This window comes from Vicia villosa, linkage group LG2, assembly GCF_029867415.1.
Source record: "Vicia villosa cultivar HV-30 ecotype Madison, WI linkage group LG2, Vvil1.0, whole genome shotgun sequence".
Taxonomy (NCBI): Eukaryota; Viridiplantae; Streptophyta; class Magnoliopsida; order Fabales; family Fabaceae; genus Vicia; species Vicia villosa.
The window spans coordinates 195,424,793-195,491,371 of NC_081181.1; the positions used below are offsets into that span (position 1 = coordinate 195,424,793).

The following is a 66,579-nucleotide window of genomic DNA, read 5'->3' on the forward strand; positions in this document are numbered from 1 at the left end:
CCTAAAGTAAATGTATGCAACATTACTAAAACCTAAATTATAAATAGTCTATAAATTACTAATCATTGTAAAATCTATAGCTTCAAATGTACTCACGTAGTCGTATTGTCCACAAATCACTTTTCCCACCTTCAATTTTATCCACACACTCATTTTCTCCATCATTTTCATCATCTTCTCCATGAGCCTTTTCTTGTCTTAGGATTTTTTTAATGGAAAAATGCAAATGATATAACACGATTTAAACTTTTTCTTTGACCAATTGTGTTTTTTAATATAATCTCCACATCAACGTCTGTATCCATTACGTAACCATTAGAATTGATTTTGACTAACAAAATTAATAAAAAAACAAACGTGACATAATTTTAAAGCACAAAAGACCAATTTAATCTTTTTAAAAATAAAAAATCAAAGGAAAAATACCATTTTTCGTCCCTTATCTTTACCTCGGGGTCCACTTTGGTCCCTTAACTTTTTAAAGTGTCGATGTAGTCCCTCACGTCTTTAAAAGGTGCCATTTAAGTCTTTTCCGTCTATTTTTCACAAACGATGTTTATTTTCGTAGTCGTGGCATCTGATGTGACTATGTTTTGCATGCATGGCACATTAGGTGGCATATGTTATCAAAAAGGTCGTGAAAGTTCAAGAAAATATCCAAAATTTTGCCCATACCCAAGAATCAAACCAAGGACAACTTGGTTATTGGACAATATGGTGTACCACTAAACCATATTTGCCTTTATTTATTTACTTTTCTGCTGCATTTACTTAATTGACTGTTGATTATAAGTTTCTATCAGAAGCTACAACCAGTGTTTTTACTAAAGACATGTGTTTGTTCATTGATTCTTATTTTACATGTTTAAACTAACATGACTCGTGTTTCAAGTGGGGAAGCTTTCATTAAAGCTGGCCTGGTTTAGTAGTGCGTCAGGTTTCTATTTTCTAGAGTTCATGTCCATAAACCATATAATTATAGTTTGCAAACATTTCAATAATATCATTTTCTGGACATGCAAGTTTATATTCAAACTTCAACATGATATAAGCAGTATTGTGCTGTGACTTGTGAATTCTTAATGGTGTTTATAGACATTACTAGTGTTTCTTCCACCAAAATTGTCTATTATAGGTGAATTATGAATATTTCTCTTTTTCCTTCTCCATATTTTCCCTAATTTGAAACACTTAGCTGGAATGTTTATTTAGAATATACTTACATTAAGCATAACCAAACTCAATATTCTTTTTCATTTCACTATAAAACAGATAAGGAAATACTCTGCTTGATGAAGCTCAGATAAGTGGAAATATGAGATTGATAAAAATGTTGAAAGTTGCAAAATCTACTCAGTTGACAAAATCCACTTTTTCCCAAGAAATTACAGGTACTGATATGTTGTGTTAGCCTTCTTTTATTCTAAGAGGTTGTAAGAAGTTCAATAGAATATATGCTATGTAACCCTTTAGCTGATATAGATTTTTGTAGGCCCTTAAATACATTTAAGTCGACCCTTTAGATCTAGTTCCATTTTGATATGCATCTCATTTTTCTTGAATATTAATCATGTAATGCGATAAACACAAATATTAAATGTAGCTACTATTTTTTCCAAATAAAGTACATCCAAAGAAGTACACAGTATTTTTTCATGATGTAATGGCTCAGAAGCCCCTGCCACATTCAATCTAACTTTTATAACATAACATCATTTATACTAGAAAACACCCGTGGTATTTGAAGGTGGTGATGGTGGAAGGCCTGCATGCGTGCATCATTCGAAAGTATGAATCTAGAGAGATGCCAACTAATAAAACCAAGCATACAATATAAATTCACTAGATAACATAGAGTACTGGATAATGAACATAGAGTACTTCATAATATAAAATTTATTGTAAATTAATATCATCAAGCTTCATTCCTTTTGGTGCCATGTTAATGATAATATCAGTTTTCTCTAGTTGCTGATTAGTTGCATCAACTTTCACGATACGAACTTGCGTATGGTTCAGCATAACACTTGCTACAATTTTATCATCTAGCTTTGAAACCAGAGGAAAACAATTGTATGTTGCAATATTGGCACATATTTAAATTCAAGTGGCCATACGCAACCACAAGGTGATCTAAAGGGTGTGTATGTCAGCGGCTCTGAGCAAGTAACGTATAAGGAATCTGCAAGAGAATCAACATCATATAAGTTTATTGAAATGATTGTAAAAGAATGAACACATGTAACTTAAAGGACTTAATAAGCAATATGGATCACAAATTGAAGGAGGGTAATGGAATAGTGTAACGACTTGATAAGAAACTTGAATGCAATATTAATCAACAATGGCAAAGAGGTCTAGTGGTGAGCTATCTTCTCTTGCAACCATGGTGGCCTGAGTTTGAATCTTGGTTGAATGCATTTTTTTTGGATTTTTTAAAGAATTTTGACGACCTTGGTGAAAAACACATGCCACGTAGTGTGAACACATGACATGTCGGATGCCATCATCGAAAAATAGACGTCGTTTGTGAAAATTAGATGAAAATGACTTAAATGACGCTGTTGGAAGACATAAGGGATTGCATTGATACTTTTAAAAGTTAAGGGACCAAACTGGGTCCCGATGTATTTTGTCAAAATAAAAATATATTCTAAATTAAAAGATAAAAAACGAAAAAAGTGTATTATAAACTTAGACTATGTTTGGTAAGACATATTTTTGAGCATTTAGATTATAAGTTCATATGATAATTTAGACTTGCTTAATAACAATCTTTTCATCACGAGTTTATAACTTATTTTGCTAGTTTCTAGTTTATTTTCGGACGCTATTTAAATAGCGTTTTAACTAATAGCTTATCATTTTTTCTTTATTTTTTATTCTTATTCTTTTAACAAAATTCCACTTTTATTCTTATAATTTATTTTAATTTAAAATGAAATAATTATGTTAAATATTTTTATATCATTTTATATTTACAAGTTAGTTGAACCGCTAATTTTACCAAACACTTTAATAGTTTATCTGTCTCAACCATCAACCATTAACCATAAGCTATAAGTTATTAGCTAATTTACCGGCTAACCGTTAATTTTTATCAAACATACCTTAATTTTATTCTTAATATTATTATCAACTTATTGGCATGACATTGCAAATTTCAAGAAAGACAAATTTAGTTAAAATTTTACAATTTCAGTTTTATTTTAAAATGATACTTCCTCGTTTTAAAATAAGTGTCGTTTAAGCTTTTTGCATACAAATTAAAGAATGTAATAATACTGCACTTTGATTATTTTAATGCTGATTTTTGTAAGTTGCAATTATTTTATGCAACTCTAGGTATTATTGTAATGTAACTTTGAATTTTGCAAATATGTTTATGATGAATCTTATCGTGCCTATAGACATTTGATGTTTTAAAAAATAGAGGTAATATGTTAAACTATTTATTAAGAAAAAACGTCACACATCATTAATAATTATACCAGAAAGAAAGAAAATTGGGTAATCCACTATCTAACCCAATCTAACCTAGAACTATATGGTTTTACCTAAACCGATTCAATGATATTATAGGTCGTTATTTTACCTCTCCCAAACCAGTGTATCATGTACAGATTGAATTATGATTTTGGCTAAATTCAACCCAAACCGATCTATGTACACTCCTAGATATATTCCTACAATTTAAAGTAATCATTTTGACTAGACAAAATATCTATTTTAGTCTCTTAACTATACTTTTGAGTTAAGATTGATCCCTTAATTTTTTTTCGTGTCGCATTAGTCCTTTAACTTTCAAAACATTTCATTTTAATTTTTTTTTTGCCTTTTGACTTTTGCCTTTTTGACCATTTACTCCTACTATATCCAAATTTGACCATTTACTCCTACTACATCCAAATTTGAATCAATAATAAAAAATGTAATAGTAAGAAAAATTCTTTCTCATAAAATACGACGTCGTTAGCACAAACATATTTTCCTATTGTCTTTCTTTGAACTTGAGTGAAAACAAAACACTGGAAGCTTACAACCCTGATTTGAAGCGCGCCGTTGTGGCCGCCAACCCATGAAGAAACCTAAGCAAACCCAAATGAACCCTAACTGGGTTCAACTCAAACAGGTCTTACCCATATTCTTCTTCTTTCCTTTTCATCAATACCAACACATTCTCATATTTCTATACTAATTTATTTCTGTTTGATTTTGTGCAGAAGCTGAATCTTAACGGCTCCAAAGCTTCAAGGACCTATGATTCTGAAGATGACGCACCAAATTCAATATTGGGTAAGCAAAAAAAATCAATTTTTCCTTCTGGGTGTTGCTTGTTTGCTGTATAAGAATCATGCAGCTTCCACTGTGTTGGAGTTTGAATTGGAGTTTGAGCTTTTTTTTAATCGTTTATTTTGACAGGGAAACGGAAAGAGAGGCTAAATGATGATTCTGATGATTGTGAGGTTAACCCTCTCGATCCTGTAAATGATGATGCAAGGTGAATATAGTGATGTTTACGTGTCACTGTTTGCATCTATTATTTGTTTTTTTTTAATTAATTGGAAATGTGACGTGCGATTGTTAACTAAAATCTGTGAATTTAAAGTGCGTCTTTACGAGGAAGAGTTGTTTTTATGTAGCAGTGCTGTGTTATTATGGAGGTTTGTACTATGTTGTAGAAGTGTACTTTTCTTTAACTTATTAACCATTTGGCAGTTTGACAGATGCTGTGGCCATGGATTGTGAAATGGTTGGGGTTGGTCAAGGAAACAAAAGTGCCCTTGCAAGAGTATCATTGGTAATATTCTGTTCCTCTTCATCTTGCTACTGTCTATGCATATTTTGAAATTTGTTTTTTTCCCATGTGAGAGAGAGGGTTGCTTATCGATATCGAACTATTTTTCCATACTGAATCTAGCAAAAAAATGCAGAGAAGCACGAGGGAGAAAAAAAAAGATTTGAAAACAACATATTTAAAACATAAAAAACAAATCATAAACAAAAAATCTGAGAGATTCATGCTTGCATGCTGGAAGAATGATGGGAAGAGGGAGCATTGGTGTTGGGTTGGGGTTAGTTGATGTTCTTTGTTTTATTGACCAGAGATCTTCTCAGATGGATAGTTTGTGAACTGGGAGAGAGGGAAGATGTTGGGGTTTTTCTAGAAGAATAATGTTTAAGAAAGTATGAATGGCAGAGTGAGAAAATGAAAAAACGAGAGAGGCCTGAATAGAGACTTGAGAGATGATGGGGTTGGGCATGGACATGGGAATGTGATAAGAATTAAGTTGGAGAATGGGTATTGAGAGAGAGGAAGTGTTGGGGATGTTCTGGAAGAATAATGTCTGAAAAAGTTTGAATGGCAGAGTGATAAAATGAAAAAACGAGAGAGACCCGACATTTTTTTGTGATAAGTCAAACACTCCAAATATTGATTCATAAATAACTCCCTGTTGATATGCGGAGGATGTTTCGACGGTGTAATTTACCAAGATTCGCAAGATTATAAACTTGGATAAGGGTTTCATTTTTGTTATATCCTTTTAAAATTGTAAAGTGAGGTCAATTGTGGGTCCAATTAAAACTTAATTGAGCAACTACCATTGGTCTATAGATGAATAAGAATGCTTACATCTCATGTGACAATTTAGGTCACAAATAAAAAAGCCATGTAACTCTGTTGGAAATTCCATCTTCATCGTGGTCCACCTCTAGTTGCCTAATTGTGGCATTTGGGTTGCCTTCATTGCAGCCTCCAGCATCTTCATTTTCGGTGGTTTGAAGGGGTGACTTTAGTCCCACATTACTTAGATATATGGTATGTGTAGTGTTTATAAAGCCTGGGTAACCCTTACCTAACCTTACTAACCGATTTTGTAGGAATGAGTTAAGGCCAACCCAAATTCTAAGAAACTCAAATAAGATCCTTGCATCGGAGATGTCCCAAGTGATTATGAGTAAAAAAAAATAGCAAGGAAGTAAAGTTAAATGGAATCATTCAAAAAATGACAATCATACCTAGTGGCGCCAAAAACTGTTAGACTATTTATATTATTATAGTAAGTGGTAGTTATTATTATATCCCTGCATCTGATGTCCCTATACATACACACTGATGTCCCTACACAAATACGAAATGAGCTGGCTTAACGAGACAATTATTATTATATTATTAGGAGCACTCATTATTATAAGGGGCAGTTATGTTTTACTAATTCTGCGTGTTCATTTTTAGAATAAATAGGGGAAGATAGAGGAAAGTTGATTGTCATGGAATTTGACTAGAAATAAGCCATTTTGGCATTAGGGGAGGTGCAGTCCCTCGAAGTTCTACAAAATTATTCTGTAATTCAAAGGGATTTTCCATATTTCTTTTCTATATTAGCTGGTTCTATCATAAGCACAACTCATGAAGTTTAGCTAGTCATGGGTTTAAACATAATAACAATCAAAGAAAATATATTACACACGATAGGTAATAATTGAATCTTCAAACTTTTAATCCCTAGGTTGAATCTTTAATTTCTTAACCTTTCAAATGGTCTAGCAGTAATCTTCAAATCCCAATAATGTTGGAACCCTAAGAAATTCTTGCAAAAGTCCTCCAACACTGTCTGAAAATCGACGTTGTCGCCAGGCGATGAAGAGCAAGAATCAGTGTTTCCTTCAGAGTTGGCTTGTTTGACGAATTTGTCCCGTAACAAGATGAGATTCGATAATATGCGGTGTCTTCAGCAACATTGGCGAGCTAGTCTCATCGCCAGGCAAGATTTAGACAGAATTTTGTGCATTCAGAAGGCGAGATTTGACATAATAGGTCCACCATTGCACTAGCTTGCCAAGCAAGCCAAGCTTCTTTGCCAGGCGAGACTAAAGTGAAAACTTTAAATTAGACTCTTCTATCATCAGGTTGTGCAGTAATCATTCTGTAACTTCTGTAGTAAAGTTTCACTTCTCATAATCAACCTGTTTGGTTGAACACAAGAAATAAAACAACACTACAAGAATAGATTGAAGCCAATTCAATCTGGACTCTACTTTGGAATAAGTCTTACTGCATAGATTGAAATAGTCTTGATTCTAAACTGTGGAATTCTTGTTTAGCATTTATTTAGTAAAACAAAAATACTAAATATAAATTTCTTTGTTTCTGTAACATTAACATGAATAGGTATTGCAATAATCATCATTAATATTATCATCATTTCATCTCACATTGACCTGTTAAGTCATTTATTTTTAACATTAGTTCAGTTGATCACAGGTAAACAAGTGGGGCAATGTTATTTACGACGAGTTTGTACGGCCTATGGAGCGGATTGTTGACTACCGTACTAACATTAGTGGCATAAGACCTAAAGATCTGAAAAAAGGTTCACTTAATACAATTTTGTCTATATTCTGAATTTTTAAATTATAGTTGAATTAAAGGCATTCAACATAAAATTTTAACGATATAAGGTAGTTGGAATTTCAATTTAGGTTTAAAACTAGCTGAAATAGCTTAAGGTTACTAAAAGGATCAGTATTTTTTCTAATCATTTATATGATTTGCTTTACGATTCATATGTACACTGACTAGTAAACTTATTGTTAAATGAATTTTGTAGCAAAGGATTTTTCTACTGCTCAGAAGAAAGTGGCAGAGTTAATCCACGGAAGGATCCTTGTAGGCCATGCCTTGTCCAACGATCTTAAGGTCGCTTTTAGTGGCTTATTCTCTTTCTTTTCCTATAGATTTATATGTATAGTTGACCCGTCTGTAATCTGCGAACCTATCACTGTTCAATTACAGGCATTGTTATTAAGTCATCCCAAAAAGGATATAAGAGATACATCCGAGTACCCACCGTTTCTAAGGTATTGTCAATTTGCTGTCTTTCTAGTATTTTGCTTTGTACTTGTTTATGCTCAATGTTCCTGTTATATATTCTGATAAACATGCTGTTGGATTTAACCAGGCCAAGTGGTAGAGTAGCATTGCGACATCTAGCTTCAGAACATCTTGGTGCTAAGATTCAAACAGGAGAGCACTGCCCGGTTAGTCTATTCAGCTTTTCGATTATCCTTCTTTTATGCAATCACTTCAAAGGTATAATATAACCATAATTATGTTGGATAAATGGCAATTGTGTTTCACTAGTTTTAAGAAATTGAAGTTGCCACAAACAAATGAGTTTGGTTTTATATGCAAAGTTGACAAAAAAAGAGATATGATACTGCAGGCTTCAATTTTGTATCGAATCAAGATACAAGTTGCATGTATTGTAAGATGTTGATAGCCACCATGCTTGTTTCAGGTGGATGATGCCCGCGCCGCTATGATGCTTTACCAAAGAAATAGAAGAGAATGGGAGAAGAGCTTAAAAGGCAACTTTCGGAAGCAAAAGAAAAGGAAGAAGAATAAAGATGCCAAAGAATGAAGATATGTGTTTCTTCAAATGCCAACCATGCTTGAATCGTATCATAGCATAGCATTGGCTTCCATTTATTCAAAAAACATTATTGTCAGGGACCCTCTTCTTCAATGGTTATTGTATTACTTAGATTGAAACTCAAGTTAGAAGGTCGGAAAACAATAGTTTTGAGAGTTACTATAAGATCAATTTTGTATTTGCAGGTAATGATGGATTCACTTATAAATAGATCGGATTTGACTTAGGGAAAAATGTGAAGTTAACGGTCATTTAGAAACTGTAAACACCATAAACTAGTCATTGAGAAGATCATTTTGGTCACTGTAAACACCACAAACTTGTCATTGAGAAAGATCAATGTAATCCATGTTAGTAGTTTGAGTATTAGAATAGATTTTTATTTAGCAACTACTTCCAAAGCAAAACAAAATATTCCTGAAGGTGAGAATTGCAAAATGTCCGTTTTTTGTTATTCAAACCTGCAATGAAGGATCATCCTAGATTCCACTTCCCTTTCTTCTAGCTACTCTCAGCTCCTTTCTCCTCTTTGAAGCCTGCTGATCCTTCCTTTCTTCCACTGTGTGTGCTCCTGTTTGTAGGTGTTTCACCTTCTTCAGCCCTCCCCCTCGGCACTCTGAACTATGGAAAAACAAAAAATATCCTTAACTGAATCTTTCATAAACAATATCCTTAACCAAATCTTCCAAAGATCTACATTCAATCTTGATGCTAAAAAACATTATCCGAAAGGGTCAATTGGACTATCTTGGTCTACGTTGTTTTAATGATGTATTTTTCTTATAAAAACCAAAATATTCCATTTGTTCCAAAATATATAAGAGGAAAAAAAAGTATTTTTCTTGTTCCAAAATATATGAAAAAAAATTAACTTTCATCTTTTTCAAGGTAAAATTAAATGTTATTTGGATTTACCACCTCTTGTCAAGCCTATAGGGATCAAATGTTTATAAATCAAGCACAAAGCTGATGGGTCTATAGAAAGACACAATGCTAAACTGATTGCAAAAAGGTATATCTAAGTTAAAGGTTTAGACTTTTTTTTGATATTTTCTCACCAGTGGCAAAGTTGTCTACTGTCAGAATATTACTCGCAACAATATTCACAACTTGATGTAAATAATACAATTTTATATGAAGATTTAGAAGATGTTTATATGTTTGTACCACAAGGATTTTATGTGCCAAACCAAACCAAGTATGCAAGTTAGTAAAGAGCTTGTATAGATTTTGAATTCTAATCATAATCTCACTGTTTTCTATATTATGACCAATGCTAATTGTAATAATTAGAGGGATAGGAATGACTAGAGCTGTCAAAATGGGCTAGTTCATATGGACTGGTCCGTCATGCTCGAAAAATTATAGGACTTTAGTCTTAAAATTAGAGTCCATATTTTTCAGGACTTTTATAGTCTAACCCTGAAAAGCCCGCTACCCTTTAGACCGTGGATAGTCCATTAGACATGCATAAATTTTTAAAAAAATATATATTAATATTTATACTGTCTTACTCCAAAATAACACATTGATTTTTCTCACCTCACTAAATTTTAGCTCTATTCTATTCAATCTTTCTCTTTTAAATATTATACATTAATATAATCAATATTATTTCATCGTATTATATTAGTTTCTCTCTTATGTTGAATATTCAAGTATTATTTTATACAATTTAGACATATATTGTATTTAGAAACACATTATAGTATTTATAAGAGATAATATAATACTTTAAAATGTACTATATTTAAAATAATATAATTTTTAACTTTATTTTAATTTTTTAAACTAAAAAAGCCTATTTAGGGTTGGGTTGCCCAAACCCCATTTAGGACCGGATTCGGGTAGTAATTCTCGAGCCCATATTACATCGGGCCTTTTTGTCCAACCGTAAAAAAATCCAAAGTCCGCCAAAACCGATCCATTTAAAACTGGGTAGTCCATTTTAACAACTCTAGATACGACTATCCTCTAAAAGCAACCTTATCACTAACTTAGCTTAAAGATATAACTATCTTAAATGGCTTTCATTTGGGTAATATGAACATCATCTCTCTAATGGAAAAGAGAAAATATAAGGGGAATCCTTATTATCATTAATATCACTACTCCTATAAATAATACTTTTTTATGTTTGTTTGCTTAATGACATAAGGTACATGGATAATATGGAAATCTAATATAATAATTACGAAAACTCTCAGTTTATCTTAGTTAGATTGGGCATATTTATTACTATTGAAGATTGAAAAAAAGATTTTTCCATTTTCAATAGCACTCCCAAGGTAGAGAGATCTGCTCATAAATATATCATGTTGTATTTCAACAACTCTAATATTAAAAAAAAACACAAACATAAGTAAAAGAAAATTTAAGAGATTTAAAAGAATTAGGTTAAAAAATCATAGGTTTAAATGTACTTTTGGTTCCGTTAATTTAGACATTTTAAATTATTGACCCCCTATTAAAAAATTCAACTTTCTGGTCCCTTAATTTTACTTTTCTTGAAATTTTTATAGCCCCCTCCAGTTTTACATATGCGTCCTCTTCATTTATGACATGACACTTTGACTGTGGTGTCATGTCACTGACTTTGTTTTTAAAAATAAACAAGTTTTTTAATTAAAAAAAATATTTAAAACGATTTTTATTAAACTTATCAATTTATACAATGTTAATAAAATCTAAAAATAAAAAAACATATCATTGTTCATGTTTCCAATCCCAATTCATCCTTCCTCAAAAACCCTAACCCCCTTTCACTAACTTCATCGTTTTCGATAATAATTGTCATTGTGTGCATCTTCATATTCGAAGCCCATTATCATCTTCGAATCAAGAATTATAAGACGTCACAACAATCTGTTTGTAGCCATGGAAGTAGATCTACAAACTGTTTGAGATACAAATGCAAGTGTGGTCTGGATGCTTCATTGACGACAATATGAACGGATGCAAATCTGGGTCACTATATCTATGGATGTGAGATATATAAGGTATTTTGAAATTTCAGCAATTTATTGGTGTTGTTATGAATTGCCATTTATTCATCTTCATGTCCATTGATGATTTCAGATTCAGGACTAAAAGAAATGCAATCACTTTATTTGGTTGGATGAAGACATGAATCATAGGGCAAAAGAATTAATCTCCGCATTACCAAAAAAAACCTAAATGAAGAGAAGGAAAATGTTAGTTCCTACAAAGCAAAAGAAGAAGAAACGAAGAAACAATTGAAGTTCAACTAGATGGTGATTTTTGTTATGTTGTTTGCATCAATTTGTTCAACATTAATGAAATAAGTCTTAACCTTCTTCAGATTATTACCACTCTTTGGAATTTTCCTATCAATTGTCCTATTTCTTTTACAACTCCTCTTATTATGTCCCATAACTCTACATTTTACACATATTACCGTTGAAAGTCTCTTTGACAGTATATGACAATTTCTTGATTCATCATTTATCTCGTTTCTCTATTTTTTTTGAACGACCTATAATTCTTTTTATCATTGATGGTACAAATGTATTCTATTCTAATCTCCTATAGAGCACAATTATGGTCCATTGGTAACTTTATTTTTTTCTTCACAAAATGCATCAAAGTTAGTAACTTTAACCTCCAACAAATTATAAAAAAATTATTAATTCATAATTTGATATGTAATTTTGTAACTGATTTTTCAACGAAAAGGAGTAGTAGAGAGAGTAACAACTACCAAGAAGCGCCATTAACACAAAAAGCATTTAAACAAGGCCACCTCAACAAGTCTTTCATTTTTCTTTCTCTTTCTGCGGATCAAAACACATACACGTTCCTTCTCTCTCTTTCTCTCTTTCTCTCTTTCTCACTCACTCTTCAACACTCCAATTCACAATACTCACAAACCTAACAAGATGCGAATTCCGATCAACCACCGTTTCCAAAACCTCATCACACATTACTCCTCCAATTCCCGCCACGTCTCCACCTGTAGAGCCGTTCTTCTCACCGAGTTCGGCGGAACTCACAACCTCCACATTCAACCCGACGTCGAAGTCCCTCCTCTCAAACCTCACGAAGTCCTCGTCCGCTCTCGCGCCGTTTCCGTCAATCCTCTAGACACTCGAGTCAGCTTCTTTCATTCTTGCATAATTCCTCAATCTTTCTTCTTTCTTTGTTAACATACTCTTTAACGCTGTTTTGGTTTTGCAGATGCGTGCTGGTTATGGTCGTTCAATCTTTGAGCGGCTTCTGCCTTTGATTTTGGGCCGTGATGTGAGCGGCGAGGTGGCGGCGGTTGGTGCTTCGGTCAAGTCGGTGAGTGTTGGACAACAGGTGTTTGGGGCTTTGCATCCGACTGCTATTAGGGGGACTTATGCTGACTATGCGATTCTTTCTCAAGACGAGGTTACTGTGAAACCAGATTCACTTTCTCATGTGGTATGTGTTCTTGCAAATTTCGAATGTTCTAATTTTATGCTTTCTTGTTATTCATTGCAATTCAAGAATTTATCATGTTATGAGTAGTACTTTTGTATAGAAGTTGAAATTACCATTTCCAGCATTGATAATCTTGCAAGAATTCTTCTTATAAGTTGAGAAGTTAGCTAAGGTTCAGTTTGGATGAGATTCCTAGCTAAGTTTCTTGAGTAAGCCATGTTTGTAGTTCTTTACTTATAGAAAAGTTGGTGTAAGGTTGTAGTTGTTTGTAGAGAAGTTAAATGATAGGGTTCGTGAGAAATGGTGACACAAAAAACTTAAATTATTGCAACATTCTTTTGATATATTTTTTTTTTCTATAAGTGCTTCTTGACTAAGCTTGACTTGGATGGAGTTAAGGGCATGTTTGGATAAATAGCTTATTTGCAGCTTATAGCATAAATGCTTATCAAAATAAGTTGCATATGCTATTTTTATAAGAAAAGATAAAATAAATTTAAATTGTTTTTATATGTATACTACAAGTAGTTTTCATAAGCTGTCTTGGATAATTTATGAAAATAAGTTTAAGAAAGTTTATGAAAAATGTAATAAGCTGCTTTGATAAGATCTCTCAAACAATGTCACAAAACTTATGTAAGTAGATAAACTCAAATAAGCTAATCTAAACAGACCCTAAGTTTATTGAGTTCAATGTTTAGTATACTCCACAGCTGAGTGCTAATAGAAACTGTTTTAGACGTTAGTTTGGATTCTGATGCTAGCCGTTACAGAGCAGTTATGACAGAGTTAATTGTCATTGTGAGTCGTGACCAACAGCTCTATATGGACTTATATTCAATCCTGAAGAATAAGCATAGTAGTAAGGTTCTGGAGGTTAAAGTGTGGAACAGATAATGATGGAAAATATATGCCACTACCTGTATCATGCCTCATATTCCTTTGAAGAGATAAATAGTTAGTGTGAATAACAATACTGAGTTGATCAAAATCTACTCCCTACATTTTTCGTCATGTCACTAAAGTGAATCCCCGGTCTTAGAGAAACGATGTTTCTTTCTCTCTTTCTATTTTTCTTACCTATTGTATATATTACCTTCGTGTGCGGTTATAATGGGGGTTGGGCTGATTGAAGTCCGAGGGAATGAATGAAATGTTCATTGGTTAGAGAAAAGTAACAAATGGTTGATACGTACCTAAGTGGGCATATGTTAGACTACAGAGCTGTAATGCAGTAGTTTTACGCACATGGATTTATTTTACGGTGATTAATTCATAATGTGCATCTGCCATTATTTTGAATATCATTATTTTTAAGAGAGATTATCATATTGTGTCAAGCAACTTCCTATTGGACTAGTGGTTGTTATGTTTTGTGGAGTAAAAAGATTTCGACCTGTGTATGTGCTATCGAATATTCTTCAACTTCATATTGTATTATTCTTCAATGTTGTTCTACTGCTAATTTCTTGCTCACCTGATTGACTCTTAAAAATGAAAGATATAACAAATTTTTTTGACTAGTTATGTCCAATTCATTGGTTTTGCCATCACTGCCATAACTACATGTTACTGTACAATATTATTAGTGCTTTCTAATTGAACAATCGACCATGAATTTCCCCCCTTTATTTACTTTGGATGAAGGCATGCTTTTTCTTAATTTTTCATCTTGTAGGAAGCAAGTGCCATTCCTTTTGCTGCACTGACAGCTTGGCGTGCTCTGAGTGGTACTGCTAGAATAACTGAGGGGTATGTCAATATTGCTGAGATATGATTTCCATCCTCGAAAATGATTTTTTCTCTCTTACATATCATCATTTTTTACAATTAAAGTTCTCATTTTTTTGGGTATTTTTATCACCCACTTAATATTCAGCTTCGATAAAAATTCTTTCATTCACTCACTTATTACTCTTAGCGTATCTCAAACAGGCAAAGGATATTTGTAGTGGGAGGTGGAGGAGCTGTAGGGTTTGCTGCTATTCAGATTGCAGTAGCTGCTGGTTGCGCTGTCACAACTACTTGTGGACCTCTAAGCGTTGATCGGATGTTAGCAGCCGGTGCTGAGCAAGCTATTAATTTTCTTTCTGAGGTGGTTTTGAATTTTCATTTGTATCATATTTCCAAACAATGTTATAATAACAATAATAGTAATAATAATAACAATAATAATAATAATAATAATAATAATAATAATAATAATTATTATTATTATTATTAGTATTACTATTATTATTATTATTATTATTATTATTATTATTATTATTATTATTATTATTTTGTTTTGAAATAAAATGGATAACTACTTTGTGCCATGCCATGTTAGGCTGCTTTTCTATTGCAAAACACCATAGTAGACTAGACTCCATTGGTTTTCAAAAGCACTATCTGATAGCAACACTTGAACTAACTAAACAACACTAGTAACTAACTTAACTGACTCAAACAAGTCTAACCAACTAAAAACTGAAAGTTCAGATATATGATCATAATACTAAGATAATTTGATCTTTAAGCTTATGTTTTCTTCAAGGAAGTGCTTCTTGCATTATACTTTATGACTTAACTTCATTCTTGATTGGCAGAATTATGAATTGGCTATAAAGGGAAAGTTTGATGCTGTCTTGGACACAATTGGTGAGCCAGAGACAGAACATATGAGCATTAATTTTCTGAAAAAAGGTGGACATTATATGACACTTCAGGTAGGACGTTAAAATTTATCGCATTTTTCATATCCGACATTCTTGTTAGTTGTTATGTCCTCTTAGTCAATTGCCAGAATGACCAGATAGAGATTTTTCTTAGTAAGCGACATATGTGCTTTAATCGTTCTTTTTCTCTTACCTTGAAGGGTGAAGCAGCTACATTGTCTGATAGCTTTGGTCTGGCTCTTGGGCTTCCCGCAGCTACAGTTTTTTTATTGAAAAAACAGCTTGAATACCGATACGTTAATGAAATAGGTAGAAATTGTCTGTGTATTGTGTTTTTCTTTTAAAAAATGCGAAACCTAATCCTCTCTTTCCTTGTGATACAGAATACTCATGGGTAGTCATGAGGGCTGACTTAGACGGTTTGATTGAGATTCGAAAGCTATGTGAAGCGGGAAAGATGAAGATACCTGTTGATAAAACGTTTCCCATAACACAAGTTAAAGAAGCTCACGATGCAAAAGACAGGAGAATCATTCAAGGCAAAGTGGTGCTAGAATTTGATTGAAAACCTCAAGCTCATAACAGGGAGTTGCTTAATCTAGATTTTCCGTCTCCTCTTCAGTGGATTGTTCCACAATTAATTGAAAAATAGACAGTTTTTTTACTGTATGATAGAAAATGAAACTTTTTGTAAATTTTGATTCATAATATCCAATCACCAAAAACTGTAAATTTGTTGAGAATTTTGTGTGATGCTTGGGATTGTATACAACTGTTCTGTTTATAGTCATGTCCAGTTGATAAAGGTGTGACTATGGCTTTCATTCCTCAATAAATCCAATGTGTTAGTTGTACTTACCTTCTGTCGCCTAATCTTGTTCTCTTGTAACATTGAAAAGAACATTGTTCAATTATTAGCAGAAAGCTTGGAGATTGTAGTATCTTATATATACATATAGTGCTAGATAGTGAGATGCAAGCATCATCTGTCATTCAAATGACCATATCTCATGAACATTGTCAGGAATAATTTGTCTGTTTGTTTTTTAATAATAATTGAACTGCCAAGAACAAGTTGTTTTCTTCTTTCATTAGCATGCGAGACATAGGGCCCCGGCCAGAATGTTATAGCTTAAAAAAATAATTTTTTTCTTTTGATTTTCAAAAATAAATTTTATAGAATTTTTTAAAATACTAAAAGTTTTTTTAAACTCATATTCTTTATAAATTAAAAGGTTAATTTTGACATCTTGTAATATAAACTTATTTTTTTAAAATTAAAAGATAGTCAAAATTACATGATTTATCAAAAACATGTATCTCGAAAATATTTTTTTTATGTGAAATGCTAACCAATGCCCTCAGAGCAATAGTTAAAACTTTAAAATAGTAACTTTATCTCGATAATCCGCATATTTAATGACTTGAAAATTGAAATATTAAAATTTCTATAAAATATTTTCTTTTTTAAGAATGCTTAACCATTGTCCTGATGACATTAGTTAGCAAAACTTTTTTTCTTATAAGTTATTCAATATTGCTTCAAAATAAAATGTTTTTTTTTTTTTTTTTAAATTTTGATACCTAAACAAATTTATACTAGTAAAATGGTGAAATAACCAAAGTAATTTTAAGAAGTTATTTAAGTCAATTTTTTTAAAAAAAATTATAAATTTTTTTAAACAAAAACATGTAACACTAAGAATCGTTTAAAAAAATTGAAACAAACGGGTTAACTTGCCTTAAACGTCAATGGTCATTGACATTAGGGGTGGCAAAACGGGCCGTCCGCCCCGCCTTAAGCTCGCCAAAAAACGAGCGGGGCGGGCATGCCCGCTAAGTGAAATGGGCATAAAAATCATGCCCGCCCCGCCAAGATGGCGGGTTGGCGGGCTTGCCCGCCTATTTTTATTTATATTTTTTTTCATTTTTTAATAGATTAATAGGTTTTTGTACCTTTTAATTAAATTTTTCACTTATTTTTTAAAACAATTTTTTATAAAAGTAACTTTTTAACAAATTTTACTTAAAGAAATATTACATATATTTACAAATAAATATATAAAATAAACCATCAAAAATTGAAATTACTATAATTAACTAAAAAAAGGGAATTTTGGAGGAGGGACGGACTTTGGCGGGCGGTGGGTATTGGCGGGGCGGGCTATGGCGGGTGACGGGTTTTGGCGAGCGGCGGACTTAAAATCCCAACCCAACCCGTCATTTTTTGGCGGGTGGCGGACCGGCCCGACGGGCCACGGTCCGTTTTGCCACCCCTAATTAGGGGTGGGAATAGGCCAGGCCGACTAACAGGGGCCTACGGCCCAGCCTACATAGGCCTAGGTCAGGTCAGGTCAGGCTTTTTAGATAATTAGAAAAGGCCTAGGCTTTTTTATAAGCCTATTTAGCTAAAAAGGTTAGGCCACAGGTCACATAAAAAGCCTTTTAAGCCTAAGAGGCCGGCCTATTTAAATAAATATGAATAATTATTTTATTATTATATTATATTTTTTACTTTGAATTAAAAATATAAAAATAAATTTTAGTTATCTTGAAGAAATTATGAAAATAAGATGAAAAGAATCTTATGAACAATGTCATAAGTTGTTTCGATAAGTTCTCTCAAACAAATAATATCACAAAATTTATGCTACTAGCTAGGTAAACTCAAATAAACTAATGCAAACAAACATTTAATCTCCCCGATCTTTTAATTTGTTAGTCTATATAAAGACGAGTTGAATGACTTATTTACAAATGTTCAAATGAAACAGGCTTTTAAGTAGGCTAATAGGCCAATCAGGCTTTCAAAAAGGTCATGCCCAGGCCAAAAAAATAAGCCTATAATAGGCTACAGGTCAGACTTAGACTTTGAATATTATAGCAGATCAGGCTCAGGCTTGGCAAAGCCTAACTCAGCCCAGCCTATTCCCACCCCTACCCCTAATTAACATGAATGGTTGGACAGTTGGACTTTCTATTTACACTAATTATGACTTGAGTTTAAGTACGGAATTCTCCTGAGTGATTTTTTTTTGTTGATGTTTATTGAATAAATGACTATCAATACTCAATAGTAGTAGTTTTGAAGGGTTGACATGGCATCCTCTCTATTTTTCTTCTGGTACTAAGTTTTTAAATGTATAAAAGATAGATGAATTCGTAAAATATCACATTATTTTTATATTTTCAAAATTTAAGTAATAGAAAAAATGAAAAAAAAAGAGAAAAAGAAAAGAAGATCTTGACCCATCAATATAATCACATAGGTATATGTTAATTTTTAGACTAAAAAATATAGCTAAACTAATTTTTAATATAAGTGGTACTAAGAGCATCTCCAATGGTGTAACCCATTTTTAGGTTCTTTATGGGTCCCACTAGCCACATCATCTTAAAATAATTTTTATAATTTTTATTTTAATTGTATAATTCTAAAAAGTTATTATTGGGCCACAACTTTACCTCATAAACAATTTGATTGGGTACCACAATTTTTTCATAATTGCATTGCAATGCAATGATACTATGATGTGGCATGTCTAGGTGGAGAACTCAAAAGAAAATACCACCATTAAAGATGCTCTAAGTCATTTTCATTTTCTTAAAAAGAAAAAGCTATCTTGGGGATTTGTTAATTAAGGAAAGCTAAAAGTTAATGTTGATTAGAATGGTTCAATAAAATAGGGTCCGGTGGGGGCATGGGCTGGCTGTATTGACACTTGTATAGTGGTCACCAAATCAGCTGGGTGGGATGAATAGACAACTTTATTACTAATTTTTTACATACTATGCAATGCAACACTTTTATTTTCCCTCATGTATTGTATTATTCCAATAATCAACTAGTGCCTTTTTGAAAGTATAGTTTCCTTAAAAATAATCATAAAACACTTTTTGGTCTTGTCCATGCAGAAAACTCCAAAAAAAACCACACCCTTTGGATTTAAAATATTGGTGAACTTTTTTTTTTTATGTAATAAAATATAATTATATTTATAAAGCAGCTTTTTATTTATGAAAATTTATTGAAAGTTTAGAATGAGTAGTTTTACACAATCTAGTTTCCATAATGTAGTTATAGTAGTAGCAGTTTTGTCAAGTAGTGATGTTAATGCATGGTCAAAACCCTTCTTTTTAAGTAACCTTGACCTTGACCCACTTATTATTTTGGTGATCATTCAACTTTGGAGTTAGAATCATAGGATGATATAGAGGTTAGGATCTGTTGTGTCGTTCTTCTCTCTTTTAAGAATCTGGACCACACCATGAAATATAACTCTAACCTATAATTAGTGTAGTAGTATTAAATGCATTTCTTTATGCATGTGACTTCAAATGAGATGGTTATAGGGTTGTTTATATGAACTACTACTCCTATGTGGCCACCATCATTTAATTAACGGTCTTGTTAACAACCACTAATGATTTTTGTTGGAAAATAAGACAAGCATTATTCAATTAACTACCAGTTAGGGTAGATAAAATTTTGTTAAGCCAACTTTTTTTCTTTGACCAGCGACTGGTGTGCGTAGATTTCTATCGGATATGTGGAGAACATTTCGTGAACAACATAGTTCAAGGCAAAAAGGAGTGATGTCTTTCTTCAAAATTTTATGGCTATTTCCCTTTTCATGTGCGTGCATGCACACTATTCACCTCTTATTGGATTTATTTCTTATGATTTTTTTTACACAAGTTTGAAATAATACTTGTTTGTTTACGCGATATAATATAATATATTAAGAAAATTTCTTTGGCCACCTCCCTATGGGGGTCACCCCCAGCGAAAATACCAAAATACCCCTGCTTCGGAAGTTCATTTCCGAAAGCGTTTTTTTTGAAAAAATTGACTTATTTCGGAAGTTCATTTCCGAAAACATTATTTCGGAAGTGAACTTCCGAAATACTGCGATTTCTGCAGATTTATCAAAACACTCCCCCTCCCCCAATCATTTACCCTAAATCAAAACAAAAAGTGGCAAAGGCGAAAATTTGTGCAAACAGAATTCCAAAGCTCCATCAAGGCTCCAATCACACTGCTAAACAACATTCAAAAGCCCTCAATCCTAACACTTTGTAAGTTTTGAAATTTTTAGATCTATTATTGAAATGCATGTTATTTAGGGTTTTAATTGCATAAATGATATATGGTTAGGTTGTTAGTAGTATTTAGGTTGTTTAGAAGCATTTTGATTTGGTTTGAAGTTTGGTTTAGGGGTCTGCCATGGAAGTTGCAGAAAAGTGCATCGCAGGGGTGTTTCGGAAGTTCATTTCCGAAAACACCTCCCTCCCAGTTCTCGGAAATGAACTTCCGAATTGTATCAGAAGTTCAAATTTTTTTGTTTTTTATTTTGTCTCGCATATTAATCGATTTCAACTGTTTACAGGAACATGTCAGACAACCAACAAGCACGCAGGACTGCGTCTTCTAAAGAGGGCGCTAAGGGAAGAAAGGGTTCTTCAAAGAAGGAGGTGAAAGAGGTGAAGGAGGTGAAGGAGGTGAAGGAGAAGAAGAAGCTTTTGACTGGTTCTGCTTCTCGTCCCCTGGGAGTCCATGGCTCGGACGCGCAGGCTCAGCCTTCAGGCGTGATCAACGCTGATGGTTCTGATACAGAGTGGGATGAAGATTGGTATAATTATCTTCATTCGGAGGAGTTCGCTCGTCGAGAAGAATAACGTGTTTTTATTTTGTTTGATGTGTATTTTGTAACGCTCGTCGGGCAGAATAACATGTTTTTGTTTTGTTTGACGTGTTTTGTTTTGTTCGGATTTCGGATTGTATCGCACAATGTTTTTGTATTGGATTTATCATGTTAATAAAAATACGTACTACTGTAAGTAACAAATGACGGAGGAGGTGTAACCGGGGTCGGAACATATGACAGAGGAGGTGGATGTTCGGAGGAAGAAGAACCGGAGGTACGTCCACCGCGAGACAAAGGAGCCAATCATTGTAAGCTATAGTTTATCATTATCATCTGGGGACGTCATTTCTAAAAAATCAAGATTAAAAATAATAAGATTTTTTTCCCAATTTTTTGTAATGACGTCCCCTGATGATAATGATAAATTATAGCTTACATTGATTGGCTCCTTTGTCTCGCGGTGGACGTACCTCCGATTCTTCTTCCTCCGGACATCCACCTCCTCCGTCATATGTTCCGGCCCCGGTTACACCTCCTCCGTCATTTGTTACTTACAGTAGTACACCTTTTGAAATTTGGAAGCCTTTTTTTCTCCCCGCCACTCTCTCATCCCCACCTACCCGTGTTCAACAATATATATGTAACTTTAATTTTATGTAATATTATCGTTGTAATATTCACCCGATTAAATAAAGCGAATTGTTGTTGTTTTTCATTTTATTCTGTCCAGACATATTTTCGGAGGTTCATTTCCGAATTCTCCAAGGGGGGTGTGTTCGGAAATGAACTTCCGAAACACCACATTTTCTGAAAATGTAACTTTATTTCGGAGATGCATCTCCAAAATCAATATTTTATATTAAAAAACACACGTTTTCGGAGATACATTTCCGAAAACACCTTTTTTAAGAAAATAAGTACAGTTTCGGAAATGAACTTCCGAAACAAGGGGTATTGTGGTAAATTCATCAGGGGTTGGCAAGAAGGTTAGGAGGTGGGTGAAGAAAAATTCTATATTAATGTTAAAATCATTCACTATATAAATTAAATAGCCCGGCCCAATATATATATAGAGGCCTAAGACTAATTTTATAATAAAATAATTTAATTTATTAAGATTAAAAATATACTCTTTAAATAAAGTTTTAATTAATAAATTAATAATTTTAATTGATAAATTACTATTAAAAATTTCATAATTATTTACAATTTTAACTTTGTTTATAATGTTATATTTTTGAATTTTTTAACTAATAAATTTTTCATTTTTCATTTTTTTCTATGCTAGATGTTGCACTTTTAAATTGTTTATTCAATGACACTCAACTTTACTATTAAATAAACTTTTTTTTTTTTGTTATTCAATTAAAAATTCAACGATTTAATTTTTGTTTTGAGTATTTAAAATTTACATATTTGGTTGACAATACTTTAAATAAAATAAAATAAAATTCACATTAAAAACAAATAAGAAAATAATAATTTCAAAATAAAATAATTAAACAAATATAAATATTTTATATTAAATCTAGATAAAAGGAAATTACTATATAAATAAGGGTAATGCTAACTTGTGCCCTTGGGGCACAAGTTTAGAAATCTATAAATGAAATGTTTGTATTGAAAAAATAAATAAATAAATTAACTATGAACTTTTAATCAAATTAATGCACAATTTTCAAACACAAAATTTCTATATCCAACACAAATATTCCATTTATAGGTTTCTAAACATGTGCCCTTGGGGCACAAGTTAGCATTACCCTATAAATAAAACATACTTTAATCCTTTAACTAAGATTGAGAGGACACACTCTTAGCACAACAATATCAATTAATGAAGATTCTTAATTTGCAAAAAATTTAGTCGCATATAATCTCTCATCACTCAATTAAAAATATAAAAATACACCTATATAAATAGTTTTGTATTTTTGATATTCAACGCATAGTTAATTTTATTTAGAGTGAAGGTCCATTTTAGTTCCTCACAAAAACTGCAGAGATCAGATTAGTCCTTGAGAAAAAAAATACATATTAAATTTCTTACAAAATTTAAGCGAGTCCTATTAGTCCATCTATTAATATTTTTTTCAAACCGATTCTTTTCTTACTTTACAACTGTGACTGAACTGGCAGTGAAGACCCATTTTAGTTCCTCACAAAAAATAGAGAGTCCAAATTAGTCTCTGAGAAAAAAAAGTCCTTATTAAATTTCTTACAAAATTTAACTGAGTCATGTTAGTCCCTCTTTTAATATTTTTTTAAACAATTTTTTCCTATTTTTAAACCGCGACTGAACTCCTATTTTACACTTGTTGATTTGAAATTATTTGTGAAGGGATTGTAGATAAATCATCGCCATACCACAATGTACTTTTTTTGTTGGATTTATTATCAGGCTTATGGTGGGTGACTATGGTTTTTCTTGTTATGTATTTTTGTGTATTAGGTGTTGTAATTGTTTCTGTTAATGATTTTTTAGGAAAGTTTAGTTCTGCTGGGGTGATTTTGGCTAATTTCTTACTTTTGTAAATAATACTTGTGGCGAAAATAATACACATGATATGTTGGAAAAAATTGATTTATACCATATTCCTTAGGTTTTCATGATAACAAAATATTTAATGAACAATTAGGTATACTAGGTAACCCAGCTTCTGGTGAAAATTCAAACTCTGAAGACCATGTGCAAAGAAACTTAACCTCTGACCCGTACTTAATTTCTAAAAGAAGGTCTATCTTGTCAAGTCCTGTCACGATTTAAAAATAAGAAAAAAAGTCATTTGAAGAAATATTAAAAGAGAGACTAACATGGCTCAGTTAAATTTTGTAACAGATTAAATAGAGATTTTTTTCTTAGGGACTAATTTGGATTTTTTTTTTGTGAGGGACTAAAATGGGTCTTCATTGGCAATCCAGTCACGGTTCAAAAGTAAGAAAAAAAAATCCGATTTTAAAAAATATATTAGTAGAGGCACTAACATGGCTTGGTTAAATTTTGTAAGGGATTTCATGGAGACTTTTTTTCCTCAGAAACTAATCTGACCTCTACAGTTTTTGTGAGAGACTAAAATGAACTTTCACTCTTTTATTTATTACCATTTTATTAAAAAAAAGAACAAGATACCCATAATGGTGATTATAATATTTAAATGCTATAGAATATTGTTTTGATAGGATGTTATAGTAGTAGTTGGAAAAGAGATTGGAGGCCCTAGGCCATTACCTTGCTCGTCTACCCCTTAGGCCGGCACTGAACTAAATTTGCAATTTTATTTATACAAGAGCAATAAGTCTTATCCCATTAAATATATTAAGTATCATCGATTATATGAAATAATTTTCGCTATGATATTCTATTAAAAATCATGTTTCTATATAAATCTTTAATCTTAATTATCTTAATTTCTTTTATAGTCTTTTTAGGTTTTTTTTTCCCTCTAATTGTTTTCAATCTCTCCATCTAATCTAGTAAGATTTTAGTGAATTTATTAGATAATTCTTTATTTTAACCCTATATTTATCATGTTTTACTCTACTAGTCATATGTTAGGTTGCATTTATTTGATAAGACAGTGTGACCACCAATTATAAATATAAGAAGCGAAGCTAAAACTCTCATGTGAAACCCAAGCCTAATTTATACACGTCGAAGGCTAAAAATATGAATCTCCAAGTTGTGGACTTTGGGTACTTATTTGTAATGGTAATTATCTTAGAACCTTAATTTTGTAATATCTTGGATTATAAATATTATTATTGTAGCATTCGTATAATGGTATATTTGTAAAAAAACAAACCGTATGAGTGGTACTGGGACATGTGTATATTGGGCGCCCGCCTAAGGGGTCGCGCTTAGGCATGACTTACACTCACTAAATGAATTGTCCTAAAAAGGAACATGGATGGTGATGTGTACGCAGTCCATAATCACATGAGGAAAAAGTCGTGACCACGATTCTCTAAGAAGTAGGTAGTCAATAGGTTTCCTAGTTAAGATGGAGCACTTACTACTTCTCAGGATTCCCCAAATCGAGGCCGATACGCCTTTATAAATATCTCATCCTTAGGGTTGAGAAGGACATTTTAAATTCACCATAAAATACCCAAATACAAAGCTTCTCACTCTTGAGAGCTTGCGATTGCCTCACAAAACACCTAAAAATAGAGCTTATCACTCGTGTGAGCTTGCCCCAACCACCAAAAACTCTAAAGCCTCTGGCCACCTCTATTAGCATAGGAGTGCCACACATATGTACTTTTTTATCAAGTACAATAGCACCCACCGTGAGCCCCCAATAAAACTGGCGTGAGTCACACCTTCCACTCCTAGCCCTAACCGCCCAATCATGGTTGCTAGGAGTGCACAATCTCGCGCACATAAGGATACTAGAGGAAGCAACGATCCTAACACCATGAAAGAGATGTGCGCCACCATGGACGGGTTGCGATGTCTAAACCAAACTCTAGAGGACAACATCCTTAACATTCCAGAATGCAAACATGAAGTTACCCCCACACAAGAGATAGAGGTGTTGGATCCCTCAACCACGCTCATACGAGACATGTGAAACACTTATTCCCGAAGGTTTCAAGTCTTGATCCTTAGAAAAGTTTGATCGACGTAGTGACCCTTATGAGCATGTTGCCTCCATCAGCATGCATAACCTTTATCATTGGAGCACCCGATTCCTTGAAATGCAAGTAGTTGTTTTGCACCTTCGGAGATGCAACCCTACAATGATATATGGGCCTACCCCGAGCTTTCATCGCTATTTTCCAGAATCTGGTGAAGAAACTCGTACACCAGTTCATAGGAAGTCAGCGTAGGAGCTTGCGATAGACGCATCACCCTTGCGTCTACCGAACCTGCTTTCTTTCCCCTTAAGCAATGCTAGTTGTTTGACAGGTGGCCCTAACCGTCTTGCCTCGCTAAGCGCATTGCCTCTTCATTTAGTGCACAAACCATTACTTCACGCTGAAGTACTTGAACTTGGACGTGCCATCTGACCTTTTGATTTCACTTAGCGTGCCTATGGATGGGCCTATCAAGCTTGGATATTCAGAGTTTTGCTCCGGCTTGGTCTTTGTTGCTGATTCATGGTTTTCTAATTCTTTTTACCTATTTTTTTCTTAAAACATACTAGAAAAGTTCAAACATATGTTTTCACATTTTTCATCGATTAATTGGGTAGTTCTTGTATTCGTTGTTTGTAAAATAAGATAATAACTGCTTACGTATTTCACATAAATCTGACACTTATCACCCGTCCAATTAATTTCTTGTAGGCACATAAAATCGATCTTCTTCTAACATAATGTCAATTATTTTCATAAATTTTTAAATAGTGTGCCTATATTCCATTATTCAAAACAAATCCTACTTTCATGAACTAACTTCTGTAATCACACACTTTCACAAAAATGTAAGAATTTGGACGTCGATGCAAGCGACCCTTGCTTTTTTTACATTGTACTTGGATCATACAACTAATTGCATACAACAACGATGAAACATTCATAACATTTTTTAGTTGATTTATATCATAGAGATTCAACAAATTTTGTTGCTGGTTGTCGAATATTTAACACAACCCTCTTCTTTTATTCAGGTTTGTGGCCGACTATGTATAAAAGCTAATGAGAAGGAATAAGATTTTATACTTAAAAAAATTGCCTCTTCAATTAGATTTTTGCATTTTGGATTTGGTAGTGTTTGTTGAGCAGAACTTTAGTTTTCTAGTAAAGGTTAGCATTTAAAAAATCACATCAATAAAAATATTTAAGACAATTTCATTTGTCTCAAATAATATTGAGTTTTATGAATATATAAAATATATTCATTATAAATTTTCGGTGATAGCTACCAAAATGACTCTTTTTCTGTGTCTTGTAGGAATGCATATAGGCTTGTGTTTTCTGATATTGGTTCTCCTTCTCCAACTCAAATATCTTTTCCACTCATATAAGCTTTTCCTTTTTCTATCCTTTTTCATCTTTTCCCACTACTTTCTGTCATTACCAAAGTTGTTCATCTGTCAAAAGTCTCGTGCACGCATATAATTTTTCCCTTTCCTGTAGAACACAAAAAAGAGCCTTGAGACTCGAGTACTTCACTAACAAGCATTCAAACCAATCTCCATTCCATTTATTTGATCATAGCATTCATCATTAGTATAAATCATATCACACTATATCAAGCATCTAATAATAACATAACTTGAGTGAGTACTAACATTATCTTTAATGTACTACTGTTTTAAAAAACTTAAGTGCAACTAAAAACAATTTTTTGATTATTTAGCACTTGAAAATATATGTTTTTTATTGGCGAATATGAATTCGATTAACTTTGTATGAACAAAAACATTGGAAGTTGTCCGTAAATCTTGACTCAACTGACAGAAACTGTGATTATTAGATTGAACGTCATCAATAACATATAAATCCTGATACTTACAATTATGTGTGCGAGTTTATAGTGTTATTACTTCCTCTTAGTGTCAAGAATTTGCACATGAGAAGAAGGGCAATTTAGTCATATGAAGAAAAACAACAATTGACAACAAGACCCCCCTACAGCCACTAGGTTACAATTTGCTAAAGACAAACAAACATTTGCTCACCTTCCATATCCATTAAACCCTTTACCCCTTTCTTTATCACTCTCTCTATTCCACTCACATGCTCTTCTTCTACTCACCTTGCAATCTACAACACTCTCTCTATTCCACAACACACCCTTTTATCAACTCTACTCCAAACCATAGCCATGTCTAATTGGCAACTGTTATAATGGACACAGAAAAACAACATCGTACAACAAGTAACAACAGTAGCACAAGTGAACTCTTTGTCTGTTTCACTTCACGTTTATCATCTTCCTCCATGAAGCTGTCATCTAAATCAATCTTGAGTCCAAGCCGTAGCAGAGACCAACCTCAGATATCACTTTCATCTTCCTTGAGCAGAAGACTGAAGAGCAATGGAAGCATGAAAGGTGGTCAAGCTTCACCCATGTTTCCAACTGGTGGAAAGAAAAGAGGGGTTGGTTTTGAGAATCCAGAGCCTTCTTCACCGAAAGTAACTTGCATTGGACAGGTTAGAGTGAAGACAAAGAAACAAGGGAAGAAAATGAGGTCGAGATCAAAGAGAAGAGGTGAAGCTAGTTTTAGGAGAGGTGAAAATAATCCAGATCTAACTAGACAGAACAGCCAGAGTTTGTATCAGAATCATCAGAATATGCAACAAGAGTGTTTGAAACATAGGAATCAAAGATGGGTTCATTTGCCTTTGACTATATGTGAGGCTTTGAGAGAGTTTAGTTGCTTTTTTCCTTGTAGGTCTTCTTGTATGTCAAACAATGAGAGAGAGAAAGAGAAGGGTGAGGGTAGGTTTGAAGGAAGAGGAGAGGGAGGAGGATCTGGTGGTGGACATGGTAGAGAAGGTTCATGTGGAGCTGCATTTACTAGATGGTTGGTGGCTTATCAAGATGGGGATGGGAAAGGGAGAGGGATTGAGGTGATGATGGAGGAACATCATGAGGAGATGGAGATGATGGATGATGAGAAAAGTGAGAGGAGTTATAGTCAAAGGAGACATATTTTTGAAGATCTTGATATTGATGTGGTTGATGAGAAGATACAAGATGAGTTTGGTGGTGGTGAAGATGAAGAAGAGGAAGTGAAAGGTAGAGTTAGTATCTGTGTTCCACCAAAGAATGCTCTTTTGTTGATGAGGTGTAGATCTGATCCTGTTAAAATGGCTGCTTTGGCTAACCGTTTTTGGGAATCACCTATACACAAAGAACAACAAGACCATGTTGAAGAACAACAACATCATCATAAGGAAGTTGAAGAACAAGAACAAGAGGATGATAGTGGAGATGAAGATGAACATGAAGATGAAGATGTTGAACATGAAGAAGAACAAGTACTAGAAGAAGGTTTTAATGACCAAAACATTGAGATGGAGGAAGTTGAAGAGCCACAAGAACTAGTAGAAGTGGAGAGAGTGTTACTAGAAGAACAAGATAGCATTTGTGAAAGAGAAACCCAAGCTATTATGGAAACGTATGAAATTGAAAGCAAAATAAAGCTAGAAGTTGATGAAGAAACCAAGGAAGAGGAAGATGAAAATGCTATTGAGGATGATAAAGTTGAAACCTTTACATGTGTTTTAGTTGATTCACATCATGCAGATCTTGAAAAACCAGAAATAGAAGAAACCCATCAAGGAGAAGATGAAGAGAAACAAGAAAATGTAGAAAGTTCGGAACTTTCTTCTTCTTCTTCACCTGAAATGTTAGTAGCTTCTTCAGAACAAGAAAACGATGAAGCTGAAATTGAAGCAGAAGCAGAAGCAGAATCAGCCACAGAAGAAAAAGTTTCAACGGAAGAAGAAGGGAAGGAACAACCACCGACCCATCAAGGATCCGACCCGGAAAATATTCCTGTTGGGTCAATGGAGCGAGAAAATGGGTCAAAGAAAGAAGAGAGAGAAAGAGAAACGTTACCGGAATGCTTGTTATTGATGATGTGCGAGCCGAAACTTTCAATGGAAGTATCCAAGGAAACATGGGTATGCAGCACTGATTTCATTCGGTGGTTACCGGAGAGACCTGCCGGAAAAGTCGCCGGAGGTGAAAAGAAGGTCGTAGTAGAGCCTTCTAGTTCGTGTTCTAAGCCGAAGGTTAAGGTGAAGCCTGTTCAGCCGTTGATGCAGCCGCCGAGGTCGTCGTGTTCTTTACCGGTGAACGGAAGTGGCACCGTGATGTCGATGGCGACGATGATTGAGCAGAAGCTGGCGGGGTGCTCCAAATCTCGTAACGGGTATGAGCCGTTTGTTCTCACGCGCTGTAAGTCGGAGCCGATGAGGTCTGCGACTAAGCTTACGCCGGAGGCTTGCTTCTGGAACAATCGGAAACTTGAGCCGCATCCTCCTCAGACTTCGCTTGGAGTCGGCGCGCCGGCTGGTGTTGGGTTTTGATTTTAATTTTTCTTTTTTTCATTTTTTTTTCTTCTTTTTTTTAATTGACAGAATAATTAAATGTTGTTATTATATGTAGATTATTTTGGTTATTGCTTAAGCCTTGGTTATCTTTGGTAAGTTTAGAAAAAATATCATTGTGATTTTATAAAATATTATCTTAGCTCATCTTTTCTCTAGTTAAATCAGTTCAATCGGTAGTTGTACAGAGATATCATAATGCATGGGTTTGAATTCGAATATGCAACATCTCAGATGGAAAAAAAAACACAGATCATCAATTTAGAATTATTGAATAAATGGACAAGATAATAGAAGTAGCTATCTCTATTATGAATGGATGGGATATGAACATACATATAGTTGCCAATTAGGTTAAATTGGTAGTGGTTGGAGCTTGAAGTGTGTATGTAGGTTTGTAGAGTAAAAAATAAAGTTGGTAGGGTTGGGAGCATTTGGTTATGGTGGTTATGTTTGTGTGTTTGTTCTGGTAATGTGTCATGGTCAAATGGTTGGTTTTTTTTTTCTTGTGCTTGTGATGTCATAGTCAACTTCAAGTCTATGTTTCATTACAGATAGGTTAGAGATTTGGAAGATAATGGAGACTTGAAATGTAGGTGGGAAAATGGTCAAAAGAACATGGAATTTCAGTTCCATGAATCTTGACTAATACTAAAAGTGTACTTATTTGTATTTAGTGGTTTAAATGAAATTACTAACCTAAGATGAATTTAATCATTAGTTTTATGGACAAATTCACTAGAGTTGTTAAATGGGCTTGGATTGGATTTCACTAAACAAAGCAAATTACATTATCTTTATGGTTTTTAATATAAAAAGTTATATTTACTAAATTTATTGATTATTTAATGAAAACTAATTTTTTTTCTTTTAGTATTAAATATTCGGCTAGATACCCAATATAAAAAAAGTTCAAAAATTCGTTAATTACATAAATATCTACACGTGAGCCCAGAAAATATATGATTTAATTCATAATTCATAATTCATTTTTATCTTTTTTTATCCAAAAACTTACTTGGCCATTTGAATGCTAATCTTGCAGGTCTATTCCACACAACTACACCAGAGGACTCACACTACCGCGTCAAGGATCTCCATCAACAATTCTGATTCCAAAATGGCACAATGACGTCGTATGTGAGAATCGACTTCTGATTCTTACGAATTTCCACAATCAGATCTCTGATTCAATCATATCTTTTTTGATTTAGTCAAATTTCCTCCAATTCAAACCTCAATCGTTTGACCAATATACTAAGGTAGCAACTTCGAATCTGCTTCCAAAAGACTCGTAATTCTCAAGATCAAGTTCTTCTTCAACCTTTGTCATAGACACGGTCGGTGGAGACCCGATTAGGCAAGTAACATCACAAAGATCTATTAGAACAACCTATTTAAACAAGAAGCAAGAAGATGAAATACCAATCTTAGGGTTTTTAAGACCATGAAAAAGTGGACGGAATTGCGAATGCTACTCTTCCGCTGATCAATGTCGACCATCACTAACATTCTCTCATGGATCCTCGTAGATGGTGGAAGTTCATGCAATTAGTTTTACTTCAAAATTTTCAATAAACTTGACTTGAGGAAACAAGATTTGAGGTTGTGCGAAGGCCAAAGCCTCTTGACGTTCAATGATTCTTTTACTCGCCCATGTGCACAGACGTATTGATCTTACATAGAGAGGCATAAAAGCGAATCCGAACAAATGCGAGGCAATCATCTGGATGGAGACGCCTACAACAAAGAACAAAGTCATGAAGTTTAACATGATGCTAATAACTTTGAACATATTTATTTCAAGATCAACTCAACATGTTCTCCCCTTTTACAAACTGTTGTGTTATATTTGTGAGAGTCTTAAATAAAGGGGGCTCTGCCGTCTCCGTCTAAGAGTGGTCGCCTGGGCAACATCCATAGAGAACAGGGGGGCTCACCCTTGGGACTGATGACATGTACAATACTATTGTCTCTCATTAGTCAGACTAGGGGAGTCCACCATGATTCCCTAAAGAATAGGTGGTCAACAATCGCCCCTAGTTATGAGGGAGCGGTTGTCGCCTCTAAGGGTTTCCTAAACCCCACACTAAAAAAGCCTATATAAACACTTCTCCCTTATAGGGAGAGAGACACGTCTTAAGTAATACATATCATACCATACATATTCTTACTTTAGAGCATCACTCTACATACAGAGTCTCTCAACTCACGAGAACAGGTCCTTTAAACCACCACAAAACACCATCAAACAAAACTTCTCACCTTCGTGGGCAACCTTACAATGTAATATACCTACTAAGGCCTCTAGGTCCCTTTGCCTTTGCAGGGGTAACATACACACATGTACTTTTTGACCAGTATAGTGGCACCCACCGTGCCCCCCACTAAAACTAACATTGGCCACACCTTCTTCATCACATTCACCATATATGCTATCATCTTCCATTTTTTGCAACCATGGTTAACAAGAGGGCTTCATCTCCTACGCTAGAGGATACCAGTGATAGTGGTGAAGCCAACGCCACGTCCGCGATGCATGCCGCTATGGACGAATTACATTGTCATAATCAAACATTGGAAGACAATGTCCACCACATTAAACAACGTTAGCGAGGGCGAGATGACGCGATAAGCCCCATACCTAGCAAAGCAAATGAGGCATCCCAGGGCGAGGGCAACAAGGTTGTGCATCATACATTCAATACCATAGCAGGAGGATTCACCAAGGACGGGGAGACCAGCTCTGCTCGTAGAAGGTACGCTATCTAAATTATGAAAATATAAGATCTCCTCAACGCTGAGGGCGAGGAAAAGGCGCTAGAAGCCATACTATGCTTCTCCGAGAAGGATGCAACTAACATCCACCCTTACAACGATGATCTTGTGGTCATTACAGTCATATGGGATGAATGGGAGATCAAAAGAGTTCTTGTAGATTAAGGAAGTTCTACAGATGTTATGTATTGGGAACAATTACAAGTAAAGTGATACATCACCTTGAAGACCACTTTTGGAGAACAGGATTAAGCCAAAGAATAAAGGCCAGGTATTTGGTTATTGATGTTCCCTCTTCCTATAAGCGTCGCTTTTTCCACTTTATATTTATTCATGATGTACCCACCCTCTAATGGGTAAGTGAGGGTTATCCAAGGAGATCAAGAGATCCCCAGAAAAAGTTACGTGGAGTGTCTCAAATTGAAAAGAGTCTGCACTCTAGGCGTGAAAGCCAGGAAAGTGGGTACGAGAATAAAACCACTAGGAAACACTTGCAAGATCGAAAAGGCTTCCCCTCCAACCAGTGAAGAGATTGAAGATCAAAGGCCCAAAAGGAATGCCTTCTGGAGCCACCTGCATAGCAATCATTTATTTGTTTTTCTTTACTACTATTTGGCTATTTTATTGTTGATTTTTATGGGAGAGTATTAAATCTTTGTGGATTGTAAGGACAAATTATTTTGTGGAATGCACTCATTTTCCTCTGTGCCTTTCTTGGGGCGAGGGTTTTTAATGAAACCCCTCACTTTATTATTTTCGCTCACCCCTAAAAGGCCCAAGGCTCGTTAGGGCTAGTCCGGCCGGATAATCCATTTTAACAACCATACTCTCAAGCAACTTCGCATTTAGTTTATTCTTCTATTAATAGTATAGTTGGTGACTGTCCAAGCTCTACATGAGTTGCTTTGCTTGCTTTTCTTCAATATACAATTGCTTGCTTGACAATATATAAATCCCGACTAATTGAAAATTGAAATCTTCTATAAATTTTTGACAATTATAAGTTAACTAAAAAATTTTATATCTTATTTGGAGCGTTTTTATACCCTTCAGTTCGACAGTGCATCCATTGAAAATTCTAAACCAATTGATGCATGAGTTGTGCTGCTTGATGGGGATGGGAGTGTGGTATTTAACTAATGCAACAATGATCAACATGAATCAGATCTATTATACAGTTGATTCAAACTGTAAAATTCATCTATAATTTATACTTTTATACGATACTGAATCAATCTTTTTTATTAATGATATACGCATAGCCTAGCCATAAAAAAACAACTTAACCTATAAAGCAACCACATCAAGAATAAAATGTTAAAAACTGCATTATGCGTTTTTTTAGAGCTTGTTTCAGTTTTCCTTGTAGATTTTTCTTTTCCCATTCATTTTGTCACATATTTGCAGTATTTCAAAGCATGTGTTTCCTCTCTTCTCAATGATAGACTCGGCAGCATAATCAATTCCCAAGTCATCAAAACTTGTAGACTTCTCTTTTCTTCTGCAAGTAAAAGACAAAGGCAACGACAAAAAGAAAACAAATCACGTTTATTACTACGTCTCTCTCCTTTTGATAAGCACATTTTGAATAATCATATACTAGTATGTTTATTTCTAGAATATATTTGAAAATTTGGTTAAAATATTATATACTTATTAATTTTTTAGGTTCTTTAAATAAATAATTAAAAAGTTAATTTTTTCTTATAAAAAAATGAGAGAGAATACATAAATTGTTTTTTGATTAAGTAGTTTGATGATGGTATTTGCTAATTTATATGATGAGAAAAAAAGGTAGGACTAATTCAGGAATGTTGAGTAAAAAAAGGATGAGTAGAGAAAAAAAACTCAAGTTAAGTTGATAGTATAAAAGTGCATTTGCTCCAAACTTTATGATGAGTACTGAAAATGGACTGGAGTGTGACGGGGGATAAGAGAAAGGCATTCTGGTACCCACAAAATTGACATATGGCACATGGATTGCAGAATCAATCAGTACAAGCCACACAAAAGCCTATCCACAAAAACGTTTTTATCCATTTGCAAATCATAATAGATGATTTGTGAGAGAAGATGATAATTGATGAAATGTTCATTGATTCTCAAATGAGGAGAATTACACCTAGTGCTACTACACATGGGATAAAATGATTAAAAATATCTTTATAAAAAAATAATTCAAAAATTTTGGATTATAAATTTATGTCGGATTTTTATTCAAAAATTATTAGGGTATGCATTTATACTAGATTGATAAAATATTTGGTGCCAAATACTTTGTATTATTCCGGATTTTTGAACAAATTTCGTCCAAGTGTATATGATTATATCAAATTTGTTAATATATCTAATGTAAATGCATGAGTTTATATCAAATTTATTAATATATTTAAGATAAATGTATGAGTTCAAACTTGATTTGTCATTATTTTAGGTGGAAATGTATGCGACACCTTGAGCTAAATGTGAAATATTTCTTCTCTAATAGTGTTCTTCTATATGATCCCTTCTTCTCTAATGGTGTTCTTCTATATGATCCCACTTTGTTGGCAACTTAGTATATCTTATTATTACCAAACTAGATATGCTTATGCAGTGCATATATTGTCAGTTTGTTGTTTTTCCTACTACACAATATTAGGAAGATGTTCTTCGCATACTTCAGTGTCTTCAAGGCACTCAATTTGAGAGTCTTTTTTTCTTCAGCTTCTTTTTTGGAATTACATGCTTACTCATATGCGAATTAGGCGGGTGATCCCACTGATCGCAAATCTACTACAAGCTTTTGTATTTTTCTAAGGATATTTACCTTATTTCTTGAAAATAGTATATCATTATCAAGAGTACCATGCATGCTATGACAACTACCACTTCAAAAATAGTGTGGTTATGTTGGCTTCTTTCTGATATGGACATCTCTCACTAAACTCACTCCTATGAATTGTGATAACAAGATTGTCATTCATATTGCTCATAATTCGGTCTTTCATGGACACATCAAGCATATTAAGATTGATTATCACTTTACCGCTATCATCTTCAATATGGAACTATTACTTTACCGTTTCTTTCTTCGTCTTTGCAGATTGCTGACTTATACACGAAATATATATATATATATATATATATATATATATATATATATATATATATATATATATATATATATATATATATATATATATATATATTTATTGCTTTGTATTTTGATATTTTTGTCTTTCCTAATGAAATCCTAACCACTTTGTATTTTCTCTTTCTATTTCCATTCTATGTGAATCTCTAATGATAATAATATTACGCACTGCTTCACCAACAAAATATAATTTGCAATATTGTGTAAATCTATGAATGTCTCTAACATCCAAGTATCCCCAACTCTTGACACAAATCTCATATTCTAAAGTTCACATCACCAATGTAAGGAGAGCTAAGAACTATATATATGTTTTAAAGTTGATTTCTGTGAAAATTTTAACAGGGGGCAAGAAAATAACCTAAAATATTTTCCATTATAAAATGTTTACTGTATATCCAAGTTGGTTTTTGAGAAAAAAACACAGGCTTATTTGATCTCTACAAAAATGAAATGTATCAATCTAGGGACACATTTTAGTTGTCAACTAGTATTATTTTGACCAGCATTTGAAATTTGTACTTTTTTTACTTCCTAGGGGCTAAATAGATCTATGTTTTTGCTCAAGGGTGAGATGCTCTTACAATCTGGTCTAAGAGGTCATTGCACTAAGACAAAAATCCACCCTATTGGGGTTATTGATTTGATAATGACAGCACAATAAAATACAAACAAGCCTTAAAGTGAAACATGGAATGATCTCCATCCGTGTGAGCAATTATTATTCTGCAAAATTGTATTGCAAGGAACAGTTAAAGTTCAACTTAGTACAACATACTACAAAGTAAAATACAAAACCTGGCAATTGACAGAAGGGTAAACACATTATTACTCTGTCTCTGCATTAAAGCAATGATAATAAAATAAGAATTTGGTGAGGGCCATGTGCATGTGGATGCAGAAGGAGAAAACAAAAGAGTAAAGCTGCTATAAACCTTTCATAATATACAAGATTCAAAACTAACACTAGTGACTACATTAAAGAAAAGTAAAATGGGCGAGCATATGAAGATATTGTAATGCAGAAGCTAACTTCAATTTAAGAGAAGCCGTTCGTTGTAAAAAAAACTCAGTCGATATAGGAATTTTTGAATATTTATTTTTTCAGAAGCGCTTCTTGTGAAGTTTATCCAAAGAGGCTCTATATGAATTCTACAACTGGACAAGATTTGCTAACCTATTCATGAACTTCATCTTCACTATAGTTCTAGTAATAAATACTACGCATCGTTGGAACTTTGTTCTTCATTCCTGCTGCTCAATTCAATGTCGTTCGTGCGAGTCTCAACGGATACATTTGATAAACTAGACTGATCAGGACTTTTGTTTTCAGTTTCCTTTTCAGTTGCATCTCCCGTAAAGGATTTGAGGGCAAGCTGGCCAGAATAAAGGAATAGACCAACGGAATTCAGGCCGAAAATAAATGTTGCAAGGTAGGTCAAGCCGTTTATAATCGTCCTGAAAAAAAATTTCATATGGTTGTCAGGTGTTTTCGAAATTAAAATAACGGAAACGTCCCAGATAGATAAGAGATGGAAACTACCTTACGGTGATAGTTATCTGGCGAGCCTGAAAAGCAATACCATTGTATTGTTAGACTATGGTACAAGCAAGAAAAACTATTGAGCATCAATGCATGGAGAACATGAATAACTGTTGTGTAGTTATTTTCTTCTAGTAATTGAACAGATTACTTTTGTATTTATATTAGTCCTATCAATGTGAATTGTAACAGTAAATTTATATATTTATGATTTCTCTGTTGGGGGTATTCCAGCTATAAGCATTGAAAATTTAATTCTCTACACAGTCCAGAATGCATTCAAATAAAAGAATAGTATATACATTCTAGATATTGTTTCCCATTTAATATCTTACCCTTTCGCATGATTGGCAGTTTAGTGCTCAACACTCAAAGGGCTCATGAATGAACGACACGGGATAACAATGAGTTAATGCCAATCAACATTATAATTTATATAGCTATGCAATTAAACAATGTTGCAATCTTCAGATTATGTCAGTACAGCAAGTAACAAATCGACTACTAGAGGGTGAAACATTGGTAGTTCAAAACATTTTGATCAAATATATTGAGGCAATGAGCTTGATCTATTCTTAATTGGTAAAAGCATAACATAGGCAGATATATTTGAAGACTTCTTCCCTAAAGGACACAACACAACAACAATCAAAGCAACTGCATGTCCTTGTATACATGTTGCTGAAGCTACTATTTTCTTTAATCGAAATTGAAATGTTTATTGTTTTCATCATTTTATAGTAACTGCTTGGAGTCTCAACAAAGGTATATCTGGCTATAGCTACTATTCGATAATATTTTGTACGAAATCGCTTATTATCGAATAATAATGATTTGTTCAAATTCCGCTACGTTATGATTGCTATTTAACAACACAGTTAACAACACACCAATTCCTAATTGTGTGACCTTTTTCTTTGGTTCAACAAATTAATCACAAAGAACAACTCTATCTGATTCCAACTAACATGTTATGCAACAAAAAGAACAAATAGAGATAAAAAGAACATGAGAAGATGAAGAGACATACAGAGAAATCCTCTGAAATGGTTTGCCTGCTCAGACCCGCCTCGATGATAGTGGCGAACTTATACATAATAAGAGAAATAACCCCTGCTGATACTGCCCCGAGAAATGTTTGAACAGGTGAAGGTGGTCCCTTAGTAGTCTCAATCGTAGCAGACCCCATTGCTTTCAACGTCTCCATTGCTTCTTCCTTCACTGATTTCTCTCCTGAAGACCTGAATTGCTAAAACCACGCCAAAGAAACTCATTTCAATGAATACACAAAAATGTAAGATTAGAAAGAAAAACTGTCATAGAGAGGGTTGAAGCTTCAAACCGTTTGTTTGAGACGTTTGGCTCTGCGGCGGAAGGAGCGGAAGAGGAGAACGGAGATGGCACCGGTGAGGAGAATACTGGCAGCAATTTGGATGAAAGAAGGGTCGTCGGTGGTGGAGAGAAGTGAAGGAGCGGAAGAGTTTGGGATTTCGATGGGTCCATCTTCACCGTCGGTTGTGATTGTAGTAATGATGTCTCCGAGCCATGTGAGTGATGAAGGAGGAATGGCTGAAATTGAAAAAGAAGTGGGTTTTTTGTGAAGAAAAGGGAGAAGAGAAGGTTTATGGTTATGGTGGTGGTGAGGTAGTGATAGTGGGAAAGGAAGATTGTTTGAGAAGTGAAGGTGGTGGTGACACTGAAACTGCAACATTGGTGTTTGTTTGTGTTTTGTGTTATCTATGGAAGAAGAATAAGAAGTGTTGTGTTATCTAAATATCTTGTGGAGTTAATTCTCTTTAGCTTTTGGTGGGAAAACCAAACACCCACATATCCATTCATTCATGGATATCATCTTATATATACACTTTTTTTTCCTTTCAAAATTGATATTTTTTTACTAATCAAGTTATTCACCATGCTTTACTTACACATTTTATATAAACTCTTAAATTTTTTAATTAAGTTAGGGTGCTTATGAATAATTCGTTATATGTTTTATTGAGAGATATTTGCCTCTCAGATAGATCGAAGTATTATCATGGATACAATTTATTGGAAGACAATATTTTGATAAAAAAAATGAACAAAGAGGGAGGAAAGACAAATTAACTATAGGTTGTAAGAGGGAATGATGTTGGGTGAGAATATAGACATCAAAAGGTCTACAAATGGAGGGATTGAATAAATCGAAGTATTATCATGGGTACAATTTATTGGAAGACAATATTTTGATAAAAAAAATGAACAAAGAGGGAGGAAAGACAAATTGACTATAGGTTGTAAGAGGGAAAGATGTTGGGTGAGAATATAGACATAAAAAGGTCTACAAAGGGAGGGATTGAATAGACCAATTCCCTTTTAGACAATTTAAAAAATATTTTAGGTCATGTGTACGAAATCATAGATTTTTGAAAGCAAAACACAAAGTAAAAGAGTTTGGAAGCATCTCAATAAAATATTCCATATGAAATGGTACGTAAAATTCTAGATGCATTTGATTGCTTCATAAGCAAGTCAATCACAAGGCTACACAAGTAGCTTTGTATCATAGCTATTTCAAAACACATAGCTTATAGATTCTATTAATGGCTTAATACAAGTCACGATTCTTCAATACGATTGATACACCTCCGACCTAAGCTTACACATTAAATCGCTATAAGCAAAGTCTATTTTACATGATATATAATCAATGCAAGCATGGCAGTTAATACTTGAAAAGTAAAAGAGTTAAGGGAAGAAGAAAAGACACACAATGATGTATAGTAGTTCAGCAGTCGTCTTTGCATTGCCTACTCCACTCTTCAATGGTGTTAAACCATTGGAAAATAATCAAATCTTCCACTATTTTGATAAATTTGATACAAGCGTTTTGGTTACAACAAAATTTAAATAATAAACGAAATTGTTGATGCAAACACTTTAAACTGTTCACAAAACAAGATCTTAAAAGACCTTGATTCAATGATTCTTCACATGCACAATAATTCTACTCCAAATATTCATATGTAGCCATCAACCCTTTGATCCTATCTATTTCTTATACTGAGCGATTGTCATGGCTAAGCATTTATTGGATAACTCCCAAATTCGTCTACGAGCAATATTTCTCCAACTCCACCAAGAGCGGACAACTTCCAATCTCGGCTTACAGACAGTTGATACTTGATCTCGCCAAAATCTTCCATGAAATATATTGAAACACTCTTCTTGATAAATATCAAGGATACCAAACTAGATCCAAGAAACGATATTTGCACCTGTTACAAACAATAAACTTCACACACACAAAGTTAGATAATCTAAGGTACTATTAGTCTCCCTTAAACACTCAATCTTTAGAGGTTAGGGGCCATAAACATGGAATTATGACTGAAATTCTGGTGTTCAAATCTCAAATGGCCTAAGAGATGTCAAGACAATGATTTCTGAACAACACATAATGACAAGGTATACAATAAAAGAGTGCATAAACTTAAATAAACACAAGAAATTATTCACTCAGTTCGGTGTATAACAACACCTACTTTGGGGGCTACCATACCAGGGATAAGTCGACTATGATATTATCAGTTTGAAGTACTATACAAACAACCTCCAGTTCACACGTAAACAACCTCTAATTTACAGCCTTCACACCTAATCATTACCCGTGCTATACTTCTACCTAAGACTCACCTAGGTCTGAGACACTTTTCAATCCCCCTCAATCACAACTGTGATAATCAATTGCAAAACTTTATAAGACACACTTCCAAGACACGCAATCACTCAATGCTTAAAAAGCTTATGAGTGAATGACAAAACTTACAACTCAAAGACATAGTCATACTCTTCTATCAAGATGATATTAGAGAGGCTCACAATTCACAAGACTGCACAAACTCTAACACAAAATACACTGTAATTTTCGCACCACAATTAGGTCTGTTGCTTGCTATTTAAAGCAATCTTCTGGACTGGATTGGGCCTTCAAATTTTAGTAAGGCACTGCAGAATATTCTTCAAAATCTTCTCCATAAAGATAGGGCTCTAATTATTAGTTTCATAAATCTTCTCCATATTTAGAAGCTGATCATATATCTTGAAAACATAGACAATCTTTTATCCGTAAATCAAGCGCCACATAAGATTGCACAATATTCCAAAATATTTTGCAACTATAACTGGAAAAAGACTTGAAATTACCAGTTGTCCATAACAATCACGATGTAAGATGATCCTGCATAGGACATCTTGCTTGACATGTCTCATCAGTTGAAGTTAGAATATCTAGCTCAACATGTTGCCATAAGTTAGTTTTACCAAACATAATACCAACCATAAAAAATAGAGAATTAATAATGACTAAGGATGAAGATGATGAACAGTGTCTGGAAGTCTCACAAAACAAAACTACAACACAAGGTGTCAGTCAAGGTATAAATTAACGTGAAAGAAGAACACAACACAAGGTTCTAACAAATTTTTAGATGAATCAAACTAGGTAAAGATGATATTCTTAAGATTGATTAATCATGAAAGACAACAAGATTAATCAACCCACTCTCTAAATCAAACAAAATAACAACACAATTGCATAAAACAAGATGCAACAAAAAGGATAATAAATTTGACATGAATTCACAATTAAGGGTTGTTTGTAGAAGAATATAAAAAATATCATAGTGTAAAGAAGAACACACTAAGAAGAGAAGGCAAAGAACCTCATGTGATCACATACACTCATGAGCACACATAACCACAATCAAGTAAGGAATTCAACATTCATATATTAGTTCTCCTCATCATGTAAACCTAAATTGATTCTAAATCCCTAATCACTAGCCTAACTATTACTCACTTGCTACAATACATTTAATTTGATTCATTAGAACAAGGCGTGATGACCGTTATGACCTTGTTGGAATGAATTGGGAATTCTCCAAATGATTGGGGTCAACACGAGTGCCACGTGCTACCCAACACGAGCGTGTTGCACCCAGGAACCCTCTCCTAGTACCAAAACCTGAGGCCAACACGGCTACCCCGTGTCACACAACATGGGTCGTGTTAGTTGCTCTTCATTTTTTAGGTTTTTACTCACATATTGGTGGTGGGAAACTTCAATTTTCCACGGGTAAATTCTAGATTCCTAATTTTTTACAAAATTCAAAAGTCCAGCAACTTCCACACATATAACCACATATTTAGCAAATTATCAAGAACAAAATCATTAAGAAAACATGATAGTTTCACCTAAAACACAATTAGCATACGATTAAACAAATTTCAAGCAACGCAACCAAAGTTATTTTACATTCCCTGTAGGTTCAACATCCTTATTATTCTATCACCTGCTACTTTAAATATACATGTATACCTGTTTGTGAAATTACACGTTTTCAATTTCAATGTTCAAGATCAAAACCTTCTTTATCCAATCGAGTTTTTAAATATAATCAAAATTCGTGGTTTACCCACACACATTTTAACACTTAAAAAAGGCTTAGTCGATACGCTAATGAGAAATCTAAATCACGGAGCTAGACTACATAATGTAAAATGATGAATACTAACCCAATTATGGAAATGGTTTATGGAAGGAGAGGTGTTGAGCGGATCCAATATTAGAGAGAGAGAGAGAGAGAGAGAGAGAGAGAGAGAGAGAGAGAGAGAGAGAGAGAGAGAGAGAGAGAGAGAGAGAGAGAGAGAGAGAGAGAGAGAGAGAGAGAGAGAGAGAGAGAGAGAGAGAGAGAGAGAGAGAGAGAGAGAGAGAGAGAGAGAGAGAGAGAGAGAGTACTTTTCTAAGAATCTCACTGTCACCTTTTGAATCCATTTGACCTTTAATCCTTAAACAAAGACAATATTCTATATCATTATGTTTCTCCATGACAATAAAGAAAAGTCAAGGACGGTCATTACATCATGTTAGATTATATTTGAAAAACAAATATTTACTCATGAACAATTGTATGTCACAATATCAAGAGTGACAAGGCGCGTCAGAATATGTATTCTCACTAATGACGAAGATCAACCTAGTAATAACAAAGTCTTATATATTATATATAAAGAGATTCTTTAGTTGAATGTCCATACAACTGATCAGGTAACACATTATTTATTTATTTAACAGTTACCCTAATGGTTGTACTATCATTATTTATCTAATTTCATTATTGAGCATTTATAAATTTTCTGATAATGATTCTATATGACTAACACCCCATTAGAACTTTTAAGGAGAATAGTCCAATTAGTTTTTTTTGGACATCTCCTTCATCAAATTTACCAAGTAACTCTATTTGTCGTCTTCAAAATTGTTTTTCGACTCTATCTCCCTCCCTGCACCCATAATACCCATAAGGTATCTACAATTACAAGGTTGTCTGTAACTACAAAGCACACAAGGCCATTGTGTGATCTTAATCATTAGTTTTTGGTTTTTTTTTTCTAGCTTGCTCAATATGTATTCAATTGTTTAGTTTGTATAAAGCCGAGGAAAATTACTAATATTTCTTTTCAACATTAGAAAAATATGAAAGTAATACATCTCTCAATACATGCACCTAAATCCTAATACATTTCAAGATCTCATATTCTCATGTAGTACTACAACTAATATCTGAAAAAATGAGTGTAACTGTTAGACTTTTAAACTTAAATATTTTAATTTTAAATTTTTAATTAAAATTAAAATTTAATAATAAATTTTTTTATTGACTTAATGTTGTTTCTTATGACTAGTATCTAATGTTTTTTCTTTAACTTTAAATAGTAATTTCTTTATTAGAGTTATGTCAGGTATTTCTTTAAATATATTTTTTATTGTATCCTTTTAGAAAAATGTTTGTAGTGAAGCAAATTTAAATTATTATTTTACTCTTATCAATGTTAAAAATAATAAGGTTTGATTATTTGATATTGTTTAGTTTTGTTGTCATTAAAATTTATAAAACTATAATATTTTTTCATATAAATATTTTTATTTATATGAATTACTTATATAGATAGATATATTTGTTTTAGTTGAAGAGCTAAATCTTATATAACCAACATTAATGATGGTATAATTTTGAGAAATTTTGAATAAATAATTAAAAAAATGTTTAATTAGTAGTGCATATATATTTTTTAATTTCATAATAAATTAACAATAATTTTCTATTTAAATTTATTATTGATAATTGTCAAAATTATTTCCTTTATGATATACGAGCTATTTAGAAATTATAAGAAATATTCTTTAGCCACCTCCCTATGGGGGTCACCCCCAGCGAAAATCTCAAAATACCCCTGCTTCGGAAATGAACTTCCGAAGCGCTTTTTTTTTTTCAAAAAATTTCCATAATTCGGAAGTTCATCTCCGAAAACACCTCATGGGGGGTGTCTTCGGAGATGAACTTCCGAAAACACCTCATGGATGAATTCGGAAGTTCATTTCCAAATTATGCAGAAACTGTGTTTTTTTTTATGTTTTTTCTTAAACAGTCTCGCATTTTAATTAAACGCAAACGCCAAATAAAATAAGCAACAGATAAACTGAAAATACTAATACGATAAATAAAATCCAAATAATATATACAAGCCGAACCAAATAGTAATAGTGTGCGCAATATACAATCCGAAAACAAAAAATAAATAAACCCGACCACTACTGGGTGTGCCTAACCCTCTCACCCTGAGCTCTCCTCTGCCGCCTGTACCCCGCCGCACGGCCCGCATCAGTGACGATCGCCTCCATCACGGCGACTGCGTCTGGACCGCCCTGAAGAACGACACCCCGATCCAAGGCGTCCCGCCCAAGCATCTCTATCCGCTGGCAGATCGGCAGGAGATCAATGGCGTGGTCATCCTCGGCCTGCTGGTTCTCCAAGACCTCCTCATGTGCTGGCCTAGGAGCGCCGGGGAACGTCGGGTCTCAGCAGAGGATGGGACACCCGGTAGAACCATGTGACGTACCCCTCCTCACTGTGCCAGTCCTGTGTGACCCGAGTGAGACGGTACTCCTGCGGTACCACATGCTGCTGTCACTCCGCCCATATGGCAGTGAGCTGCACTCGGGTCACTGTGTCGGGAGCAGCCTCAAACGGTGACCTGGGTATCCGCTGCACGAATCCAAACTGACGCATGCACCGCTCTGGGAGATACCGGACCATGATGCCGGTCCCGCATGCCAACCAGCCTGAATATAGAGCAATGCCGTCAAAGGGGACAATCTGAGCGTAGTCGACGAACGACCTCTAGGTGACGTCGTCGTGCATCGTGCGGTCTAAGTACAGACGGTATGGTCCCACCGCATCGTTCCCCCCTTTGGAGATCGTATCTGGCGGCCCTGGGCATGGCGTCCACGTACGCAGGATCGATGTGAAAGCCGTGGATGCGGGAGAAGTAGGAGATGATCCAGCTCTGAAACAGAAACACGATAATGTATTAAAAATAAATACGAAACATAAATAAATAAATAAATACGATAATGTATTAAAATAAAACGTACCGTAAGCAGTGTGCAGGATCCGACCAACTGCCTCGTCCTCCAGTTGGAGGCCTCATTCAGCTTCTGGTAGAGGTATGCCAGAGTAGCTGCCCCCCAGTTCCAATGGTGAACGGTATCCAGGTCCATGAAGTAGCGGAGGTAGGTCACATCGACGTACCTGGCACTCTTGTCCACAAAGCATGCAGCGCCTACCACATGCATGTACCAGCACCGGAGAGCGCAGCCGCGGTGATACTCTGTGAACAGCTCGTTACCCGCACCCTCAGCCTCGGCTGCCGCGTCCAGATGATGCTCAAAATAAGTGCTCAGTGTGGTGAACCGGACATGAGGCCCAGAAGTCGTGGCGCACTCATAGTGAGCAACCTCGTGCTCCATGCCCAAGTAGAGCATCATCCACTCAATGGCCTCCACCCTCTGGATCTTGGAGTAAGTCAACAGCGGCCCCCTAATCGGCAGGTGGAGAAGACACTGCACGTCGTGCAAGGTGATCGTCATCTCCCCAATCGGCAAGTGGAAAGAGGACGTCTCCTTGTGCCAGCGCTCCACAAATGCCCCCTGCATGCCGGTGCTGATCGTGGTGTACCCCGTTATGCAGAGCCCGCTGAGCCCTGAACTTCGCACATGGTCGTTAAATCACTCAGCTGCTGGTTTAAACAGACCGAAAATCTTGCGGGCGTGGTTGACCATTTTCAGCGGCTCTCTCTCCTGTTACAAAAAAAAACAAATAAGCGACATATATTAAATAAGCGGACATATATTAAATAAGCGACAAATAAACGGTTAGATTATAAAAAATGGTGACAAATAAACGGTTAAATTAAAAAAATACCTCTCACTCCCAGATCCGCCGAGCGACGTGATCGTGGTAGTGAATCAGCACGGAAGTGTCAAAGGGCCCTCCCGGATAGCCATCCTCCTGCTCATCCTCCTCCCCGGCTGGAGGGTCAACCTCCGGTACACCCTCCGGCTCGTAGTATGGCACTGGCACCTCCTCCTCCTCCTCCTCCTCCTCCTCTCGCTGGCGGGAAGAAGATACCCGAGCCAGCCGACTCCTAGATCCTGAAGCAGATGTACCCTCTCCCACGTCCACGGGAACTCGCACACGGCGTCCCCGGCCCTGCCCCCGTCCCTGGGTCGACGCCAGCTGCGCCGCCGCCCGCTCGCGTCTAGCCGACGCAGTCTGAGACTCTCTCCCCTGTCTGATGCGTGCTGGTTGGTTGCCTGAGATGTTCCTGTAAACAATTGAAATCGATTAATATGCGAGACAAAAGAAGAAACAAAAATAATTGAAATTCTGATACAGTTCGGAAGTTCGGAAGTTCATTTCCGAAAACTGGGATGGAGATGTTTTCGGAAATGAACTTCCGAAACACCCCTGCGATGGAGTTTTCTGCAACTCCCATGGCAGACCCCAAAACCAAACATCAAACCTATGTCTACACATTCTAAACATCCTAAATATCAGTATAAACCTAACCTAATACATTTTTTGCTATTTGTAAACACCCTAATATACATTTTAATCATAGATCTTAAAATCAAAATGCTTACCGATTGAATGGATTTAAGGACTTTTGAATGTAATAGAGCAAGTAGTTGGAGCCTTCGAGGTAGCTTGGAACTGGTTTGCACAAAAGTCTCTTGGGGTGTGAGTTTGGAAGAAGATTAGGGTAAATGATTAGGGGGAGGGGGCTGTTTTGCTTAATCTGCAAAACGTGCAGTATTTCGGAAATGAACTTCCGAAATGGTGTTTTCGGAAGTGCATTTCCGAAATAAGTCAAATTTTTTTTAAAAAAAGGCGCTTTCGGAGATGCATCTCCGAAAACACCTTTTTCCTGCATTTTGGAAGTTCATTTCCGAAGTCAGGGATATTCTGGGTTTTTCACCAGAGGTGAGCTAGAAGGTTGAGAGGTGGCCAAAGAAATTCTCAATTATAATAACCAATTTTTAACTCATTTTTACAATTTTTATTTATAAATAGAGATTAAAAAATTTATTAAACAAATTAATAAATAAAATTTTAATTTTCACAGTATAATTAATATAATTTTTTTTGTAATAAATAAAATTTTCATATTTTAAATGACAATTATGATATATTCATATGTGTACTTAATACTTACCATATTATAATTATTTTAAATATTATTGTTATATTTTTTGTTAGATAAAAATTCATATAACTTGAATTATAAATTTAAAATTAACACAATGTGTGTTGACATTGTCATTATTTCTTAGCTTTTCATAATTACACTAAATTATGTTTTAAACCATTACTTTGTGATGCTAAAGTAATGCTGTACATTTTATAATTATCTAAAAAAATAAAGTTAGGATGGTGTCTTTACTAGGGAAGAATCAACTACCTTTGTCTTGCATACCTTTAATAATTTTGTGTGTATCTCTCTCTCTAAGAATTCAAAATCTCTCACTTAAAAAATTATTTTACTAAAGCGTGTTTCTTCTTAATATACTAAAGACATACAATATTATAAAACAATAAAGGAAAGAAATTAGGTCTCCATAATGTCACTAGACTAGAATATTTAAGAGGTACCTTGGTAGAGAAAATTTTTATTTATGTCTTTATAATTTGTAAAACAAACGTTATGAAAATTTCCTAATTTAAAAACTTTAATAAGATCAATATTTTCTTGCTTTAAATTATTCTAAATGTCTAAGGAGACTGTTTTTCTCATCACTTTTATTATTGAATGATAGTTGGTCCGGTTCTCCAAGTTAGTTTCCAATATGAAAATTATAATATTTAATATTCTTATTTTATTTATTCAAAAGTAAAAAAAAACCAAAAACATACATTTCCAACATTAAATATTAGTTTCAATATATGCGGAGATATAATTTATCATATGTGTAAAACTATGATTACACAAGTACTTATTATATTCTAGACATCTTAAATTTTCCTAGAACTTGAATGGTGACATGTGACAAATTATTTGTTTTTGCAAGCTTCCAAGCATGAATTTACGATAACTTCAACACCAATATCTACAAGGAATCAATTATTGAAAGACACATGTTAATTAACGCAATCATAAATAATATTAGTTTGATAGTATAAAATATAAAAGTTAAAGTTAATTTACCCGAGTTTACTTTCATGGAGTTTGAAATAGTGCAATTAGTTGCACAATCATGAGCAATTTTTGATGATACCTTATGACATTTCTTCAATCGACATGCAACAATACAACCTGCATATAATGGAATTATCCTTATAAAAAGTCTACATTTTAAGGCACACTTCCCAATACAAATTATACCATCACGAAATGAATTTTCGGAAGGTGATGAAGTTAGGGAAGAATTATCAGCTTTTGCTACAACTAATAATAACATAAGAAAAATGGATACAATTTTTTTCATCTCAAATTTTTCCATTCTTCTCTTTGTAAATTTTGGTTTTTCTTTGATGGTATATGCTAATTTGGTTTTTGATAATCCAAAGGAGGGTAAAACCTCTCAATTTATAATATGAGAACAAAACTCTAATTTAGGCAAGATTTTAATAAAAATAGAAGAATATGATATGATAATAACATAATATATTTATATACTTATTCTATTATGTACATGTTTGATACACATAGGATAAGAAACATGATATTAATATTTTATGAATTTTGTATGGTTATAATAGTGATAGAATAACATATATTATACTAAATTGAAATTATATAATCTCATTTTATAAAAAAATAATTTACGATCTCAAAATATTTAAGTAAATTTAAATATATTAAAAATTTAATGATAAAATAAATAAAAAACAAATTTTAATTTTGGAAAGAAGATAATTAAATAAAGTTTAAACGGGAATTATTAGATTTAAACATAAGTATTCTATTTTAAATATACATTTAATAATAAATTTTTATAATAATCTTGCTGTAGTTTTTATGACTTATATTGTTTTCTCTTAAACTTTGGTTGATAATTTATTTATTAGTGTTGTGTCAAGTATTTATTTAAATATATTTTTTATTGTATTTTTTCAGAATTATGTTTGTAATGAAGCAAATTTAATTTAATATTTTACTCGTATCAATGTTAAAAATGATAAGGTGTTATTTTTTAATATTGTTTACTTTTGTTGTCAATTAAAATTTATATAGCTAGATATAAATATTTTTACTTATATGAATTTATTATATAGATAAAAAAATTTCTTTAGTTGAAGAGATAAAACTTATATACCATTAATAATGATGGTATACGTTACAGAAATTTTGAATAAAGTTATAAGGTTTTTAATTATTAGTACATAAATATATTTTACTTTCACGACAAGTTAAAAATAATTTATCTATTAAATTTTATTATTGATAGTTGTAAAAATTATTTTTATTCGGTTCTTGAGGCGGAAACTTTAGCCCTTAGGAAGTTATTCAAAGTGTTACTATGTTACATCTTGATCGGATTATTTTTGAAAGTGACTCTATTAAAGTGATTCAAGCTTGTCAATCTGTTACTGCAGAAAACTCTGAATTTTATTCTATAGTTAGCGATATTAAGTTGTTACTTCATAATTTTTTCAACATTGCGGTAAAATTTGTCAAACGTCACACGAATATGGTTGCTCACTCGTTAGTAAAGGTGGTCAATTCTTGGGTTAGACTAAGTATTCTTCATGTAATTCCTCCTGTATTGAACTTTTGATTATGAATGAGAAATCATAGTTTTGCTTTGTTAAAAAATAAATAAATTATTTTTACTATGATATGAGTTATTATAAAAATTATGAAAAAATATTTACTGCTTATTTATGATTATTATTTATATATAGTAAATAACAAAATTATCAAATGATTTATAAATGGTTTGCGGTTAATAAAATGTTCATATTTGAAATGACAATTATGATAGTAACTGAAATTTTAAAATGGTTTGCTTATTTTAAAATGTAAGGATTTGAATGTGATGGACATGTGTAATAGTAACCGAAATTTTATACATAAATGTATGTAATAATTGTATGTTTGAGCTTAGAGGTTTTTTTTCTTATAACTATCCAATAAAAAATTGAAGGTTTACTACATATAATCTCCGTAATAATAAACGAACAATTTCTCACAATTCTTCAATTAATCTATTGCATATATTTATCATTTAGTTAATTTTTTTCAATTAATCCGTTTGGTGCGCAGGATAGAATAGAGACATGATAGGATATCAAGCAGGATAATGATATGATATAATACAGACATGATAAGACTTATCCTATGATGTGTTTGGTTGACACATGATAACCGATAGTATATATATATATATATATATATATATATATATATATATATATATATATATATATATATATATATATATATATATATATATATATATATATATATATATATATATATATATATATACACACACACATACACACACTTGTAAAATAACTATATTTTTCTAAATTATTTTATAAAATATTTTAAAATTAATAAATCGATAAAAAATAATTTTTTTTAATAATTTAAAAAAAACTCATTGATACTATTGAGTAAATAATTATATATATAATTATATATATATATATATATATAATTATTGTTTTACAAGGTATATATATATATATATATATATATATATATATATATATATATATATATATATATATATATATATGTCTATATATATATATATATGACAAAATTACCCTTGCAAGAACATATATTTAATTTGATAAAAAATAAAATTAGAATTCATATTTTTAAAATTTTAACAATTATTTTATTTTTAAATATTCTAATTTTTTATTTTATTAAATTAATTATTAATATTTTTAATTTAATATCAAATTAATTTTTATTTATATTTTGTCATATTTAGTTTTTTATTTTAAATTATATTTTATAGGGGTAAATTAGTAAATTATTTTCTTATCCTATCCTGCCGGATTCTAACCCAGCTCATATTCAAGATAACAATTTGAACTAGTGAGGCAGGATATGATAAGTTTCAGGATTAACTTATCCTATCATGTTGTGTCAGCAAACATTAGATTGAGATAGGATATGATACATATATCCTATCCTGTCTTTTATCCTGCACACCAAACGGGCCCTAAATGGTAATTTATTCATTAGAGTATGTCAAATATTTCTTTAAAAATACTTTTTTGTTTTTTTTTTACCAAAACAAAACTAACTTCTTTCATTCAACAAAATAGATTCAATACAAGGAGGTATAAAATTAATGTAACTATGTCGAGCCCAAGAATTGGCCGCCTTAGATAAACAATGAGCAACCATATTCGCTTGACGCCTAACAAACTCTACCTTGAAGTTTGGGAAAACAGATAATAAAAGTTTAATAGATCGAATAATAGAAGAAAACTCGGAACCTCCAATAACATTGGACCGAATAGCTTGCACCACCTTTTGCGAATCACACTCAAACACGATACGATCAAAATGATTTGCTGAGACTCCTTGGATAGCTTCTTTTAAGGCCAGCGCCTCTGCTTCAATAATAGAGACATTACCAACATCCCAAGTGTCGCACGCTCGCGAAAATGAATAGAGTCGCCACCAATATATTTATCCCAAAGAGGGAAAGGAATATCAGAAAACCTAAAATAAGGAAAGGAAAGGTCTAGCGACCAGAGATCGGGTAAGAAGTCGGTTACGCGAGGGGAAGGTATTAGCACCCCTCACGTCTGTGGTACCCCACAGGATCCACTTATGTTTGTTCTATTCTAAGGGTGTGTAAATATAAAGCTTAATTACTAAAGGGAATGCATGCAAATGAAGAAAAAGAAATACGGGGAAAATAAGGTTTATAAATAGTTGTGCTCGCTTAGGCCCCACGACCTAATGCCTACGTATCCTTTTCAGGAATCAGAGCGCCGTAGTTCGGCTCTTTAGTTTTTGTGTTTTTTAGTGGATGAAGTTACATTCGCACTCCGCTGCTCGACCTCTGGAGTCTTAAGCTGGGAATGGAGCGGAAATAACGTGTCCGATTAGGAGAAAGAATGCCCTGAAGGCAAGAGAAAGAATGCCTCGGAGGCAAGAGAGAGAAGAGAAAAAATTGGTTTGTGTCTTTTAGGTGTAATTCCATGATGGACGAAAACCCACTACAAGGCTTCGCATCACTTCCTTACTTTGTTTAGGTCTGGGCCTTTATTAGATATTTTGAAATGTTTTTGGTTAGGTGTCTTTTAAGGGAAATTAATTTGTGACTTGAATCATGCCATGAAAAAAGGGTTTTTATATATTTAGAGAATGCACATCGAGGCCTACGCCACAATCGTTTCTCTAAATGAAATACAATTGTTGAATGTTTAGAGAATGCACATCGAGGCCTACGCCACAATCGTTTCTCTAAACAACGGTTAAGAAATACACCGAGGCCTACGCCTCAATCATTTCTCTTCCGCTAAGTGGGAAAGAACATACATCGGGGCCTACACCCCGATCATTTCTTTCATACTAAAAATGACATTAGCATGATTCGCGTCGTCCTTTATTAATGTTTTAAAAGTTGAAAAGGAAAAGAAGGAAAACTAGCTTAAAATGATCAACTAGTCTAATGTTATGATTATAGGTCCTAAATCTTAAAGGAAGCATACAAGTGAAGTTACAAGCAAAATTACAAGTAAGCATGATACAATATTGGTACAAAAATGACTAAAAGAATGACTTGAAAATAGTACAAAATGATTCACAATATAATGCAAAATTAGTACAAAAACGTGAAACTAAACAAGTCAAAATATGGCACGAAATGGATTAAAGGACTATTTATTTTCTATGATTTTTTATGAAGAAAAAGAATTCTAATTAACCAAAGCGAATTAAAAGAGAATTAGCCTAAACTAATATTTTTGTATGGATTATTCTTTATGTCAAAATTGTGTATTAAAGGTCTAAAATGATGGTAGAAAATTAGTATTTTTATTGCCTAAAAGAAAATTGGTAAAAATCTAATTAAAAGGCCTAAATTCTACTAATTAGCAAATGTGGATCAGAGGGTGCAAACCTAAAATAGGTGCAAAGAGCAAGCTGGGCGCAGGGCCCAAGTCTGGCCCAAAGGCATTTTTTGTTGTTGCAACAATGTGTTGCCAAAATGGCAATGGGCTCAGGGGGTGCAGATAGCGGATTCAACCCAAGAATAGTTTTTTTTGTTATCGTTTTCGTTCAGCAAAAATGATGTGGGCTCAGAGCAATTCATGATTCTGGCCCAAGAGGATCATTATGTTTCTGATCCATTTTACATTTTCGTTGATCCAGGTTTTAACAAAATTAATGAAATTAATAAAAATAAATAAATGTGAGAAATAAAATTGGGATTAGGGTTAACATATGTGTAGCCTTTAGACTCAAATGCTCAGCTTCTTCTTCGTGACCGATGGCGTGACTCTCCGCGGCGGTGATGTCGCCAGTTCTCTCCGGCGAACTCGATCGCTCACTCCGCCTCACTCTCTTGATTTCCGTTTTCACTCTTTCCGTTTCAAACTCATCTCTGGTCTGAGTCTTCTCTTTTCTTGATTTTTTTGTTGAGTTGTTGTATTGCTGATTGTCTTTGCGGATGAAGAAGATTGGTGATGCTGAATGTGGAGATTGAAGAGGTGTGGTGAGGAATGAAGGTCGATGAATGGAGAGAGTCAGAAGTGAAGAAGAGTGGAGAATTGGTGATGTTGCAGAGTGATGAAGAAGATGAATCGAGAGAGGTGAGAGTGAAGATTCAAGATGAAGGTGAATTGTGGAGAGAAGGAAAACAGAGTGAAGGTGATGATTGGAGGATAGGAGTGATATGGTGAAGAAAGTGTTGAAGGAGTGAAGAATCGGTGGAGAAGGGTGGTGAGAAGTGGTGAAGATGATGAAATGGTTCAGAGGAGAATGAATAGAGAGCCTTTGAAATGAAGCAGAGAGCTGATTTTATAGAGCCAATTCTCAGGTTAGCTCAACTCTCTTTTCCCTGATTTTCTGTTCTGAATCTGTTATGTGGTTGTTGATTGTTGAGAAGTTAGTTAGGTACTTGTAACCGAATCAGTTAGTTCTGTTAGAAGTTATGCTTGACAGTTGGATTAGTTAGAAGAGTTTGTTATTTCTGTTAGGGAAGTTAGGAGAGGTTAAGTTAAAGGTTGAAATTGAAATAGGTTATAAGTTTGAGACTGTTATAAGTTGGTTGCTGTTAGTTACATGATTAATAACTGAAATTGGCTTGTAGGTTTGTAACAAATGGCTTTGGGTTGATGTTTGAATATGCTGCAGGGTAGATTTATTGATGAGTTAGGTTTTGTAGGCGTTAATTTGAATGTATGGGGCTGACTGAACTTGTAGAATTTTCTGTTTGAAGGATATGCATTGCCTTGTGAACATAATAGGCTGCAATGTATTTTAGGTTAGAATTGTGTATGCTGTATGACTGTTAGGAATGTGTATGGTAATGGTTTGAACGGATGTTGTATCTACGAATGAAAAGATTTAAGGGCTGCAGTGTATGATATTTCTTTGGTTTTGCTGCAGGTTTTGATGAAAGGATGCTGTAAATTGTGAAGGCGTGATATGGAATTCATCATGAGCTTTTGCAGTCACTTTGGCATAGCATGATATTTTTATACATGAACCCCTAAAGCGTTGGAGACCGAACTGAGGATGAAGCTTGAATACATGACGGCTACAACTAGGCTTTTTAGGAACTAGGACAACAAGTTATGCGGCTTTATTCTTTTCTCAATTTGTTGAGATTTTGTCCAAAATAGATCATAGCAGTAGCAAAAATGTGATGTCTCCTTTGGTTTAAATATGCTGAATTTTTGAAGTTTTGAACTTTTGTAATGGATTTCCTTTTGATGCAACAATGGCTTTTGTAATGGATAATGTTGACTTGTGGTTGTGTTTTTAGGTAACGAAGCATCTTCCAAGAAATCCATGTATGTGAACCTTCCAACTTGAATTAATTATTTGATAACTCAAAATGCTTAAGGATCATAATTCACTTTAATTATTTTTGAGCCCAAATCTACTTCAATCTCACTCCACTTGCATCTTTAATGAACCTCTTGAATTGGTGAAAGATGGAACCAGAAAAATAAAGCTAGAGAATGATGCAGCATATCTTGTTCAGGTGATGACCACAAGCACATGAATAATTACTAAGAGCCACAGAGGAACCATTGTATCCAAGACTTTCGATCTCGTTTTCACCTTATCGATTAATGCATGATTTTACTGATAACCTAAGATGTAAATGAATGAGATATGTGAGCCAATTAAGAATAATTAAATGGGCAAATTTTGGGGTGCAACACCAAGCAACCCCCGCCTGAATAAAATTCCCCATGTTATCACGAAGACACCAACCTCTATTAGTAGTATTGTGGACCTCCGATTTTTTTTAATACCGGGCCATACCTCTGATCTGTAGAGATACGTGAACTGACTCTTTTTTGTCGCTTAATGCTTTCGCATTTTTGAAAATATCACAGAGTCGCCACCGACCTTTTATTTTATCCAATTAAGGAAAGGGTTTATAAAAGACACAGAAAAAAGACCTTTAAGAAATTCTGGGTAAGGGGGTAGGTTATACAAAGGGAAGGTGTTAGCACCCTTTGTATCCATGGTTATCCATGGGCTCTTAAGTTTGCTTAGCTCACTTGTTTTTCGATCACTTTTCAATTGCTCTGAAATTGCTCTTATGTGATTTCAAATACCTTTGTAAATTGAATTTTGTAATGATCCGTGTATGGATGTATACAAAATGCTTGTTTATCTTTCGAAAGATGTTTTGAAAAGAACGTTAACTTTGTAATAACCCGTGTTTGGATGTATACAAAGTATTGTCTTTTTGAAAGTTTTGAAAAATCAACAGTGTATGAGAATTTTGTTTGTTTTGATTTGAGCAAGCAAACTAGGAGGTCTACCCTGAGTTGTAAGGTCTTTATCCTATTTCCTTTAAAAATCTATCCTTTCACCGGATATAAAAGCAAGGTTCGATTTTGTACTCAAAATAGTAAAATTTGACTTTGATTTTGAAAGAATGAGAAGGGATTTCCTGAAGAGGTGCAAGTGTGATTGTGATTGGATTCCGATATTTATCTTTGAAGTTAGTGATCTAACGGTTCAATTTTATCTTTGACATACACGCAGTTTATATGTGCTGGAAATTAAAATGCGGAAATGTAAAGTGCGGAAAGTAAATCTACGCTATTACATCGATTGTGCAGGAAACGTAAACTAGCCTATTTACATGAATTTGACATCCTATACATTTATCTAGGAATTTAAATTGCAAGAAACATAAAAGGCATGTTTTTGGATTTTTTATGATTTATTTTAATTATAATTAATGCATGATTAATTAAATTAAAATGAAGAAAAAAGATGAAAATAGATTTAAACCTAGAAATTAAGTTTAAAATATGGACAAAATATTAATTAATTAATTTTAAAACAAAACTAAATTTTTTTTGGTTTTTTGAAATTGATTTAAGTTAATTAAAACATAATTATGCAAATAATTATACAAATAATTAAAACTTAAAAAGAAAATTATTCAAAATATGTACAAAATTAGTTTATAATATATAAACAATATTTAATATAAAGAACAATTTTTTTGATGATTTTTTTGATTGGTTAGAATAATTAAAAAGCAAATATATAAATATATACTAATTAATTATGCAAAATATTGAAATTATGAAGAAAAATAAAATATTTTTATTTCAGAAAATAGTATATTATTTTAGAAGTCTAAAAATATTTTTTGTGTATTTTTTGGATTTTTAAACTATTTTTAATTAATTTAACAAAGAAATTAAAATAAAAATAGAAAATAAAATAAGACAATGATCATGTGTGGTAATTAAATGAAGGTGCATGGTGTAGCTACGTTTTTGATGCGTTGGATGGAGAATTAGTGGAGATCTATGGCCCAGATTGAAGTCACATGATGCACATGGATAGAGGGACAACATGTGATCATGCAGAATTTGAATATTCCAGGTGGGACCCACGTGCAGTTGACTGGCGAATGGGAAGAGAAAGATGTGCCACGCGTGCGGTCAAAGATTCAACCTCACTATTCATCATCTTCTTCCTTGGTACCTGCGGATTTTCTTGCAGACTTACCTGCGGATTTTCCTGCGGATTTTCCTTTCAATTCTTTTACCTTTTGAATGACCTACAAAACAAAAATAAAAAAGAACAAGGGCCACCCAGATCACCTAAATGGACCCTTCTGAACATGATAGCGTCGTTAGTTTTTTCATTTGAAGCCTCTATCATGGAAAACGAAAGCTTCACATGTTTGAAGCTCAAAAATGGTGGAGCTTCAAATCCACGTTAAAGCTTGCATGTGATCACTCAAACCTACTCTATATCATGCCATGAGTCCATGCAAATAGTTAAATTTCATTTTAGTTAAGCATGCATACGAAAATGAAAGTTATGAGTGTATGTTCATATAACACTTTATACACATGTTACGACTCTCATGGGACCAAACAAAGAGCTTATTCTTACTCTATATTGCTTTAGGAGATGATTGGAAGTGATTGTTTGTATTGATATTGATTGGAAATATGAAAATTGAAAATTACAAAGTTATGGAATTTTGAGAGAATTTTGGTGAGTTTTCTTGACTATGCCTTGGCTATTTTCGTGTGTGTTTGGCCCCCTTTTGTTGCTGAAATATGCTTCTTCATTTATAGGCCTTGAGGTGCTTAAAATTGAAGCTAAAAGCAATGATTGCTTTTGTTGAATTTTGACTTTCAAGCTTGGAACTCAAGCAACCTTGGCTTGCTCTTCACACTTCTTTCCTTGCAGCCTCCTTGCTGCATAATTAAGTGATTATTTGATGAGTCATGCTTGGAAAATAAGCTACCCATTATTCTTCCATTTTCCTTTTTAAATTTAATCTTATATGTGATAAAATTAAATCAAAAATGGATAAAAATGATGTGGGCTTTGTCTTGGTCGTGGGAGGCCCATAATAACATGGAAATGATGTTTGAATGCTGAAAACTTGGCCCCATTTGGAAAAAATGCCATTTTGAACAATGTTGATTTCATGTATTTTCCCAAAATTTAGCCAACTTCAACAAGGTGTAAATCCTTCAATTTTTGTCATATGAAGGAGATCTTGCACTTTTTGGAAACCTCAAAGAGTCCTCTAACCAGTGCCTTTGGTATCATGTCAAAATGATTTTTGAAGCTCCTTGTGTGTCCTTTTGAAAAAAGTGTCTTTTTGTTGACTTTGAAAATGACCTGTAATGTCTTTGATCATATTTTTCAAATGGTGAATCCAATGACCATGGGATCAATGGCATTTGAAAGATAATTGAATTTCCTTCAAAACAAGCTTTGGTTTGAATTTTTTGGATGAAGGATGAGAGAGTTATGATCAGTCAAAGTTGAGTTGACTTTTCAGGCAAAAACCCTAATTTTGAATCTTAGGGTTTTGTTGATTTTTGATCTTTCCTTGATGAATTATGATCATCCAATGATCAAATGATGAATCCTTTGACAAAATATGGACTTTGACAAAAAATTTCATCTTTGACTGTCTGTTGACTTTTTTGGTCAAACGGGTCGTCTGTTGACTGTTTGAGCTGCTGACGGTGCGTCTGAGTGAATTGAAGTTTGAAAATTTGTATGATGGTACTTTGAGACATATGGATGTGTATGAAATCCATTTGAGCTCTCAAAAACTTGTTGCTCCTGTAAAAACAAGAAAAACCCTGATTAGGGACTGTTTGTGTAGGAGACAGTTAAGCGTACCTGATTTTTGTGCAGTGCTGAGTTTCTGCTAATCGCGTGATATTCAGAAGACTTCTAGCACAAAAGATCTTGGAATTTTGAATTGTGAAAGATTGATTTGATTGATGGTACAAAACACTGAGAATTGTACTGCCAGCAGTTTGGCTGTCAACTGACTGTCCAGGTATTGAAACAGCAGTTAAAAGTGAAAAATCAACAGTCAAAGTTAATTTTCTTTTTTTGTTGTTTTTGTTTTATGTGAAAAATGAAAGTTATTTACATGACTTGTTAAAAACACAGACATAATAAATAACTAATATTTACGGTATGCGGGCAAAATTACCGATAATAACCCTGAAAATCATTTAATGCACAGAAATAGGAATATTTGACTGGCAGAAAACACACAAGATATTATCTTAGTAATTAAGCAATATTATGACAAATAGTACAACATTTAATACTGACAGTACAAATATCACATACTATATTGAACAGTACGACGAATGAACGGTACATTTAAGAAATAAGAAATACGGCAAATTTTAAGAATGACGATTAATGACCCATGCTATGAACAATAACATGTAGATGATTGGGAGCATAACCATTGCAAGTCCACACTCTTCAGGACTATGCAGGCAGAAGAAAGTCATGATCGCCGTAGCAATGGTGATGACTGTAAGAAGTAGTGTCTCTATCCATTTTGCCATTCTTGTTAGGGAAGAAGAGAAGATGGATTATGAAGTGGAAATTTGAGAAATGAATTAGAATTTGATGTGAGATTTTATGGAAGAATGAGAGGTATTTATAGAATGGAAAGAAGGATAGAGACGTTGGGGAATGATGTGATTCCGTACAAAAGGAAAATTTGAGTGGAAGTAAGATTTGAAAGAAAGTGTATGATAGTGTTGGAAAAAGGAGAGATTTGATTTTTGAAAAAAAGAGATTTGAAAAGATTTTTGCAAATAATGGAATATAATACAAAAATTAGTGGGAAACAAAAGATAATAATAATCTACTTGTTACCAGTACAGTCTGAGTTTCCTGATTCTGCGCCTGCAAAAAGATTTAACTCTGTACCAATTGTGTCAGTACTATTTATCTGTAAATAAATAAATAGCATGTGTGAAGTAATAAACAGTATTTGGCGTTTGCGTAAGAATAAATTCAACTGCAAGCCAAATTACTGTATAAGAAAAATTCTAAAAGCTAAGTATTTCATATGTCAGGATTTTTGTTGAAATAAAAATCCATGATTATATGAGACCCTTAATTTTCAGATTGGAGTTTTCTTGAAAAATATGTGGGCAAATTTTGGGGTATAACAGTTGCCCCTATTCAATCTTCTTAAACCTGAAGAGATTGTATGAAATCTGAAGGTAGAAGATGATTGAACATTTAGATGCCCTGAAAATTTGCACTTACCTTGATCAGAAGAGATGTTGGAAGTTGCATTTGAATGTCGTCTGCGAAATGTTGTTGGCAGATTGAAACATTACCTGAGATGGGCTTTCAGATGCCACCTGGTAAATGGGTTGATGGTTTGTTCATCAGAATGAATCCATTGATTATATCTTGATGAAGGATTTGAAAGTCTTTGTGTTGACTGTTTCGGAACCGTCCAAGGTTACCGCTTTAAGTCTTGGAAGATAATCGTCACGGAACTTGTCCAAAGTTTTTCCGCTTTAGATTTTGAAAGTTGATCATTGTGGAACCGTCTGAGGTATCGCTTTAGATCTGCAATGTTAGATCGTTCTGGAACCGTCTGAGGTTTCGCTTTAGATCTGCAATGTTAGATCGTTCTGGAACCGTCTGAGGTATCGCTTTAGATCTGTGATGCTAGATCGTTCTGGAACCGTCTGAGGTATCGCTTTAGATCTGTGCTGCTAGATCGTTTTTTGGGAACCGTCTGAGGTATCGACTTTGATCTGTGATGCTTGTTTTTGAGTTGGTAAGTGATCAGAATGAATCTTTGGCTTGATTATATCTGAGAGAACCGTTCATGGAATTCAGGTGAACACTGCATGTGATTGAGAACATCTTTGTTGAAGATATCCGTCTACCTGAAAAATCAAGTTAGTGATATGCAATGTTTATGATGCATGTAAATGTGAGATATTCCCGGAGAAATATGCATGGGATGTTGTGTATGAATATGCGCATGAATATGATGTATGAATGTATGATGTATGAATGTATGAATGCATGAATGTATGTGAATGTGTGATGTATGAATGTGATGCGTGTCAAGCTTCTAGTTGGAAAAATAAATTCCCACTAGTCAGCTGGACATGAATGTATTGTGATCGTTGATGATCTTTTGTCTTGTTTGAGTCCCCTTGGCTGGGGAAATTCTTTGAGAACCCGGGTATCCCGTTGAAGGATCTTTGACTACTGCTTGGGGAACCAAAGGTAACTGGAAGTTCTGATGCCCTTTCAAATGGGAATGAGGAAGATGCCTAATCCTCCGATGCATGACCAAGTCCGGGCGCGGGGATCACACCTTCTGAAGATAGTAATCTGGAACAACCCTGCTGGGGAATAAGACTTCTTTTGAAGAGAAAATCTTTTTGAGGAATTTGCTGAGAAATGCGTTTCTCTTGGTGATTTCCTTCTGATGGAATGATGTCCAGATGATTGGGACATTTTCTGAATGCCATTCCTGTTTTTCCTGGTAAACATCAATCATATTCAAATGCATATGTTCATTCAAAATTATCATTGGGACGCTTACGTATTTAAAACAGAAAAAGTGAAAAGAGCTGCATTGAAAAGAGCCATGATAGGCGGGTTAGCACAGGGAGACAACAATCCTAGAAGTAGGAAACTGTCAGAAAGTTTTGAAAAGTATTTATGAAGATAAATAGCTATGTGAAAACGATCCAGTCAAGTTTCAACTCTGCTATTGCCAATCTGTCTTCGAGCATCTCATCCCTCACTTGTTGGAAGAAAGTGATTAGACTGATCGGTGTCTTTGAGGTGTTGAATCTTGATGGTGAGTAGGCAGCTGAACGGAACACAGTGGTATGCTTCATTCCCTAACTTTTGCCTAGGCCGCCCTTTCAGGTTTTCAGCCTACCGGGATTTTTGTTTAGTCTCTAATTTTTGCCTGGATCGCCCTTTCGGGTTTTCAATCCACCGAGACGCTCATTTTTGCCTAAGTTGCCCTTTCAGGTTTTCAACTTAGCGAGCTGTTTTTTTTTTTTCAAGAGAAGTATTTTTTGACTATGTCAGCATTCACAGGGTGTGGGAAATCCTCGCCATCCATGGTGGTAAGCAACATGGCGCCGCCGGAGAATATTTTCTTGATTATGAATGGTCCCTCGTAGGTGGGAGTCCATTTGCCTCTGGGATCACCTTGTGGTAAGATGATGCGTTTGACAACCAAGCCACCAGTTTGGTATGCTTGACTTTTGACTTTTTTGTTGAAGGCTTTGATCATACGCTTTTGGTATAGCTGACCATGACAAATAGCTGCGAGCCTTTTCTCATCAATCAAGTTTATCTGGTCCAACCGTGTTTGAATCCAATCGTCTTCGTCTAGATTGGCTTCTTTCATAATCCTTAGGGAAGGAATCTGAATTTCAATTGGAAGAACTGCCTCCATACCATAGACTAAGGAAAATGGAGTTGCCCCTGTTGAAGTACGCGCAGATGTGCGATAACCATGAAGAGCAAAAGGTAACATCTCATGCCAGTCTTTGTAGGTTACTGTCATTTTTTGTATGATTTTCTTGATGTTCTTGTTGGCAGCTTCCACCGCGCCGTTCATCTTTGGTCGATATGGAGAGGAATTATGATGCTTGATTTTGAACTGTGTGCAAAGTTCAGTAATCATTCTGTTGTTTAGATTTGTGCCATTGTCCGTGATAATCCGTTCAGGGATGCCATACCGACAAATGAGATTGTATTTGATGAACCGGGCTACCACATTTTTGGTGACAGAAGCAAATGAAGCTGCTTCTACCCACTTTGTGAAGTAGTCAATAGCGACCAGGATAAAGCGATGTCCGTTGGAGGCAGTAGGTTTGATTTCTCCAATCATATCAATACCCCACATTGCAAAAGGCCAAGGAGCCGTCAGGACGCTTAATGGAACTGGAGGTACATGTACTTTGTCAGCGTATATCTGGCATTTGTGACATGTTCGGGAGTGATGATGGCAGTCTGTTTCCATGGTAGACCAGTAATAACCTGCTCTCAGGATCTTTTTAGCCATTGTATGTCCACTGGAATGAGTACCGAAGGCACCATTGTGTATTTCTTCCATGATCTGTTCTGCTTCCTCCTTGTTTACACAGCGAAGTAAAGTCGAGTCATGGTTGCGTTTGTATAGGGTTCCATTGCTTAGAAAGAATTTGGCAGCAAATCTCCTTAGAAACTTTCTGTCATTAATGGATGCCCCTTCAGGGTACTCCTGAGTTTCGAGATATCTTTTTACCTCATGGAACCATGGTTTTTCCTCGGTGTTGGATTTTGCAATCATGTCATCGACATACACCTCTATTTCTTGATGAATCATATCATGAAATAGTGCTACCATTGCACGTTGATAGGTGGCTCCTGCGTTTTTCAGACCAAAGGGCATTACTTTGTAACAAAAGGTTCCCCAGGGTGTTGTGAAGGTTGTTTTTTCCATGTCTTCGGGTGCCATCTTGATTTGATTGTACCCTGAGAATCCGTCCATAAAGGAGAATACCTTGCATTGTGCGGTATTGTCAACCAGTACATCGATGTGTGGTAAAGGGAAATCATCTTTGGGGCTTGCCCGGTTTAGATCTCTGTAGTCCACGCACATTCTGACTTTCCCGTCTTTTTTAGGTACAGGGACGATGTTAGCTATCCATGGAGGGTAACTTACAACTTTTAGGAATCCGGCATTGAATTGTTTTTCAACCTCGTCTTTGATCTTTTTTGACATATCAGGCCTACTTCTTCGTAGTTTTTGTTTGACTGGAATGCTACCTTCTTTGATTGGTAGGCGATGAACTACGATGTCCGTGTCAAGGCCTGGCATATCCTCATAGGACCAGGCGAATATCTCGACGTAGTCTTGCAGCATTTGAATCAGTCTTTGCTTGACGCTGTGTTCTAAATCAGCCCCTATTTTGACTTCTTTCTTTTCTTCGTTGCTGCCCAAGTTGATGACCTCAATTGGCTCCTCGTGAGGCTGTATGGCCTTGTCTTCTTGTTCTAGCAGCCTTGCAAGTTCTCTTGGCACTTCACAATCTTCCTCACTTTCGTCCTCAGTTTGGTAGATCGGATTTTCAAAGTCATGACGGGCAATAGCAGAATCGTTGTTGACTGGATCCAGAGTGTATGTGAATCTGCAAGTTAATTATGTGAGTATGTGTGAAGAAAAAAGCATAGCTATTTGAAAGCGAAGAAAGAAGGAAAAAGGATCACAAAATTTAAATATGCAAGCGTCCCATGATTTTATTGAATGCACATGATCATGATATGATAAGCCCTTATAGAAGGACCGGTGTGCTAAGGCACACGGCTTTTCAAGCTCATGGTTCGATTGTTCAGGAACCACTTTTATCTTTGCACATTATACACAAAGAAAACAGGAAATGGCATTTACTCCTGGTCAAAGGAGATCACATCCTCAGCTTTCCAGTTGTTCAATCCACTGTTGTGAGCAGGGGGTACCCAGCTGTTGTAGTTGTCTTTTTCATCTTCCACAGCATTGATTTCATTAGTGGGAAAATGAGCCGGTGTTCCTTCGGGATAAGGGATATACTCTGCTGGATACGAGAGCCCAGGCTGAGATATCTCTGTTGGCTGAGCGAGATGCTCGATAAGGCCGTCCCATGAAGTCGGGATGATGTCTTGAATAGAGATTTGTGCATCTTGATGAGGAGTGTATGCTGACAGAAAGCAACCCTCGTTATTTGGTATTTCTCTGGCTTTTTCAAGAGCGAAATTGTCATCGTAATGTTCATCCCATCCAGTTGGGACAATGTCCTCCATGGCAATTTGTGAGCTCGGAGGAGCGGAGTATTTCACCATATAGTCATATTTGCCGCTGGGTTCTCCTAGCGTGTCCCATACTTCTTTGGGTGGATTTTGATATTGCTCAGTGGCGGGACTTGTGAAAATTTGATCATTTCCAACTTCATCACCCCATCCAGTCGGGGTAAGGTCCTCCATAGCAATATAAGAATTCTGAGGTGTGGCATACTGGTAATTATACCCGCCGTTTGGTTCTCCCACAGCATCCCACATTCCCATGGAAATTGGTGGAATTTCATCTGGATATGGCTGAATGATATGGTTCATGAACACTCCTTCATCTTCAATAGCGTTTACTTCTTGGCTGACAAAGTGTGACATCAATCCTTCAGAACGAGGACTTTGATCATTCTTTTGATTTTCACTAACATAGCCCAGGCCTAGCTTGTCAGACTTGTGGGGTATATCGGGAAGCTGTCCCCATACTGTGCAATCACCCTGTTCAATCATGGCTTTGGCATCTTTGAGAGAAGCCATAGCTGTAGTTGGAGTAGCAGGAATATGCTTGGTGGTAGAGACATCTGGAGAGACCACCTCAAATGATTGGCATGGAGTTTCGATGAATTCGTCCTCCAACTCGACATATTTGGAATTGCTTAGGTGACTAACCACATATTCCTCTTCGCCATAGACTGTGACAATCTTTCCTTTTACTGGATATTTTAACTTCTGATGCAGGGTAGAAGTTACAGCGTTTTCCCCATGT

At 34.3% G+C, this 66,579-nt stretch overlaps 4 protein-coding genes and 1 long non-coding RNA gene across 7 annotated transcripts; 4 read left to right on the top strand and 1 right to left on the bottom strand.

Moving 5' to 3' along the window:
* The first annotated feature begins 3,980 nt into the window (after positions 1-3,980).
* On the top strand, positions 3,981-8,757 carry LOC131653452 (uncharacterized). The gene is made up of 9 exons (XM_058923591.1): positions 3,981-4,132; positions 4,224-4,296; positions 4,423-4,501; positions 4,720-4,801; positions 7,268-7,376; positions 7,614-7,702; positions 7,799-7,863; positions 7,965-8,043; positions 8,304-8,757. The coding sequence occupies exons 1-9, from the start codon at positions 4,079-4,081 to the stop codon at positions 8,424-8,426; spliced, it is 753 nt and encodes a 250-aa protein (XP_058779574.1). The 5' UTR covers positions 3,981-4,078; the 3' UTR covers positions 8,427-8,757.
* A 3,427-nt stretch (positions 8,758-12,184) lies between these two features.
* Positions 12,185-16,378, top strand: LOC131653451 (uncharacterized). The gene is made up of 7 exons (XM_058923590.1): positions 12,185-12,550; positions 12,636-12,863; positions 14,542-14,615; positions 14,799-14,958; positions 15,452-15,571; positions 15,721-15,829; positions 15,904-16,378. The coding sequence occupies exons 1-7, from the start codon at positions 12,338-12,340 to the stop codon at positions 16,083-16,085; spliced, it is 1,086 nt and encodes a 361-aa protein (XP_058779573.1). The 5' UTR covers positions 12,185-12,337; the 3' UTR covers positions 16,086-16,378.
* Positions 16,379-27,715: 11,337 nt separating this feature from the next.
* Positions 27,716-30,312, top strand: LOC131653453 (uncharacterized). Its single transcript, XM_058923592.1, has one exon. It carries the CDS (start codon positions 27,967-27,969, stop codon positions 30,157-30,159), a length of 2,193 nt encoding a protein of 730 aa, XP_058779575.1. The 5' UTR covers positions 27,716-27,966; the 3' UTR covers positions 30,160-30,312.
* A 6,154-nt stretch (positions 30,313-36,466) lies between these two features.
* LOC131647821 (uncharacterized) lies at positions 36,467-39,461 on the bottom strand. 3 transcript variants are annotated; one of them, XM_058917648.1, is made up of 5 exons: positions 38,980-39,461; positions 38,668-38,886; positions 37,638-37,663; positions 37,272-37,552; positions 36,467-36,933 (listed from the first exon to the last, which is right to left on the bottom strand). In XM_058917648.1, the coding sequence occupies exons 1-4, from the start codon at positions 39,346-39,348 to the stop codon at positions 37,315-37,317; spliced, it is 852 nt and encodes a 283-aa protein (XP_058773631.1). In that variant the 5' UTR covers positions 39,349-39,461; the 3' UTR covers positions 36,467-36,933; positions 37,272-37,314. The 3 variants fall into 3 exon arrangements, with proteins under 3 accessions (XP_058773631.1, XP_058773630.1, XP_058773629.1); XM_058917647.1 differs by having other exon boundaries at positions 36,473-36,820; XM_058917646.1 differs by lacking the exon at positions 36,467-36,933 and having other exon boundaries at positions 37,109-37,552; positions 38,980-39,460.
* Positions 39,462-54,452: 14,991 nt separating this feature from the next.
* On the top strand, positions 54,453-55,994 carry LOC131647822 (uncharacterized). Its single transcript, XR_009297973.1, has 2 exons — positions 54,453-55,044; positions 55,617-55,994. It is a non-coding gene; the product is annotated as an uncharacterized LOC131647822 (long non-coding RNA).
* The last annotated feature ends 10,585 nt before the right edge of the window (positions 55,995-66,579 follow it).

Bases quoted from the DNA above. Each gene is read 5' to 3' on its own strand.
- LOC131653452 (XM_058923591.1), top strand. From the start codon at position 4,079: ATGAAGAAACCTAAGCAAACCCAAATGAACCCTAACTGGGTTCAACTC. The intron at 4,297-4,422 runs GTAAGCAAAAAA...TTATTTTGACAG, and splicing joins CGCACCAAATTCAATATTGG to GGAAACGGAAAGAGAGGCTA. The intron at 7,703-7,798 runs GTCGCTTTTAGT...GTTCAATTACAG, and splicing joins CCTTGTCCAACGATCTTAAG to GCATTGTTATTAAGTCATCC.
- LOC131647821 (XM_058917648.1), bottom strand. From the start codon at position 39,348: ATGTTGCAGTTTCAGTGTCACCACCACCTTCACTTCTCAAACAATCTT. The intron at 38,887-38,979 runs GTTTGAAGCTTC...GCGTGGTTTTAG, and splicing joins CCAAACGTCTCAAACAAACG to CAATTCAGGTCTTCAGGAGA. The intron at 37,664-38,667 runs GTATGTCTCTTC...ATTGCTTTTCAG, and splicing joins CCATTTCAGAGGATTTCTCT to GCTCGCCAGATAACTATCAC.
- LOC131653453 (XM_058923592.1), top strand. From the start codon at position 27,967: ATGGACACAGAAAAACAACATCGTACAACAAGTAACAACAGTAGCACA.
- LOC131653451 (XM_058923590.1), top strand. From the start codon at position 12,338: ATGCGAATTCCGATCAACCACCGTTTCCAAAACCTCATCACACATTAC. The intron at 12,551-12,635 runs GTCAGCTTCTTT...TTGGTTTTGCAG, and splicing joins TCAATCCTCTAGACACTCGA to ATGCGTGCTGGTTATGGTCG. The intron at 12,864-14,541 runs GTATGTGTTCTT...TTCATCTTGTAG, and splicing joins CAGATTCACTTTCTCATGTG to GAAGCAAGTGCCATTCCTTT.